We start from the raw sequence: 54,483 nt of genomic DNA on the forward strand, positions 1-54,483 counted from the left end.
AACTTTTCCTCCCAGTGCTATTACACAAGCGATGCGAGCACGTCAGCAAAATGAAACCTAGTAGAGAGACGTCCAGAGTAGTTCCTTTCAATTACCTGACATCTCTACATTTCAATTTTTTTTTGACGATCTCAATAGTTTCTAGGACCTCTGGCTTTTTACAGCACAGGCTTACACAGCTAGTTTATAATATTCAAAGATACACTAAAGAATTCTCAAATTCCACTATTTCTTCCCTAGCATTTTCCTAATTTGTAATGATTTCCAAAAAAATATGCATTCTACCTCTGTGAACAGAATCACTGTTGTGCCAAATATATTCAAGTAATGCTATACTGCATAAATTGCTGTTTGTCCATTTCCTCAATCAGATGATTGATAGTACAGCAAACAAGAACAGAAAGATCCATCCTATTACTGTGCCAGGAAGTTGGATTCACATTGCAAAACAGCTGATAAGAAAAGAGCATAAAAAACAGCTGGTGACACAAGTGAGGCCAGCAGACGCACATGAAACGAAACAGCCGTCACTACTGGCTAACCAGGCCCAGAAAACAAAATAATTATTGCAGCAAGCCATCAAGCAAATAAAAAAGCTTTCTTTCTATATCTGCACTTGTAAGGTCAAGCCTTCACAAAGTTGAAATACCATAATAATGACCATCTTTTGTCAAAGATCTAAATATAAAGCAGTTTAAAAACATAAATTAAAGGATTCTGACTCAACTACTTTATTCAAATTAAAGGATTCAGACTGAACTACTTTTTTCAATTTATTCTTGTGAGCATCTTTCTTTTAAAAACTGCAAGTAAAATACATGAATTTGCCATCTCACCGACTGAAGGTGTTGGCCGTCTCATTTACATTTTTTTGAAAAGGAGGTTTTCCTAGGTTGAATGATTTCCTTGTTTTCACAATCTAGTTGTAAATTTGAATTGTCCTCTGCTGTGAAACCTGAAAATGCACAGTGTTAAAGTTGTAATGCTTCACTTCACAAGAATGTATCCAGCCTTTGAGTAGCTGAAGAAAACCCATATAAACTCCATGCAGAGAGTAACCAGGCCTGCGAGTGAACTCTGAATCTCTGTGACGCAGCACACACAAATGCACAATTTAATTTGTATTGAATATGTAATACCACAATCCATGGTTCATTACTGAACTCAAAAATGTTTCATTTCCTTTATATTACATACGCTATCAATGAAATATTCAGCACCCCACACAGGGACTGTTCCTGCCTTATGCCCATTGCCAACTGGGATAGGCTCCAACTTCCCCATGACCCTGCTCTGAAAAAGTGGGTTTAGAAGATGAATGAATAGCAATCTTCATTTAAAATAAGTAAATCACATACTTTTACAGACATTTAGCGAGTAAACACATGTATGGAGGCTTCACTTGAGTCTTTGCTGCTCACAATTATTAAATCAAAGTATAAAATGTCCTTTATCAACAGTGTGTGGACAATAGTCGACACTTTCAAGCAATCCCCAAAGCCCCAAATATACAAAATATATATAAAACATACAGGCTTATTACATAATATAACAAGGAAGGGTTCCTCAACAAAAGGAAAACACAAAGTACCAAACCAAAGAGAAAAAAATTAACCTGCTTCCCCTCTGGTCCTCCTATACACTCAGTCTCCTGTCTTAACCAGAGGGCTGGCTGGTCCACCACCCAAGTCAGCACCCCAACAAATCTTCCTCTTTCACATTTCCAGCCTCTCTGATCCCTTTGGCCTTTACTCCTTTTGTCAGTTTAGCTCCTCACCTGGATGTGGGTTTAAATTACGCACAATTCACTTTTGGTCATGCTCCAGGCTTATGCTGTGTTCCATTTGAACTGGGAATTGAAAATTTCTGAGCTCCCAGTTGGAAGTTACAACTATGAGGGGAAGTCAAAAAGTAAAGGGATTTTTTTAATTTCTCTTTTCAGAGTTTGGTAACACTGCTCGTATCCAGCGCTGAATGAGTGTAGTCGCCAACACTTCTATACAACGTGTAACTCTTATTCCCGCGTTATTCGTTGGAGTGTAGCAGACCGTTAAACATGACAGCTCCATTGTCGATTTGCACCAAGGAGGAAATGAGGGCAGTGATTCGCTTTTTGTTTGCGGAAGGTGTTAAACCTGCGGCCCGTTATCGTGGCGAGGGAGATGGATTTTTACAGCAAATCGTTACTGTAGATGAAACTTGGGTTCATCATCATGAACCGGAAAGTAAGGCTGCGAGCATGGTTTGGAAACTAAAGGAAGCGCTAAGGAGAAGAAGATTTGCAAGTGATGAAGAAGTCATTGATGCGGTGCAAAATTGGTTGCAGATGCAACCGAAAAACTTTTTTTCCGACGGAATCAAAAAACTCCAGGGAGGTTATGTAGAAAAATAAGGTATGTTTCACATTTCTATCATTAGAATAAATGCCCCTTTTCTCAAATGTCCTTTTACTTTTTGACTCTTTTTGTCCTCTCGTAGAATGCCCACACAAGTCAGATTTCCTACTCGGAAAGTCAAGAGGGCCTCACCAACTCTGACCTCAAAATCCAAGATGACTGCACTTTCCCCCTGTAGTTTGAAGTTGTGGCCATGTTTTTGCAAAGAAATGAGATAATATAGTTTCTGATACAAAGAGAACCAATGGTGACCAACACTGGACAACTGCAAACAATATCAACACACTCATGTTACACATCAATTTCATCAGTTGTATGCTTACAGTTTGCAAAACACATGTATTTTTTGCTAAAATATTGTGAAATAAATAACTTCATAAATTGAAACTAGTCCAGATCCAGGAAGCCTTTTCTCACGGGGTCATGAATTTGAATTGAAGAGTTGCCTCTTTTCCTCATTCATTGGTCAAGATTCCTGTCTTCATTTTAGAAGCTCAACCCCGTATGAAAGGGTTTTCCTGTTTGTGGACTACTTTCATTTTTGTATAGCATCTACAAATAGGGAACATTACCCCGAGTTACTTTACAAAGAAGGTGGTACAGTGGTTGTTGCTGCTGCTTTATGGACTAAGTGTCCTGTATTTGAATGCTGCACATACTGTAGTTATGGCTCATGTGGAGTTTGCAAGCGCTCTGTTTGCATGGGTTTTCCTCTTTTTCTCTTTCTAAAATTCCCCCAGACCTGTTGGTGACGTCAAATTGGTCCAGTGTGAGTGGGCCCTTTGAAGCGTTGCCAGCCCATCCAGTACTGTTTTATGCCTTGTGCCTGATTTTGCCTGTGTAGACTCTGGTCCCCCACAACCCTGAAATGTATTAATATGATCTGAATATGTTATGTTACTTTACAAATGAAAAAATATATAAATCTCAGAAAACATGGATGTTACCTCTAGAGTGGTCTTAGCTATTTACATGTCTATGAATCCAGTGGTTGTAAAAGTCAGGTTTCTAAAGGTTAAAGAAATATAATGTTAACTTTTGGATGATTGACTCAAATTATTTAAGCAGAAATTTAGAGCGAAGTGAAATGATTCATGTTTTTTACCATTTGCTGTGAACAGACAGATGGCATGGATAGAGCCACTGCTGAAGATGAGGCTGTGTTTATGCAGGACCTTTGGGAACAGATGCAATCAAAATGTATTTTCTGAGCTTGCATATTCAACAGCAGGGAGACAGGAGGTTTGCATGCATTCACTTATAAATTAGAATTTACCCAAGAAGGAAGTGAGCATGGTAAAAGTTGGTGTTTTCAGAAAAGTGTCACTGTTCCTCAAACAGACACACCCTGCCCAGTTTGTCTGATGAACTACTCTTGACTTGTCACAACCTTAAAAATTACCAGGAGAAGAAAAAAAATAAACGTACTCGTATTTGAGTGTCTTGGAAGATCCAACCTGCGAATGTTGCAGTCGAGCCCCAGCTTCACTGGGCCACATATATTGGGCATGTGCCAAATTAACATCATTCTGGACGAATATTTTTAAATGCCTCTCAGACAGCCTTGGTGTCCGAATCTCTCCTACTCCACTAACAGCTGTGTTTAGTGTACTCCTGGATGGGCTTAAAGTGGGGAAGGACAAACAAAATGTAATTGTCTTTACTTCACTATTAGCACTTGGACTTATTTTGCTCAACTGGAAGAATCCTAACTCACCTCTTTTAAGTCAGTGGGTGACTGATGTTATAAACTATTTGAAATTGGAAAAAAATCTAATTCTCACTTAGAGGATCTGTGCAGAACTTTTTAAAAACCTGGCAGGATCTAATCAATAAAGTTCTAGAATAAGCATTTACTGTATACTGGGGGAAAAGACTCGTTTCTCTCTTTACTACACTTAACAGTTTTGCTCTGGTTGTTGGCCTTCCTCTCTTTCTCATGGGTGGGGGTTGATTTGATTTTAGTTTTGTTAAGCTTGACTTGATTGGATGGAAAGTTATATGTTTTTAATAAATTCAATAAATAAAAAAAGAGTATTAGAATAAAGGAATCAAACAAATCTCGGCACACAGGAACACAACATCTCGTACTGCTACAGCATTTGGCTACATATTGGACAAGATGAATGTTTGGAGGGCTGGTTCAGGCTGAGGAATCACTGAGGTAAACAGTAGGAATACATTTGGAGGCAAACTATTTACTATGTTTAAAGCAAAAGAAAACCACATAGACCATACACTGGAGTGCCTGGGATCCGGCTTTAAGAAAATGCAGTGTAGGCCACGTCCCAAGGTGAAGCAACGCTAACAGATGCGGGAGAGGGGCAGTAAGAAGGAACACCAGAGTGCACAAAGAAAAGGACCCACCGATACGTCAGCTGTCTCCACTTGGCCCAATACTCATTGACCCCAGAAGGGTGCTCACAGCTGACAGCTTTTCTGTAATGCAGTTAAAATATATATACATAGCGATATCCTTGAATGCCTACAGCAGGTGGCAGGTATTTTTATTACCTCTCTCCTCCATGTGCTGTAACTCAAATAGCAATCAGTGCCCTATGACTGTGGAATTGTGGGTCCACTGAAAACAGCCAATAATAGCACACTGTTAACCGTGATCAGCTTGTCATATGCCACAGTCCCCTTCAAATAACCATCTACGCACCACAACACATCATGATGAAGTTGGACTGTGGTGCCAGCTTGCTGTAATCAAATTCCTGCTTAACTGGACTGCTATATAACTCAAGATTTGGAGCTCCACAAGCAAATGGCTATGCAGCATTGACCATGATGATTGGGTAGATGCCAACATCTGTGCCTATCTGTATGTTGCGAGTATTCGTTTCACTCACCCCATTATTTTTCAGTCTGTAGAATTTGGTGGGCAGCGAGTGCCAGTATTAATCAGGTGCATTGCCAGGCTGGATGGCTCCGCTGTCACTTTCTCTGCCATTTTCAACGTAGTGTATACTTGGTATGTTTGTTTTCCCATTTGTGACAAGCAGCTTGTGCTGCAGTTTTTTTTACAAACAGTCGGCCATGAAGACCCATCACCTGTGCTACCATGGCATGTAGTCATCTTCTCATTTATGAGCTGTGTGCCGTCTGCTGCTGTAGGCACTTAAGACTGCACGATGTTAAAAATGACTGCCCTCCGAGACTCTGAATTGGATTAAGTGGCCTACAGAAGGTTAAATAATTGCAATACCTTATTGTTGTTTATTATTGGGGCAATAATCTTTAGCCCACGTCAGCTACTTTAATTCTTTCGCCATCTAATACACAAGTATCAATAGCAGCAGTAGAAACTGAACAACATACAAACCCATATAACCCATGACTGAATTAGAAAAGGCACATTTTATTTTCATAGGAGTTTGTAGTGACTTACTCTCGGTCTTCTATCTTTGAAAATCAACGAATAAATGTCATCAAACCCATTACATGAGCCCCTTTCAGCTCAATCTGATGTCAGCATTATTAAATACATTTTCAGCTCATGGTGTGTTGCTTGTGTGTGACTTGTCACTGGTAAATTTAACAGAAAACATCGTCTTCTAGTCATATGGTCTTTAACACACTTTACTTCCCTTTTCTACACACCCGATCCAAGAAGTTAGTTGTGTGTTATCAAACGTATCACTCAAGTCATGTGCTAACAGCATGAACATGACAACTGATTTTTGTTGAATTACTTCATTTCATAAAACGAGATTAACAATGGTTAGGCGCAGGAATTGCTGGGTCATTTTCTCAGGTACGTCCATACTGTGTATATATATATATATATATATATATATATATATATATATATATATATATATAAACTTACTAATTCATTGTAAGGTACTAAATGAAATGAATTAAACACAAATACACAAAAGGTGTACCATTACCAGAACATCACACTTCCTGAAAAGTAAGCAGTCTTCAAATATTAAAATGTCACCGTGGCTTTCACATCCCCACGAAGCGAAGTCCCTGTTCTGCAATTCAGTAGCCTCTGCAAAGCGTTCATGAATGATGCAGGCCGCGGTGAAGTTCAGTCAATATTCAGTACATCACTGTGTCTGTGTATTTCAAGTCAAATGTTCTGTTTTTTATTATGTCACCTTTATCTAAAGGCACAGTTTAAATAAAGATTAAATCTAGATTTTATATTAAAACAGAATAGCATTATGGGTGGTACTTACCTTCATCACATGAGCCTATACAGTATATGCTGCATGTCATTTCTACTTACTAGTATTATTACACTCTATGCTTTTACTTTTTTTGGTACATTCTTGCTTTTTACTTTGATTATTATACTTTTCAGTCAAAATGAAATTCTAAGAAAGTACTTTGTTCCTAGAGATTTCCAGAAAAAGGGGGTGAAGCCTTTAGTTTAACTCTGATTCATTTTAATAAAGCAACACTATCTTAAATTTATAAAAAGTGTTACCACACCCTGGCATTTCAAAACGTAATGGCTGCAGGATCTCAGATACAGTGTAACTGCTGACCTGCTGCCCTCTCTAACTCTCCACTCTCTAAACATCTTGTGGCTTTGACAAAAACTGGAGAAGACAATGGCTGGAGTTCCTCTGTTAACTGCAGTGGAAAAATCGCTGAGGTTTTTCATTGGGATTTCTCTGACACACTCAGACATCGATTGATTCTTTAATAAACGCAAAGTATAAAATTACTATTGATGTCGTAATTGGGTTTTGTCACTGTTGTGGTTGTTATGTCGCCACTGGGGCTTTGAGGTAATGCTATAAGAGAACAACATTTCCACAGTGCCTTTCCCAGCACTGAGCCTGGTCCATTTATGGAGATGACAGCCCCTCCTGCCAGCACAATTAAAAATGGTGTTTTATTTTTAATTATTTTGAGGGGCAACAAGGTCACCAACAGATTTACTGATACACTTTCAAAATGAGGGGTGGGTGAAGTCCGGCCAAGTCTAAAACCCTACTATTTTTGGTAAAGACTTACTGTAGCTTCCAATACACCAGTCATTAATCAAAACCACCACACCCTAAAATATTGAAACACAAATATTTTAGAAAACACCAAAATCTCTATGACTGTTTTAGAAGAAGTATGAACAAATAAGCTGTACGCACACCGTACCCCAGACAACCTTCACATATACAATCCAAAAAGACTTCACTGCAAAAGATGTACGTCAGCTAAATAAAAAGACAAAGATGCCATTTATTGCCCACCTTTTGCAAATTAGTTCTCAGAAAAAAAATATTGTTTAGCTCAACAAGCATTACTTATGAGAATCGAAAATCTTCTACTCAATAAAATATCTTTTTCAGATGTACTTATGATGTAGTAGTAAACACTGAACTCGCAGGAATACACACCATGAAAGAATCATTTGTGGAATGCCAATGGTCAGTAAACCCAACACAATTTTTTTTGAAGTTGTGATGTACGGGGTAATCCAGTGACATGACTTCCGCACACGCTCACGCCAAAGCATTTTCACTACTTCGACAAGCAGAACTTCTTTGGAGATGAGACTGTACAATACAATACAATTTATTTTTGTATAGCCCAAAATCACACAAGAAGTGCCGCAATGGGCTTTAACAGGCCCTGCCTCTTGACAGCCCCCCAGCCTTGACTCTAAGAAAACAAGGAACAACTCCCTTGTAGGGAAAAAAATGGAAGAAAGCTCAGGAAAGGCAGTTCAAAGAGAGACCCCTTTCCAGGTAGGTTGGGCGTGCAGTGGGTGTCAAAAAGAAGGGGGTCAATACAATACAATACAATACACAGAACAGAACAAATCCTCAACACAGTATAAAAATAAAAAATTTACAAGCACGGAGCAGAATTTAACAGTAGATGATATCACATAATATGATTTGGATTTGTTTTTGAGTCCTGGAGACCTCAGCCATCAAGCTGCCTCCCCCATTTGGCCATTGCACCGCCGAGTCAGCGCTGGGCCAGCCAGGACTGTACCCTGCATGTATAGAGGACTGGCACTTTTGACATAGTCTTAAGGTTTATGCTAAATACAAAGCCACTGGGCGGCAAGGTGGCACAGTGGGTAGCGCTGGTGCCTTGCAGTTAGGACACCCAGGTTCGTTTCCCGGGTCCTCCCCGCGTGGAGATTGCATGTTCTCCCTGTGTCTGTTTGGGTTTCCTCCCACAGTCCAAAGACATGCAGGTTAGGTGGATTGGCGATGCTAAATTGTGTGCCCTGCGGTGGGCTGGCGCCCTGCCTGCCGTTTGTTCCTGCCTTGTGCCCTGTGTTGTCTGGGATTGGCTCCAGCAGACCCCTGTAACCATGTGTTAGGAGATAGTGGGTTGGAAGATGACTGAAAAATGTACCGTCTATGTTTTGGAATCAATTTATTCTTTTTTACGTGTCTTCAAAAAAATGTGTTGACACTGGAACAAAGTCTGCAATGCTCTTTTTTGACATGAACATATGAAATTTTTATATTCCTTATTGTTATAATGACGTTGGTCACCACACTCACGCCAAAAAAAAAAGAACTAATGGGGATGTTTATTTTATATATTTAAAATAAATGAAAATAAGCAAGTGTCATGTACATGATTATCTTTTATTTGCATGTAGTATGATATTTTGCATAAAGAAGTGCCCCTTTGTTACCACATATTGTAGCACGTTCAAAAGGACATCCACATCTTTGTATAGTTGGAAAGACTTTTAGGGAAATTGTTTTTCCCCCAAATGCTAGGAATTATTGTGGTTGTGGAAGCTGATATGTATTTTATTGATGAACGCTACATCAGAAAAGCACCTTTTTTCTTCTTTTCCAATACAAATACAACATGCAGCTAATTCAAAGATTAAGTATAAAGTGCAGTCAATGAAAATATAAGGTTATCTTACACAACAGCACTCGAGTCAATACACTTTTATGTAAGTAATTCTGTAACTCACACAAAAAAGATAAATATGTTAGAGATATCTATGAGAGTATGGTGTCCTAGATAATGGACTACTGTATGTGTCAGGGAGACCGCAGTTTGTGAGACTCAAGGACTGTGTTTCTGATTCAGATATGAGCAGCGCTGGAGCACCACAAGGAACAGCCCCGTCTCCTTTTCTCTTCACACTCTACACCTCAGACTATGAATCCAACACCAGCTCATGTCACTTGCAGTAATTCTCAGATGATTCTGCATTTATGGGGTGTACTGATAAAGGGGATGAGACAGAGTATAGGAGTCAGGTGGAGAATTTTGTTCCTTGGTGCAAAGAGAATTCAATCAATCAATCAACATTTATTTATATAGCAAATATTCATACAAAAAAATGTAGCTCAAAGTGCTTTACAAAATGAATAGAAAAATAGAAGACACAATAAGAAATAAACATAAGTCAACATTAATTAACATAGAATAAGTAAGGTCCGATGGCCAGGGTGGACAGAAAAAACAAAAAAAAACTCCAAATGCTGGAGAAAAAAAATAAAATCTGTGGGGATTCCAGACCACGAGACCGCCCAGTCCCCTCCGCAGCTTAAAATCAGCAAATCTAAAACTGGTCATTGACTTTCACTGCACCAACCGGCCTCAGAATAGTCCTGTCAGTATTCAAGGAGTGGATGTAGAGGTGGTCCACTCCTACCAGTACTTGGGGGTCAACATTAATGATAAGTTGGACGCCCAATGAATCAACAAACTAACGTCAAAGGCAGGCTCAGTTATGGGACACACTCTGGACCCTCTGTAAGTAGAAGTGAAAAAGAGAATTAGAACCAAACTGAGTGCCATTATGAACAAGGCTGTGCATCCTCGCCCTGAGACTTTCAGCAAACAAATTATTTAGCAGTAGAGTGTCAAGAAACATCACTTAACACCAACAGCAATACGGTATGTCTGCATGATGCCTCAATATGACTGTGACAGCCATGTCAGACGTTTTCCTTTCTTTTTAATTGATTTCCTTTTTAGCCATTCTTCTGTGTTCAGACAAGTGTGTGTGTGTGTACATACTGTATATATCTGTTTATTTATTTAATGAGCTTTTTATAAAAAAAAAAAAAAGTTACATTTCCCACTGGAGACAAACCAAGTTCTATCTATCCATCTTTTCAAATGTAAGCATTATTTTTCATACTCGATATTAAGTAAACATATCTTGAAATTTTAAGTTGGTATTACTTAATCTAACCGAGTCTAATAAACATACTAAATGTATTAATTACACTCTCAAAGTTTAACTAGTAAGGCTTACCGTTTGTAATGTTTAAGAAAGTATTCAAGTTATCATTTTGATTTAGTTGTAAATTGTAAGCATTGCAAAAACATTTATTCTAAGATATTTTAAATACAAACTCCAATGTTGAACTTTACTTAAAACGTTTTTTTTTTTTTTTGTTTTAGTTAATCCATCGTTATTTGCGTAGTGCCGATAAAAGGGTTTAACAAACTACAGTAGTCCTACCAACAGGGTTCCGAAGTCGTCTTAGCGCCTCCTGAGCCGCGCTTCCTGTGAGTCAGTTATGGCACCAGTGCCCACCGCCGTCCCCTTTAACAGATGGCAGAATAAATCCCTCGGCTGTACTGTAGGTCAATCACACTTTGGTAAGAAGTCTCTCTCGCTGCTAATGCTAGTGATGTTGATTCAAAAAGTCGCGGGGTGGCCTCGACTTCCGGTTTGATCTGCGCTACCAGACCAAAACTACAATACCCATAAGCCTCTCCGCGAATACGCAAGCCCAGCTTAAATGGAATAGACTCTGCATTGCCTTCTCAGGCATCTGTACAAGTCTTGGACATAAAACAGGACACACTAAACAACAACAACCCCCATATGTGGCATGACCACAGCCTCTCTGTATATAAGATGACTTAAATTTCTTTTGAATTAATTAATTTTGAATTCAATGCAACTGTAAAACCTTTACATGATCATTACTTGTGAAGTCTAGTTAATAATCTAGAAGATGATCCTAGCACACTTCCTAAATGGCATGGTTGATAGATAAATAGATAGATAAATAGATAGATACTTTGTTCCAATGGAAAAATGCAGCTTTTTAGAAAAGCTCAATAAATAAATAAATATTGTAATAAGCAACAACAACTCCCCTCAAATACACAACATAGAATTGCAAAAAGAAGGAAAACCTTGGACTTGGTTAAACTTAAAAAGAGCAATCACAGTCACAGTGAAAAATTATTAATACCTATTGCCTATAAATCTCTTATATACAGTACATTTCTCTTCTGGTTCGTCCTGCTTCCACTTCAAAAGCGGTCCTGCTCACACACAGCCGACACGGCATTTCTCGATTCCTACTTGTTCTCTTCCAAACCCTTCCCCACGCTGCCTGCCATACACCTTGCTATACACCGGATACGCCTCTTCATTGGGAAGAAACACTGCTTTTCCCTGCTGGCAACACGAAATAGATGATCTACAAGTCTCCAACTTAAAGTTTAAAGCCAAACAATATCAATATAATTCTGTCATCTCACCTATGTCCATATAGTCGATCTCTTTTCGCTGTTCCTTTATTTCACTGAGTAATAATTTCCATTTAGTTAGTGCTAATGCGACCTTTTCTATCAGTTTTTTGAGACTTTCAAATTTTAGTACTCTCTGCATGTGTATCTTGCCAGCGTTTTTGCACCTCTTTACGACGTTCTACTTTGTCTTCTACTCTTTGTCTTTTATTTCTGACTCAGCTTGGAGCTGAGAGCGCAGGAACTGTGTCTGACAATAGCTTTCACACGAATGAGAAGTGATTATTATCTCTGAGGAAGTCTCGTCCCAGGATTTCCTTTTATAATAGAGAGACATAGTTTCTCCTATAAAATATTACATCTTCCTAAAAATTGGCCTTCTGAAAGCCCAAAGGGTATCTGATTTAAAGATAGAGAATTGAGCGTAAATGGAGAAGAACTAAACTAATGGTCCACTATGAAATATTGAAGGCACAAATAACTGAATATAACAACACAGTCTGCCTTGAGAGGCAATCCTGTTTCTCTAAAATTATAAATGATAATGCTGGTAATCTAAGAGTTTTATTCTCAGCTGTTGATTATCTTCTAAATCCAGATCACTCAATGAAATGCCTCCTAAAAATGACAGTGAAACTTGCGAGACCTTTCAATATTTTTAAACACAAAATTAATGAAATTAGAAATAATGTAATACACCCCTCCAAAGTTAATCCTGCCGAACCCCAGCATCCCCATTTAAGTGAGTTAAATTCTTTCACTGGAATAGATCTACCCGAACTACGTATAATAATTTCTCACCTGAAACCCGCCACCTGCGCCCTTGACCCAATACTAACAGTTTTTTAAAGAAGTCTCCGATGTGCTAACTGATTGTCTGCTTGACATAGTGAACTCATCTTTAGATACGGGGGTCTTCCTTAACTGTCTAAAAAATGTACTTATTAAATCCCTGCTCAATAAAAATAATCTCAACTCCTCTGACTTTGACAACTTTAGATCAATTTCTAACCTGCGCCTTTAAGTAAATTTTAAGAAGCTAAATGATTACTTGAATAAACATTCTATTCTTTGCAAGTTTCAGTCAGGTTATAGAACAAATCACAGTACAGAAACTGCGCTGGTTAAAGTCGTAAATGATGAGTTAATGCGGACAAAGGCAGCTTATCTGTTCTTGTTCTCTTAGACTTGAGTGCAGCTTTTGACACCATTGACCACAACATTCTTATAAATCGTCTTAGACGATAGGTGGGTCACTCTGGCAGTGTCTTAAATTAGTTTCAGTTTTATTTAACCGGTAGTGAGAAGCCAATAAAAGGTGTAATTTTGTTTGACTTCTCACTACATTCATAATGGCTAACACGGTACAACACCCTAGTAATATTTAACTGGTAGAAAGTTCTTTGTTAGTTCTGATGATTGCATTTTGGAGGTCCACAATATTGTATATGGTGTACCACAAGGATCTATTCCGGGCCCACTGTCATTTTCAATCTACATGCTTCCATTAGTCCAAATTATATCAAAGCACAAGGTGAGCTACCACAGGCTGTGCAGATGACACACAGCTTTACTTACCTTTAGCACCCCATGATCCTGACACTCTTGGCTCTCCAATTAAATGTCTTACTAATATTTCTGAAGGGATGAGTACTAACTTTCTCAAAGTAAATAAGGAATACACAGGAATCTTAACTGAAATAGTAAGGATATTTGAAATAAACTTCATCTCCTAGCCTTAAAAGTCAAGGTAGAAGTAAAGAATGTAGGTGTGATCATGGACTCTGACCTAACCTTTAAATTGCACATTTACCAGATTACAAGGACTGCATTCTTTCACTTAAGAAATATAGCAAAAGTCAGATGTCTTATAACATTACGAGGTGCTAAAAAATTAATTCATACTTCTGTTTCATTCAGCTAGATTACATTTATTTATTTGGCTGATGCCTTTATTCAAAGTGACTTAAAACAGTTGAGATACAATTGATAACATTTCTTTTGTTTTTCCTATTACAGCACCGGCTGGTGAAGTGACTTGCTCAGGGTCACATAGTGGCAGGATTTGAACCCACAAACTCAGGGTTTAAAGTCCAAAGCCTTAACCACTGCACCACACTGCTTACCCAATGCACGTCCAGAAGGTCTACCTAAAAAAGACATCTTTTTCTGGTTGCTTCCGTTAGGGGTTGCCACAGCGGATCATTGTCTTCCATATCTTGTTCTGTTACACCCATCACCTGCATGTCCTCTCTCACCACATCCATAAACCTCCTCTTAGGCCTTCCTGTTTTTCTCTTACCTGGTAGCTCTATCCTTAACATCCTTCTCCCAATATACTCAGCATCTTTCCGAAATGAGTGCAGAATGCAGCAGCCAAAATCTTAACTAGAAAAAGAAAATCTGAGCACACCTCCCCAATTTTGAGTATCTCGCCCTTCCTATATCTTGGAGTGCCTGTCCCCCTACACTCGCAGTGGTAACCAGAGAATTTCAAATGGTGGTCTGCTAATAATTCCAAGAGCCAAGCTTTAAAGAAGTGGTGAGGCAACCTTTTGTTGTTGTGCACTAAAAATCTGGAGAACTTTACCGGTAAAGATATGCCAGGGTAATACTGTGGAACATTTAAGAAAAAGCTAAAAAAACACTTCTTTTGTAGCTACAATGTAGTTGTATTCTTAATAGACAATATAGACATAAAATTATCATATTATCATATACAGGGTGAGTCAAAATTATGTTAACACTAATGGTACTGCTATGTATATACTTATATACAATTTTTGTGGACAACTCGTGTGCCACATATGGTGCATGAATTGAATATGATGGCAAACAGGTTAAGACATTCCTGTAAATCATCTTGCACATATGAAGTATGTTTTGTGAGTATATTGTTTCCACCATTTAAATGTTAACATAATTTTGACTCACCCTGTATGTTAGGGACTTGCAATCTTTGCTTCTCTGAGTGCAGTCGTCTGTGTTGATGGAATGAAGGCAGTGCTCCAGTTGTCCACGAGACCAACTCTACCAAATCCACTCCAACGAAGCCTGCAAACAATGAGGAATGCTTGAAGCACATTTATTTTAGGTAGAATGGGGTTGGGTGGTCTTGTGGCCTTGTTACCTCTGCAGATTTGTTTTTTATCTCCAGCCTAACTGTTGTTCCCAGCCATCTGATGTTTTCACTGGACTCAACTTTAGAGATTTACGATACGATATTGTATATAAATGCTGCTCTTCTACTAAGTATATATCTATGTTTAATAAGATCATATGAATTTATTTTTTCTTTGTTACTTAATCATTAATATTTTTACCTAATGTTATTTTTCCCTTTTGTAACTTTCTTTGACATCTTGCAAAGTACTTGGAGCTACATTCTTTGACAATGTGCTACAGAAGTACACGCTGTGGTAAAGTCACTGACTTACATGAACGTGAACCAAAAATATAACATTCCTACGTCTTTTAAATGTTATTTTAAAATGTAAAATTTGGCATCATCTCATAAATTTAAGATGTTGGATTGGGATTGCAGTTTCCAACATCAGCTCATTAGTGTGTCATTTTGCTATCACTTAAACCAAGCCAATTGAGTCAGTGGATTTGACTTTTTCACGCTTATCAGATGCCAAGCGTGTTGCTTTCACCATTTTCACCCCATTTTACATAACATGAAAGTATTGATTTCATGTAAACATTAGCTTCATGTTTTCAATTTGAATAACACATTTTGAGCATATCTGTAACAGAAGTGTCCATGTGTCTGTGGTACAAATCTTATGGTACCATAACTTAAGAGCACGTGGACTGATTCGTAGGAAGTTTTATGGACTCCATTAAGAAGTGATTAGGTGCTGAAAGAATTCTACTTTCACAGTTAAACCTTTTTAAAGTCAATTCCTGGGTCTATAAACCACAATTCATTAATCTGGCATCCCCATTTAGGACTTAAGGAAAGACTTGTGAATTTTCAGCTCAACCTAAAGATGAAGTTTTGAGCTGTAACAGCTCGAAGTTTCCACATGTATAGGGTGGTCCAGATCTAATTATGCAATTTTAATTATGCTATAACAAGTTTATTACATAGAAAAATCACCAAAAAAAACCCAGACCATCGAGAAGTGTGTGAACTGACGACATGAAGAATAGTCTTTGTGCTGAATTGGAATCGTCCCCGTATAAATCAAAGTCATCTAGACGATCTGGATCTGCATAATTAGATCTGGACCACCCTGAAGTAGTCACAGCAGCTAAATTCTTATTACAATGATGGACGAATTATACTTTATACCTTTACTAAACTTACTAGGGTGTCTGTCTGTGGCAAACTTTTTTTTGCATAGAAAACACTTGCCATTTTAGTTTTGAAAAGCCAGTTCTGATGCCATCCCAGCTACGTGCCAGAAGGTGTGGGTTTCAAATCCTTCTCTGCTAATGTTGAATCTCTTACATTAAGCATACTGTAGCTAAAGGAATGAATACAAAACCTTCACATGGTTACAGGTTAACAGATTCATCAGTTTTTCAAAATTTTTAGTTAAATGCTTAATAGGTTTGCCTTTTAAGTTGAATGAAAATGTGGAAAAATACAAAAAAAAAAAAAACCACACACCACCACACCATACACGTTTCAGCGGTATTAAGTCTTGCACATATTTCTGTAAATTCACACTGCAAAAAAGTATGCACGTTGCAAATAAAGCAAGTCATGCATGGGCCAAATCATATTTTGTGGGAGTTATTATTCATTCACAGATCTCATTCCCAAACATCCGGTCTGGAGCACCCTGGATTTCCCTGCACCAGGTCTTCAGTCAGTCCTGGGAGGGCTGGACTGGATGCAGAGTTTCATTTTATCCAAACCCCTAAATTAAATGCTTATTCATCCTTATAATAAAACTCAATTTTTAAAATTCTATAGCTTGTTCGAGCTTTCATTCTGCCAAGTCCGATATCTCCATTGCATTGTAGATCTTCACATGCATTGTATGACCAGATTTGCACTTCTTGGTGCTTACTTCTCTCTTATTTCCAAACAGTAACAAATACTTCACAATGCATATGCACAGGAATAAACAGATTCCAAATAGAGAGCTGGTGGTGGTTTTACCATTTTCGCCTCATTTATTTAAAACACACATACTACATCCAGACAATAACTAGGAAAAAATGTTACCATTTAAAAAACACAAAAACACCCCACACACAGATTTTGAAGGTAGAAATATTTAAACAAATGCAGTTATCTGGGCAAAGAGCCAGTTTACAAAAGGAACAAAAATCCCATGCAAGAACCAGAAGACGAACCCTGCGGTCATCACATGGCCAAGGAAGGAAAGAGAGAGAAAAAGAAACCAACCCCAACCAACATTTCTGATTAAATAAAACATGAAAAAGCTGAACTTATTCAATACAAGTCACCTTGCATTATTTGAAATTATATCTTTCAGACATTTCTGAACCACCAATGTGAGGTCTACGATACAAGACTAATCACTCTGCAGTCAGACTGGATGTGCTTCAGGGAAGGAGTGAACTGCTGGCAAAAAGACTTATTCACAACAGAGCAAGGAACTCTGGCTATGGCAGCAGTTTCAAGGACATCATACCAGGCAATAGAATGATGAACTGGCAAAGTTTGCCAATACAGCTTTACAATTTACCATTCAGACTACATCCCCTTTATTTTTTGTCACATGTGCTGGGTAAGAAACTGAGTAGAGCTGCTTCTTGGAGATACTATATAGTAATACCTCCCTCTGTGTCCAGGACATTACATCTCAACCCGTTGTCCAGAAGATGATTTCGCAATGAGCTGGAAAATGTCAAAAAGGTCTACCCAATCCCACATGAAACCACCACAACTCTTTAGAATAAAGTGGAGTGAAAATGAAGATGGGGGTAGAGAAAAAAAAAAAAACCCACACCACACAAGATTATTCAGACTGCACCATTAAGCAGCTCTCCATAGGATTTTTTTTTTTTTTTTTAAATTTCACACACAGAGAAGGCAACATATTCAGGTTTATGTTTTATTGGACCCTTATCTTACAAAACATTAAAAGTTGGGTAGTGCATTGCACAGCAATCACAAATAAAAACAAATAAAACTTGAGCAGACAACTTCAAAAACAAGAACACTGTGCATTTAAGATTAATATCTTGACAACTTAAAAGGTTAAAAAAAAAATCCTAATAGGTTACTGTAACAATGCCAAATGGCACATTAAAACCATGGTCTTGTAACAAACCATCTCAAACCAGGACCAAAGTTTCATACCAGAGGTATTTAAAAACCTGGTCAGTCAGTGTTCATTAAAATGCTGCAAAGACCAAAAAGGTGCAACAGCAGTTCACACAAGAGGGTAACTTGCAGAGGTAGCAATTCCACAGTGGTTTTTCTTGTCTTTAGCCATGTAGATGTATCCTTTATCACCCCACTTCTCACTCCAGCTGTAAAATGAGGGGAGAAAAAAAAAAGTTAAAACTTAACTCTTAAAATGAAGCCATGGGCATTCAGATAAAAAAAAAAACCCACACCACCACCACACCCAACCCTCCAAGGGGAAAGGCATCAACTAACATAAGGTTTTTAAATGAATGCAATAAGTTTTACTGCCGATCAGAACTGCACAATGCCAGCCATCAAGATTGTGCCAATTAAAAATGTCAACTAGGCTTTACATAAATGCACCTTCTCTAGATTACCCATCCATCCACACAAAATGAAGGTGCTAGCTAACAGACTATCCCTTTTGAACACACATACCTGTTCTTTACAATCCAGTATTTATTGCCATCAGTAGAGTTCCCTTGGAAACCATAACCAACCACCAACACACCATGGTCCAACTGGTCACTGCTACACTGAGGTTCATAATAGATACCTGTGTATAAAATTATATTCAAAAATAAAATAAGGGCATGCACATACCCCAAAGCCAACAAGACTTAGATACTCCCATTAGTTTCCTACCAGACTGATAGAACTGAAATGACTCATGACCAGCATCGATAGCAACAGAAACTGGACCAACTGCTGCAACAGCCTTCATTAGTGCGTGTTCTTTTCCACTAGGAATGTCCACAAATCCAGTGTCATTGGCAGAGTTGAAGTTCGGATCATACTTGCATTGCTGGTCATCCTGAAGGGGTAAGGGTGGGAGAAATAAAATTACTAACCCTTTATATATTAAACAAACACACACACACACACACACACACACACCTCCACAAATTATATACATACACACACCACAAAAAAAAAAAAAAAGTCCACTTACTGTTCCAATATATGGGTAAGCTTCCTCTGAATCCAGTCCTCCATTGTCTTTAATATACTGGAATGCCTGATCCATCAAGCCACCATTACACCCTTGGTTTCCTTCTGGCCGGGAACAATCTACAAGATTCTGCTCGCTTAGCGAGACCAGCTTACCACTCTTCCTGAACTGCTGTCCTTCTAGAGCACCTGTGGTGCTGAAAGCCCAGCATGAACCACACTGACCCTACGGGATGGGGAGGGAAAAAAAAAAGTCTAAACACAGGAAATTGATTCTTGGCAAGCAAACACTCCAGACAGATCATATCAGGTCGCTGTGGGGGACAAACTAACCAGTGAAATAGTGCGGCTGCTGACGAATGCCCAAAATGTGTAAATCTGTTGAAAACCTCAAGTCAGTTTTGAGCTTGTCAATACTTTACCTAAACATCTACTGTATATCAAGGCAGACTTTGAAATTCCAGACTAATTCAGTACAAAAATGAATTATTTTTGCAGGTTTGAAAAAGTTAGAGTTGAGAAAGGTGATTTAGGGCATAATCAAGCAAGATCACAGAAGCCGAACAAAAAGGTTTGCGACCATAGATGTGGTGTTCACATGCTTATTTAGACAAAACACTCCTTGCTGCTTGATCTGTACAGGAAGCAAATAATGATTTTGCATTTCTCTGAAAAGAGACTACAAATTGTGAACAAAAAAAGAGGAAGAGCATGATGTCATGCATGTTAACTTTTGAAACTCACAGCATGCAAAAAGGAGGAAAAAAATTCAAGTTTCCAGGATTTAATCTCAACATTTCTCACTGTACCATATTCACCGAGTATCCTTCTCATGGGCCCATATACTGTTCCCACAAGTTGCTTAATTTCCTCCTCAGCTGTGCATCACACTTAGACTTCTCCCCATACTGCCAACTTCACAAAATTAAAATTCTGCACGAATTGGTAATGCTCAAATGAGTCATGCTTATGTCATTGCCTAGTCTCATCATTTGTTCACTTCACTAAGCCATTGTGACATTTGCCAACACAGTATCACCCCGGAGCACCTCAATACATACCTGATCTTTGACTGGAGTAACATAACCTTTTTCTCTCCAGTCCACTGCTTTTGGTAGTTCTAAAAAGTTTGGTTCAAGAAACAAGGATCCAGAGTGCTTTCTTTCCGTTTTGCTCTTGTATCCATTCATGAACTGTCTGAACTCCTCATTTGGCTGTAAGTCACCGAGGGTTTTTTTTTGGGGGTTGGGGGAGGGGAGAGAAAAAAAAAAAATTTGCAAATTGATTTTTTTTTTTTTTTTTATTTTACTGGCTCAATTTCTCTTGCATTTTACAGTAGTCTCAGTTGAATTTTTCAATAATTTAATGCTTACTCTACAGGCTAAGATGGTAGATTACTTACTCCCTTTTGTAGGCATCTCCTAGGGTTTATGTACTTTTTTTACATTATACTGTACTTCATTGACACTACATTCTAAGAATTCATGCGAGAGGTAAAGGAATGACAAACATTCACAAGAACCACAGACAAAATTAACCAAACCTTATACACAACTGCAAAACAAGCTTGAATTAATACAGAGAAAGCACTTGCATTAAAAATGGCAAGGAGATACTAACCATGTCACCAAAGTGATTCATTGCCATGCGATAACTGTGCTTTCCCATAGTTTGCTCCAGGTTGTGCAGCTCAATTTTGCGGAGGTTCTTCTCCCACACCATTCTTCTCCAGCCTTCTTCATTCTAAAAAGGAAAGCAGAATCACTTACAATTCTCCAGCTGAAGTTCTGTATAGGAGGTCTCAAAATGTCAAACCTTGTTATTGCTTACCTCACGGTATTTTTTGCTATGCCAGCCCTTCCACAACTCCCAGTGTTCATCCAGCAGTGGATCTAAGCTTGGGGCAGCTGAAGCAGCAGTCACAAAAATGGAGATGAAGAGTACCTGAAGCCTCATGTTTGTACACCTGCCAGAGAGGAGCATGTTAATCTTTATTACAGTTACAAAGTTCAGCAAACATGTGCCACTCTTCTATACTCCCAACTAACACACAAGCAAATCACATCATCTACTGCAGGTCACCCAGAAGGAGAGCAAATTACATGGGGATTTATAATGCCCGCACTTACAGACCAAGGATATGGAATAAAACTATTATGAAAAATGCGGCATTGACAGTAAAAGTCTGCAGATCATTTACATAACAGAAATCGAGTTATGAAATGCAGACTTAATAAAACAGAACACGCACAGTGGGCAGGGTGGGGGCTGGTTTGTGTACCCTGACCCTGCCTTTGTAATCGGACACCGCAGCTTCCAGACTGCAGTGAAGCAGCTAGGAAAACATCACGTGCTCCTCCGGACACCACGACCGCATTCCCAAGACAGGACAGGCCAAACAATAACGATTCCGACTGAACAGGATCTTCGTAACCCTTCTTAATGGGTGCACATACCTCGGGTCTACATGTAATATCTAGTATGAGGAGACGGGAAAAAAAAAAATAAAAAAATGATGCAATGCTGGCGGTGGGATCACGAGACCCGGGCGTATCCATTACGAGGAGGATCATTCCCAGAAAAACCAAAAGGCAAGGCACAAATCCAGCACTAAGACATGAACTCTCCTAATACAAATTTAGTACTGTTATGGTGGTATGCTAGTCTCAACTCCCAGACCCCGTCTCTCAGCTTCCTCCTCAAAGAAGCACGCAGTTAAGCTTCGGACCTAAACAATGAGAAGCAAAATGGTACTGCCGCACTACGGGGAACAACAAACATCTCAGAACACTTCCATTAAAATAACCACGAAATACCCACATCCACAACTCGTCGCCATTACATTAAAATACGATGTCAGAAAAGCCACGGCACTTCTTACCAAGTGATGTTCCCAAATGTGTGTCGAAAACTGACTCAGCTGGGCTCCGATGATAACTTTAAATAGAGGCCAGCCATAGGTAACGCGCTCTCCTATTGGCCGCCGCCGTGGGCATGTGACTCATTCTGGCGTCTCCCCACTCGACCCGGCGTGTGACTGTAGAACACGTGAGCGTTGCGCTTGTTGACTTGGGAAGTCTTTGGGAAACGTGCGCAGGAAAAGGTGGATGAGCCGCAAGTACCATGGGCTCAAAGGACCATGCGGTAAAGTTTGAGCGAGTTTTTTTCTGCTGTTGTAAAGAATAGCAAATAAATTCATGGATGTGCGACACAAATTATAGTAGAATTATTATATAGCACGTTTCAGTCCAAAAGACACAAGATAATGGGTAAAATCAATTTCACTTTTGTACATTGACTTACGTTTATTTTTTATTATGTCTTCTATTTTTCTATTCATTTTGTAAAGCACTTTGAGCTACATTTTTTTGTATGAAAATGTGCTATATAAATAAATGTTGATTGATTGATTTCATTGAAATTCTGTTATACCAGCAATTTCTTACTCAGTAATTCCTTAAAGCCTTTCCAAAACGTTGTTCAATGGTGACATTGATTACACGTGTTTGTTTCACCAAAGTGACTTGCTTTAGGGCCACATAGTATGGAAGAGGCAGAGCTTCAGGTAGCCACTGAAATAATAATGTCAGTAACAGAACAAGCTTTCATTTTAGAAGTTACACCTAAAAATCATATTTCCAAAACACATCTAGTTGTTTAGTGGGCGGCACGGTGGCGCTGCTGCCTCGCAGTAAGGAGACCTGGGTTCGCTTCCCGGGTCCTCCCTGCGTGGAGTTTGCATGTTCTCCCGTGTCTGCGTGGGTTTCCTCCGGCGCTCGGTTTCCTCCCACAATCCAAAGACATGCAGGTTAGGTGGATTGGCAATTCTAAATTGGCCCTAGTGTGTGCTTGGTGTGTGGGTGTGTTTGTGTGTGTCCTGCGGTGGGTTGGCACCCTGCCCAGGATTGTTTCCTGCCTTGTGCCCTGTGTTGGCTGGGATTGGCTCCAGCAGACCCCCGTGACCCTATTCGGATTCAGCGGGTTAGATAATGGATGGATGGATCTAGTTGTTTTATGTTTGAAGCGCAAATATGTCTTGTGAAAAAGGAAGTATACCCCCATGGAAGTTGTTGACCTTTTCAACATATTTGAAAAGGCAAACACTAGATCTTCATGTAAAACAGTGCCTACGGATAAAGGTGATATACAGTACTTGAATGAATGACACATAATATTAACATGGTCATAATCTAAATTAAAAAAATGCAGATTTGCCACATGGAAAAAGTAAGTACAATCCTACATTTATCACCACCTTAAATCCATAAAATTAGAATTAGTTGTTCCAGATTATGTGCCAGTGATTAGAATCTTCTTTGGGAGTATGCAGCCGGAAAAGGTTTTATTTAAACCATAGCTATCGAGGGTCTGGTGTTCTGTTTGGTACTGGCGTGTGTGGTGTCATTATGCCAAGATCAAAGCAGCACTCTATGGCCCTAAGAAAGAAGGTTGTGGATTCTTACGAGTTTGGCAAGGGATTTAAAAAGATCACCACATTTTTGGAAATCAGTCTGTAGGGAGAACCATCTTTAAGTGGTATAGATATTAAATGAATCCTAACGTGTCCATGACTGGCCAGCCCAGTAAATGTAGTCTTAAGAGCTGACTGTTTGGGGTTCTTGAAGACTTCCTTTAGTATCAAAGTCCATTGTGGGATCTGCAGGTATATCTTGCAAAAGTTGGTGTCCAAGTGCATGCATCTACAATCAGAAAGAGAGTGCAAAAAATGTGATCTGCATGTAATGTGTGCCAGGAAAAAGCCTTTGCTTTCCGTAAAGAATATTATAACAAGATTACTGTTTGCCTTTGAACATAAAAACAAAGACCAGGCCTTCTGGAAAAATTTGCTCTGGACAAAGAAACTGAAGGTAGAGGTGTTTGGCCACAGTAGGCATATTTGGCACAAATGGAAGACAACATTTCGGGAGAAGAACCACATACCAGCTGTGAAGCATGGTGTTGGAAATATAGTTCTTCTGCTTCATGGCCTTGGCATTTTTCAGTCATTGAGTCAACTATGAATTTTACTTCATATCAAAGAGTGCTTGAGGAGTGGTTAGACCATGTGCCTGAAGACTGAACCTCAAGAATGTGCCAGTGACCCTAAGAATACACTAAATCCAAAATAGAAATGGATGGTTATGGACAGGCCTAGTTAAAGCCCTGATTGGAATCCCACTTAAATATTGTGCAGGTTTTGTAACAGGAAGCACATGCAAGAAGACCCACACAACATCTTGCAGCTAAAGGAATTCTGCATGGAGCAGTGGTCAAAAATGTAACCATATCGATGTCAGAGATTGGTGGGCAGTTAAGGAAAACGCTTAGAAGAAGTCATTTCTGCTAAAGGGGGCAATACCAGCTGCTGAGACCAACGGTGGACTGACCTTTTCCTGACTTTTTCACACAACTGTATGTTTATACAGTATAAAAAAACTTTGATAGAATATTGATAAAATCTTGAATATTGAGTGATTCTAATGAGAGAGACCCATGATTGTGGTATTGAAATGTATGGGCTGGCTCTTATTAAGTTTAGCTTTTTTGCTGCATAAATTGTTATGTATCTAATTAGTTCCACTGCCTTTCTGAATTAGCACAAATATGACCTTTTAGTAAACCATCCATTTTAAACTGAAAACATGATTTACTGATTTGTTTCTTAAAATCAGCCCCTTACTATATTACAGAACTCTGTTCACAGTATTCGCTAAGCTTCTTACTGTTGAACGATGACAGAGATCACTGTAAAACTATAAAAAGTAATCAATTGAAACACTTCAGAATGAGTTTATTCAAAGCAGTAGTGTTAATCTTTATCATTCACACATGTTAAATGCATTTATTTGATACAAGGAAAACATATCAAGCTTATTAAAGCAAACTACTATTTGATGGTGACTGAATCAGCTGCAGGATACCCTAACATTCAGTTTGGTTCAATTTAGGGTGATCAGTTAACCTCACACACACATCGCTGAAATGTGAGGAGACTGGAGTTCACAGAGAAAACTTCTTTGGACCTGTGACAATACTATTATATGAACTCATGCAATGTCATGTGAATGAGAAATAATGTCTGATGGAGCATCAAAAAGTTTCAACCCAGAAAGTGGTATTTCACACTGCTTACCTTATAAGTGGTTGAAGATTTTCTCCTTAAGTGTTTCAGTTATAAATTCATGTTGCTTCTGGTTCCTTGTCTACCTCGATACTGAAAACCACAAAGTCACGTATGGTACTAACACTAATTTGTAACTTTACAGGAAAGTCTTTCTGACCTAGTTAAGGTATCTGGACTGGTCCATTTAAATGCTACAGCGTTGAGGTGACCGGCCCTCGTCATGGACAACAGAAGATAATGTTGTGACCATAAGGTCAACTGTAATGGAGAGTCAAAGAGTGATGATGAATGGGATAGAAGAAACAATTGGGATTCGTAATGTGTCAGCTGAACCCATTCTTCATTTACACATGAGCAAGGTCCGTGTATGTTGAGTGCCCAGAATATTGACACCTGAAATGAAGCTTCACCACATCCAGTGTTCCAAGGATTTCAAGCTATTGAATTAAAACTTGGAAAAACTAAACAAGTCTTCCATAGCTGCCAGTAAACCGCGCACACATCACTTTGGCCCAGTGTCAAAACAACAACTGAAACAATGGAAGCATAATGACTCTCCAGCACCAACGAAATTAAAGGTCTAAGTCAGTATTACGCTGATTTGCATTTAGGGAAAAATGGAAGGAGAGCTGTCAACCATCTCACTTGTGCTTCTCAGTATTGACCCTGCTTGTGATGAATGGGTGACAAAGGTTGCTGTGTGAAAATGCAGACTCTATTATTTACCTTGCTGATGTGGTGTTTTTATAAGACTTTTGGGAACTTGGTGCTTGACCATTACAAGCCCAAATCCTCTCTTAAATATTGTGTTGACATTGCATATATCAGTTAGTCGGCTGGTAATAAATAGAGCGGCATTTTTCTTTATCTGTTCTGTGGAATCTCATAATGCCAGATGCCCAATTACTGACCAATGTCAGCCAGTCAGTCAGTCATTAACCAACCCGCTATATCCTAACACAGGGTCACGGGGGTCTGCTGGAGCCAATCCCAGCCATTTCTGTTCTATTTGTAATTCACTGGCTTATCACAGATATTAATTCATCTAGACGTAAAGCATTGTTTTTTTGTTTTTTTTTAGGAGATGTATTCCATCGTGCCTCTGCTGCTTCACTCTGTGGATTAGGTGAGTTTAATGATCAATAGATGAAAGTTTGCCATTTGCAAAATTTGTAAGTGTTATCATTTCTCTTTACACTTTCAGAAAGATTTGGATTTTAAAGAAAAAAAGTGTCATCTTATTTTTCCAGGATTGTCCAAGATCTGCTTAAAGGCAGAAATGGGCTTGCTTGTTTTTTTTTTTTTTTTATCACGGGTGTGTTTCTGAGAATTCCACTCAGCTGGTTTACCTGGGTCTTGTGACTTGTGTTATTCACTGTCTGTTGAAATCAGAACATTCTGAAGTAGTCAGCCGTTTTGAGGAAACAAATGATTGGCTGGGTGGAGTAAAGCAAGTGCTTACATGTCACATAAACTACACTTTACTAAAAGTAGGAAGACTAAGCAGAGATAAGATATACACATAAGCTCACAACAGATTTTCCTAGCTACCATTATACTTTTTTCTGATATTTCTTTCAGTCATATGAAGTGTAAATAATGTTCAGCATCCAGGTTGCAAATAGCTTAATTACTGGATGCAGAGAAAATGGGCAGCAGAGATTCAAAAGTAGAGTTTTATGCAAACTCTCTGTCCTCAACACAGTATTACATTAGTTGTAGTTGGCCTTTCTCTTATATTGTGCATTTTCAAAGCATGGGTGTCATGGTGGCACAGTAATTAGCATTACTGCCACATGTTGAATTGAGTTTGCTTTCTTTTCCCAGCTCCACACACACTTGAGACGTTTGCATATTTTATGCACGTGTGGATTTTCTTCAGGTGCCGTTTTTTCTTCCACATCTCAAAAACTGTGCATATTAGGCTCATAGTTGTTTTGAAGTTGACCTACCTGTATGTCTGCCATCCAATTGCATTTGATACCACTAAAATATGTTCTAGGTTCTTGTAGGAGTAAACTAGTTAATAAATCAAATAAATGGCGCTCCTTTCAAGCATTGTCAAAACACCATTAAGAATACTATAATGCAGACTTACTCAGCTCTATTTCTTGAGGGCTACTTGTGCTGTAACAAACTTACACTTCACCTGCATCAAGTTGTGCTCTGTCTCTAGGACTCACACCACAACCTTGTGATTCCCACTATGGTGACTTAGCTTGCTGGGCTATAGGAACATCCTGTTATCCCACACGATGGCAGTAGCTCTTCGGCTAGTGTGTGTAGATGGTGACATCACTGTCATGTAACAGTTAACTCGGCCAAAGGCATGAAAGAACATAACACAACTCATTTGCAGAGTGAGTGCTTTCACTGAATAAAAAACACTGCTTTTAAAACAGGTAGGTAGGAAATTTAGTTAAAGGATCAATTTGGTATTTTTCAAGTCAAAGTTATTTCTTCAAATTCAATGTATACATTAATTCCACACACTAAGTTGTATTCTAGAGTGAAGCATTTTTTCTACATTTAAAAAAAAAATACTGTACATAACCTGCTCTTGGCTTTTATAATGGAGGGAAAGGGTACTGCGGTCCCAAAGCAAAAACAAAAGCATTAAAACTTACTGAATACATACTCTTTTTCAAACCAAATGTGTTAAGAAGTATTGATCTATGCCTCAAGATTGCTCACATATTGCAAAACAACATTTCCATATTGTTTTAGGAAGGAAAAAGCCAAAACCAAACCACCACTGTGAAATTCCACCATTTTAAAAGGAATCCGGCTGTGCATTTCACTTCACTGTTTATCTTCCGCTGAGACAAATATTCATCCCAAGGGGTGCAGTCTTCTCCAGTATATCCTTTTCACCTCAAAAGCTCATCTCCAAGCCCTGTTATTGACTTTATTCAAAGCTGATGCCCAGCATTGTTTCTGTTCTGTAGACAACTAGACAATAATCACTAAAAAAACTCATACTTATGATCACTCAGAGTCTTTCACTATATGGGAGCTTATTTTGTTTTATCACAAATATATTGCATGAATTGAACTGACAGCTTTGGGGTGAAAGAGTCAGTGACATGGCTGCTGCACCACACTGTCAGCCTTTTCTATACAATGCATCTAATAATAAATAATAATTCCATTTTATTCATATAGCATTGAAAACATATACAACCATATTTTGTTGGTACTGCATATGCAAAAATGTCAAAAAACAAATTCAGGAAAAGTTGGATATGAATTGTTATTTCCATGTTTTCTACATTCTAGTAACTGTAGTATAATACCAATAGCAGACAATGAAAACTAAAGCATATATTAAATAGAACATAACATAATACCTACAAGAAGCTCACATTAGGCCCACTAAAACAGTTGAAAGTATGAGTGTTGGTGTTTTGACCTGTGGATAAAACTATCCCTGAATTTAGTTTATAGGACTATTATTGTTATTTGTAAAGAGTGCAATAAAATAATTACTTGCATGAGCTAAACAACATGCAGCATGTTGCTACTTTCTGGAACCACGATTAGGGAGTATAATTAATTACTTTACCTCAGAACTTACTGGTATGAGCGCCAGCGATTGTCCACCGCTTCCAGAATGGGGTTATGAAAAACGTAACTGCATGAATGGCTGATGTCTTTATACCTTTTGCTTTTCTTACACAATAGTATATATGACTTGGACAGAAGGGAGCTGTGCGCCAGTAACCGTCTGTGCTACCTTCCTTCTGCTGCCTGCAGTGCTTTATGGTTCGGTGTCAGGCAGGTACCACGCCAGGATAAAATACCGCCAGTGAGGATGGTGTCCATTATGCATCTGTGCGAGTAAATGAGCATAAATAATTTATATAAAAACAAAAGGAAAATTAAAATATTTTTCTAATTTCTATTAATATTAAAAATGTTTTGTGTTTTCCATCTGTATCACAGAACTCAAACATTATAGATTTTAACTGATGTATTAATTTAACATAGAACCTGCTTTCAAATTTTTACTGCTGCAATTGATTAAATAAACTTAGAAATCACTCATTTGCAATTGCATATAAAGTCAAATCACCTGAAAGAAGCAGGTGAGAATCACAATTAAAGGTCACTAGAAGTGATGCAGTTTAATGTGTGCATATTCCATGTGTACAGATGTGCAAAATTATTTTTCTTAAACAGGCAGGTAGCCTTTACACAAAGGGAGTAGCTGGGCCTAAAAGAGTTAATGTCATGTTATGCCAGTAATTGGGTGATAATAGCAGACTGTTCTACTCACATATTCTTTCATTCGTCTTTTTGCCTCATGTTTAAGTGCTTCTCTTTTCACTTTTGCTGGAAAGCAATAAACTTAAACCAACCTCCTTGCTGTATACAGCAGGTAACGCATACTGTGTTGTGTACCTGTTCAGTGTTTATAGTCCAACAACTGATGTATTGTTGTGATGACTCTGTGCAGCCCTGTTTCTTGACAGAGCAGTCACTGTCTACCTGTTAACTCTAGTACATCTGGAAGTGGTTTTTGCCACGAATATAACTTGCAATTAACATTGTAGTCAAAAAAATAGTAAGTGTCTAGGTAATTTATGTGATATCATATTGTGGAGTACCAGTGACTCAACCATTCTGTGCCGCATGCTTAATTAATTGAAAATGTAATTGTACTTTTGATTCTCTTTACTTTTTTTACAAACATTAAGTCTTTTTAAAAAGAAGAAAAATATCTTTTTAACAAAATCAGAGGACAGACTATGCATATGGTCTGAATCAAGAGGAAAAATGTGGCTTTGAGTGTACACTTTGAAATCAAAACAAAATTCTAGAAGCTTTGATTTGTTTACCACATATCTATTGCAGTTCAAAGTTTACAAATGCATTTCTCTGAGGGACAGAAAAAAAACAAACCATATATTTTGCAAATGTAAGTCTGACAAAAGCTGCTGTGGTTTCAAATTCTTGGTATATTGAAGAAGTCCTGTATGGCAAGGTGTTTTATCTCTTTGACCCTTTGACAATGAGTGGAAGTCTAATCTACAGACTCATAATTGGCAACCAGATCTGCCAGTTCTTCTGGACCACATTGGTTTTACTTAATCGAGATGAGGCATCGGTCAAGGAGGGGGAAAAGCAGAGACTGCAATAATGCAAAACTTGAAAGAAAATGGAAATTCCTCATTTTTTTTAATAGATGAAAAACTTTAAGTTCACAATATTTTTACAAAACACATTTGCACTATACAGTAATATTATAAACAAGATGCGGTAAAAAAGCAGTACTGAATGGAGAAACAGAATTACAGAATGTACAACAAAGTGGTGTATATGCAGATGAGTAATTGACTTGCAGGCAGGGTGGAGTGGTTTTCTTTGAGACAGAATAAAAGAACTCACACTGGCAAGATTGTGCCACATCATGCCAGTTTGGAAGGGGTATACTGCCAGGGGATGGTAGTGATTTGGAAGTAATTACTTTTTGGGTATGGCATAAAAGGAATGACAGAGGGGGTGGACAACAGACTGAAAGAAGTCCACCTGATGGCAGTGTGGTGGTCCAGTAAAATGCTTGAGGATCTCTGTTTCTTACTATGGAAAACAGGATATGTGGAAGTCACCATGAATAACCCGGTCCTTTAAATGAGGAGACACAAGGATGTTTGGTGCCATTGGGGTGTTTGTGGGGGTGCGGGGGTTTCTTAGGTCAGGTTTAAAGTTGGTCTTTGGCCAGAGAAACATTTAAATGTGGGGTTAGAAAACAAGTAGGCACAGGGTTTTGGGAGAACATTTAGCAGCATGAGGTCAAAAGAGAGCACTTTATTGTACTTGTTTGGCCTTTTCAATGTCATCAGAAGTATGCAAAGACTGTAATGCCTATAGATTATAGAAAAGAAGTGGATGTGGAAAGCAAATTTCTAGTCTCACATTCTAAGTGTAAGACGTCAACTAGCCATCATTGGTTGTAACACATTCAGTCCATGGTAATCAACATAACAGTGACATCAAGTGCCATCACAATACACCAAGAAGAGAAAGAATCAAAAAGATTTAGTAACAAACAGATACATGATTTCAACAATTATTAAAAAGCAATATGGACAGCCTCAGCTGCTGCTGTAAAAAGAATATGTTATGGTAAAGTTGTGACTATAGCTTTTCATCTACAGTCATGGAATTTGCCTTGTCACTTTTCTCTGTACTTTTTCTAGCACTGCTATGTCTTTTTTGTAGCCCGGAGACTGAAACTGCACACAGTACTTTAGATGAAGCCTCACCAGTGCATTAAACCTTCTTTTGAACTTTACTCTACCAATCACACTATATGTAACAAGTCCACTACTACTCCTGGGTCCTTCAAGTTTTTAGAGCTGTCGTTATGTATTCAAATCTAACATTTCTTCTTACTATGTATTATACCTTACATTTATTTACATACCATTTCATTAGCCACAAATGTGCTCCAGCCCGTAATCTTCCCATGATGCAACTGATTTTAGGTTGTCTGCCATTCCACCTAATTTAGTATCATCTTCCAACTTAATCTAGTTTTTGGAGGGAGCTAGCTGTTTCAATTTCCTTGCCCAAATTAAATATATTTTGTCCTTAAAGTCACATGGTCTTAATTCCCAAGTTAACACTGTATTCAAACTGGGAAGGGCAACTTCTGGGCATCATTATGACACACTGAAAGGTACATATAATCGCTGATATTTTACAATTATAAGCATTCTTGAGTTAAAATATTGTACTATAATTCAGTCTCGGCCGTTTGACATATTGTGGCCTCGCTGACATGCATGCAGGATTCCTTGGTAAATTAGATGAAAGTAACTAAGTTTTGTCCTGAAGTATACAAACACTCCTCCATACATCCTTAGAGTCAACATTTTGTTCCATTCAGACTCAGGATAAGAAAATCCATCACTCCATAACATCATCTTTACAGCTTTGGATAAAGTACACATTTGATTTCCTGTTAAATGCATAATGTTGTTTTTTGGCTTCTAAAACAATGACCTCACTTAGGATTAATGGAGTAGTGAGACAGTCAATGTGGGTACAAGGTACAGAGAGGTCATACATATGTCTTACTCAGCAATATTGTATAGCCAGTCAGCATTTCAGATAGTTGACCTTAGATGGACTGAGTCGGGCATCTTTTATGGAGTGGAGTGGCACAAATTGAAGATATGCAGTTTAGGTGGATTGGTAATAGCAAATTGGCCCCGATGTGTGTGTTTTCACCCTGGTCCATGGATTGTTCCTGCTTTGTGCCCAATGCTAGCTGGGATAGGCTCCATCTTCCCTGTGACCCTACATGGATAAGCGATTTAGAAAATGGATAGATGAATGGTTCTTATTTTCACAACATGGTAAAGCAATGCAGTACACACACAGTCTGGATGGTATAGTCTAGAGGATGAACTGAGCAAAATGTCAGATTTGCCATCAATTGGCAAATTACAGGAACAGGAAAAGAGGATTATTAGAATATATAAAAATATGTAAATCAGACTAGATAATGTGTAGAAAGAGAGAAGCAATGTGTATGTAAATATGTAAAAAAATAAAATGAAGCAATGTAAAATGTCAGCATTATAATACTATCTCCTAAACATAAGGCATACTACAGCAAAATACTGAAGTGTTATCTTAATATGGAAAACGATGAAAAGAAATTCAGTATTAGTATAAATATGTCTTTTAGGACAGAGAAGAAAGTTGAGATTGGACAGTGGTACTGCCTGCAGATTCACAACCCAGATAATTTGTAATTTATTCATTTAACTAAACAAGATACTTCTTACCAGTCTGTGTTTTTTTCTTATTTCTTTGTATTAGTACAGAAATTACAAACTGGTTATGCTAAATTCTTACTGAACAGAACAAGTATTTAGATGCATAATACAAATATTTAATTTATAATAAATGAAAATGAAAATAAAAGAAGAAAGGAAAAGGACAGACAAATAGACAATGAGATCAATTACAGGTAAAATTGACTTGGCAACTGTGAAACTGGTTGGAAAAAAACTTGCAGCCACAGGCAACCCCAGGACTCAGTTTCAGAACCACTGGAAGTGGAAGTGGCTGCCTGCACCATCACACAGGCACAAGAGATCAGTGTTTGGAGTTGGGGGGAAAAGAAAGAAATGAACATGGGTTACAGTAGTTCAGTGAATATGAGTAAATCCAGTTCAAAATACAGGAGTATGAAATTATCATTAGGAGAGCAGGAAAAGGAAATTAATTAATGCCCAAGGTAAACAATTGTTTTGACACTCAGTTCATTTTAAGTCGATTCCAAGGCAGTGCTTCTCTAGGTCACAATACAGAGAAGTCCTCAGGACAACAAAATTACAATGTTATTAAGTTTGAAATGGTACTTGAAAATATACAAATCCATATACAGTGCTATCTAGGTTTGATATGATAACAGGAAACTCTCAAAGCAGTCCACTGACCCACTCAAGGCTGAAGTAGAATCCACAAGTCACCTGACGTGCACACCTTTAAGAGGAAAAGCAGCACAGACATGAGGAGACCATGAAGACTTCACACAGACTAACCAGGCACGGTATTCAATCCCTGTATGCTAGATCCATGAGGCAAGATCGGTTGTTAGAATTAAAACGTAACATAAAAATGTGCTGGAAACCTAAACCGCAAATCATTATCCAATAACACAGATAAAAAAATTAAATCAAGCAGCTATTCTAAAAAAATGATTAGGCAATAGGAAATCCATCCATCCATTATCCAACCCGCTATATCCTAACTACAGGGTCACGAGGATCTTCTGGAGCCAATCCCAGCCAACACAGGGCGCGAGGCAGGAAACAAACCCCAGGCAGGGTGCCAGCCCACCGCAGGGGGCAATAGGAAATGAGCTAAATAAATACTTAACTCACATTTTCACAGAAGAAGAAACAAAAGTACATTCTCGGGCAGAGGGGCTATAAAAGTGTTTCATTTTTCAAACAGAACAGTTGAATTTGCTTCATGGTCTTACAGTGTTAGAGACAAACATAAAACCCAGTTCTGATGACATTTTACTAATAGTACTGAGAGAAAATGAAAACATTACTTAAAAATTGTTAGTAAACCTATGATACCTTTAAAAAGCCTGGAAAGTTTTAAATGAAACCAATTTGCGAAAAGGGAGACAAAATGATTCCCAGTAATTATATGCCAATAAGCCTCCCCTTTATTTTTTTAATGGAAATGATAGAAACTATATAGTCAGAAATAAAACAGAAACACACTTATGAATATTCCTTCTCCTGAAGCCAAAAAGAAGCAAATATTCAAAAATCTGTTTATTGACGTTGTCTAATGAAGACTGATCCTGAAACTAAAAACTTTTGGTATCAGTGATTAAAAACAAATTTACTGGTCACTAGTTCATGGACGGGAATATGGATCAAAGGAGAATGCCCCCTGTGGGGTGAGATTATGTTTGGACCTTCACTTTTTCTCTAAATAACATGGACAAACTTACAAAATTCTTCTATGACACCAATGTTTGTGGGATGGCAAATAATGATGCAGCAAAAACATTCGTAAAAATGTAGACAACTTCCAAAGTGGGCAAACAAGTGAAAAGCTCATTTCAGCATATGTGAGTACAAAATGCTACATGCAATGAAGACAATGTAAAGATGGATAATGTTGACCTATGTAATGTGATATAAGGGTTTACCTTGATGCAATATTCTCTTTCTTCGGGGAAAGTGCAGAAACAATTAAAACACTGAATCAAAGGCAATGTATGATGTCACTATTACAGATGTTGTCTGTGTGTTCAAGATGAGAGCCAGGAAGGTTTGTGGGTAATATTAATGAACTACCAAGTCATGGAGATGAAGTGAACACCCAACAAACAGCTTGCAAAAAAAAAAACCCAGTTGAGACTTTGGAACAAGTTAGCTATTATTTATGACCAAGCAAACATGCAGAGCTTGAAAAGAGCAAAGCTAGAAGAGGGACTGAGGGGCAACTGTAAAGGTCTGAAGCAGATCATTGCCTTTGTCAAAATGCAGCTGGAGGGCTGTGAACATGTACACATAAGCAGCTCCATCTTCACATGCGAGTCCTGTACAATTCTATAGCTGATTCAGCTATTCTTCAGGACAATCAACTAACAACAGAGTACTGGATGCATTTCTAATCTTAGTAATCAGTAATCTAAATTGTACTCAGCATTAACATGTGCAGAGCACCATCTACCCCTCCTTGAACCGCCACCTTATCGTGGTGGAGGGGTTTGCGTGTCCCAATGATCCTAGGAGATCTGTTGTCCGGGGCTTTATGCCCCTGGCAGGGCCACCCAAGGTAAACTGGTCCTAGGTGAGGGATGAGACAAAGAGCGGTTCAGTAGACCTTCTATGATGAATAAAAAATTTGGACGCCGTTTTCCCTTGCCCGGACACGGGTCACCGGGGCCCCCCTCTGGAGCCAGGCCTGGAGGTGGAGCTCAATGGCGAGCGCCTGGTGGCTTGGCCTGCACCACAGGGCTCAGCCGGGCACAGCCCGAAGAGGCAACATGGGTCCCCCTTCCCATGGGCTCACCACTTATGGGAGGGGCCAAGGAGGTCGGGTGCAGTGTGAGTTGGGTGGTGGCCGAAGGCGGGGACCTTGGCGGTCCGATCCTTGGCTACAGAAGCTGGCTCTTGGGATGTGGAATGTCACCTCTCTGAAGGGGAAGGAGTGCGCGAGGTCGAGAGGTTCCGGCTAGATATAGTCAGGCTCACCTCGACGCACAGCTTGGACTCTGGAACCAATCTCCTTGAGAGAGGCTGGACTCTCTACCACTCTGGAGTTGGCACCAGTGAGAGGTGCCGAGCGGGTGTGGGCATACTTATTGCCCCCTGACTTGGAGCCTGTACATTGGGGTTTACCCCGGTGGATGGGAGGGTAGCCTCCCTCCGCCTTCGGGTGGGGGAACAGGTCTTAACTGTTGTTTGTGCGTATGCGCCGAAGAGCAGTTTGGAGTACCCACCCTTTTTGGAGTCCCTAGAGGGGGTGCTAGAGGGCATACCTTCTGGGGACTCCCTCATACTGCTGGGAGACTTCAATGCTCACGAGGGCAATGACAGTGAGACCTGGAAGGGCGTGACTGGGAGGAATGCGCCACCGATCTGAACCCGAGGGGTGTTTTGTTATTGGACTTCTGTGCTCGTCGCGGATTGTCCATAACGAACACCATATTCAAGCATAGAGGTGTTCATATGTGCACTTGGCACCGGGACACCCTAGGCCTCAGTTCGATGATCGACTCTGTGGTCGTGTCGTCGGACTTGTGGCCACATGTCTTGGACACTCGGGTGAAGAGTGGGGCGGAGCTGTCAACTGATCACCACCTGGTGGCGAGTTGGCTTCGATGGTGGGGGAGGATGCCGGTCAGGCCCGGTAGGCCCAAACGTGTTGTGAGGGTCTGCTGGGAACATCTAGCAGAGTTCCCTGTCAGAAGCAGCTTCAACTCCCACCTCTGGCAGAACTTTGACCACGTCCCGAGGGAGGTGGGGGACATTGAGTCAGAATGGGCCATGTTCCGTGCCTCTATTGTTGAGGAGGCTGACCGGAGCTGTGGCCCGTAAGGTGGTCGGTGCCTGTCGTGGCGGCAATCCCTGAACCCGTTGGTGGACACCGGCAGTGAGGGATGCTGTCAAGCTGAAGGAGGAGTCCTACTGGACCCTTTTGTCCTGTGGGACTCTGGAGGCAGCTAATAGGTTAGATAATATTAGAATAATTAGATCTGAGTGCTGCATTTGACACCATTGATCACAACATTCTTAGAAATCGCCTTAGTCAATGGGTGGGCCTCTCTGGCAGTGTCTTAAATTGGTTTGAATCCTACCTGACAGGGAGAAAATATTTTGTTAGTTGTGGGAATTACAACTCGAAGACACATGATATCCAATATGGTGTTCCACAAGGCTCTATCCTGGGTCCGCTGTTATTCTCAATCTACATGCTTCCGTTAGGTCAGATTATCTCAGGGCACAACGTGAGCTACCACAGCTATGCTGATGACACACAGCTGTACTTATCAATAGCACCTGATGACCCCGATTCTATTGATTCACTAACAGAATGTCTGACTTGTATCTCAGAATGGATGAATAGTAATTTTCTCAAGTTAAATAAAGAGAAAACTGAAATTTTAGTGATCAGCAATAATGGATACAATGAGGCTATTAGAAATAAACTGGATACATTAGGATTAAAAGTCAAGACGGAGGTAAAAAGCTTAGGGGTGATTGTTGACTGTAATCTGAATTTTAAATCACATATTAATCAGATCATTAGGACAGCATTTTTCACTTAAGAAACATAAGTAAAGTTAGACCTCTTTTATCACTGAAAGATGCTGAGAAATTAGTTCACGCGTTTGTTTTCAGTCGACTAGATTACTGTAACGCACTCCTCTCAGGACTACCCAAAAAAGATATAAATCGTTTGCAACTAGTGCAGAATGCAGCTGCTAGAATCCTAACTAGGAAAAGAAAATCAGAACACATTACTCCAGTTTTAATGTCACTACACTGGTTACCTGTGTCATTCAGGATTGACTTTAAAATTCTGCTTATGGTTTATAAAGCCTTAAATAATCTCGCCCATCTTATATATCGGAATGTCTGACACCTTATATTCCAAATCGTAACCTCAGATCCTCAAATGAGTGTCTCCTTAGAATTCCAAGAACAAAACTTAAAAGAAGTGGTGAGGCGGCCTTCTGCTGTTATGCACCTAAAATCTGGAATAGCCTGCCAATAGGAATTCGCCAGGCTGATACAGTAGAGCACTTTAAAACACTGCTGAAAACACATTACTTTAACATGGCCTTTTTATAACTTCATTTTAATCGTAATTTAACTTAATCCTGATACTCTGTATGTTCAATTCATCATAACAACTATTCATGGTGGCTCTAAAATCGGTACTGACCCCTACTCTCTTTTCTGTTTCTTTTTCCGGTTTCTTTGTGGTGGTGGCCTGCGCCACCTCCACCTACTCAAAGCTTCATGATGCTCCAACAATGATGGGCGGATTAAAAGGAAGAAGTCTACGTGACCATCATCATCATTCAAGCCCTTCCGTGAGAACCCTAAATCCAAAGAGGACTGTTTCATTTATGTTAGGTAGAATGCCCAGAAGGGACTGGGCGGTATCATGGTCTGGAATCCCTACAGATTTTATTTTTTCTCCAGCCGTCTGGAGTTTTTGTTTTTTCTGTCCCCCCTGGCCATTGAACCTTACTCTTATTCGATGTTAATGTTGATTTATTTTTTATAATTATGTCTTTCATTTTTCTATTCTTTAATATGTAAAGCACTTTGAGCTACTGTTTGTATGAAAATGTGCTATAGAAATAAATGTTGTTGTTGTTGTTGTAAGCCAAGCGGAATGATGCTTCGGTGGTTGCTGGGGCAAAAACTCGGGCATGGGAGGAGTTTGGGGATGCCATGGAGAACGACTTTCGGACGGCTTCGAGGATATTCTGGTCCACCGTCCGGCGTCTCAGGAGGGGAAAGCAGTGTAGTGTCAACACCGTATATGGTGGGGATGGTGTGCTGCTGACCTTGACTCGGGACGTTGTGGGTCGGTGGGAGGAGTACTTCGAAGACCTCCTCAATCCCACTAACATGCCAAGGTCACCGAGGTGGTCAAAAAACTCCTTGGTGGCAGGGCCCCGGGGGTGGATGAGATACGCCCAGAGTTTCTCAAGGCTCTGGATGTTGTAGGACTGTCTTGGTTGACATGTCTCTGCAACATCGCATGGACATCGGGGACAGTGCCTCTGGATTGGCAGACCGGGGTGGTGGTCCCCCTCTTTAAGAAGGGGGGCTGGAGGGTGTGTTCCAACTACAGAGGGATCACACTCCTCAGCCTCCTTGGAAAAGCCTATTCAGGGGTTCTGAAGAGGAGGGTCTGTCGGATAGTCGAATCTCGGATTCAGGAGAAACAGTGTGGTTTTCGTCCTGGTCGCGGAACAGTGGAACAGCTCTACATCCTTAGCAGGGTCCTGGAGGGTGCCTGGGAGTTTGCCCAACCAGTCTACATGTGTTTTGTGGACTTGGAAAAGGTGTGCGACTGTGTCCCTTGGGGAATCCTGTGGGGGGGTGCTCCGGGAGTATAGGGTACCGGAGCCCCGGATAAGGGCTGTTCGGACCCTGTACAACCGGTGTCAGAGCTTGGTCCGCATTGCCGGCAGTAAGTCAAAACCCGTTTCCAGTGAGAGTTGGATTCCGCCAGGGCTACCCTTTGTCACCAATTCTGTTCATAACTTTTATGGACAGAATTTCTAGGTGCAGCCAGGGTGTTGAGGGTGTCCGATTTAGTGGACTCAGGATTGGGTCACTGCTTTTTGCAGATGATGTTGTCCTGTTTGCTTCATCAGGCCGTGATCTTCAGCTCTCTCTGAATCGGTTCGCTGATTGTGAAGCGGCTGGGATAGGAATCAGCACCTCCAAATCCAAGACCATGGTCCTCGGCCAGAAAAGGGTGGAGTGCCCTCTCAGGGTTGGGAGCGAGATCCTGCCCCAGGTGGAGGAGTTCAAGTATCTCGGGGTCTTGTTCACGAGTGAGGGAAGAATGGAGCGTGAGATCGACAGGCAGATTGTGCGGCGTCCGCAGTGATGCGGGCTCTGCATCGGTCTGTCGTGGTGAAAAAGGAGCTGAGCCGTAAGGCAAAGCTCTCAATTTACCAGCCAATCTATGTTCCTACCCTCACCTATGGTCATGAGCTGTGAGTAGTGACCGAAAGAACGAGATCGCGAATACAAGCAGCTGAAATGAGTTTCCTCTGCAGGGTGTCTGGGCTTTCCCTTATAGACAGGGTGAGAAGCTCAGTCATCCGGGAGGGGCTCAGAGTAGAGCTGCTGCTCCTCCGCATCGAGAGGTGTCTGATGAGGTGGCTCGGGCATCTGATCAGAATGCTTCCTGGACGCCTCCCTGGTGAGGTGTTCCAGGCACATCCAACCAGGAGGAGGTCCCGGGGAAGACCCAGGACACGCTGGAGGGACTGTGTCTCCCGGCTGGCCTGGGAACGCCTTGGGATTCTCCTGGAAGAGCTAGAAGAAGTGGCCAGGGAGAGGGAAGTCTGGGCCTCTCTGCTGAAGCTGCTGCCCTAGTTTCTCAAATCACATCGTAACTAAAGTACAGTAGCATGTTAAATGCTTTGTTTTGTATTTGATCTTTAATGTGCTCTGTGTGTGTGAATCACTACGTGCTTCTGTTCTTTCTCCGACAGGACACAGAATTCATTATATTCGTGATATTACAGCTCTCTGAATAATTAAAATACTGAGATGTATACGCGATATCTTTTTCATGATGATAGGAGTTAAAGCATGTTATTAAACAGGGGAACACGGTGCGTGATTGTGTGTGACCTTCGATGAAATTATAGTAGCAGTATTGTCTCTTTCAAACGTACTATCCTCCAATTCCTGTCCTTACTTTTCTTTCTCCAAATACCCAATCGCCATACAATCAGCTTTGTAATAGACATTAAGCCATCTGTAAGCTTACAACGACGATTCATCAGAACTTTTAAGGAACATTGAAATATCTTCGTAGTACATGTTTAATTATTCTATCAATCTATCCTTCCAGTGTCGCGCCATCCTCAGCAAATATACAGCGCATGGCAGGGACAATATGTGAACTTGCTAGTGCTGCGGCACCGTGTCCTCACATGTTTAATTATTAACAATACAGATTATTTAAATGAAGTTAAAGTTGTATCTGTATAATATAATCAACATATTTTGCTGCATTTCATCTTAAAAATGATATCGTCATCATATGTAAATACGTGCTTTATAAAGTGGCGCAGGTTGTGCAATATTATAACTGTAGTGTAAGTTTACAGTGGGGTAATTGTACTTATAAGTACAAACAGTTCTACAAGGAGCACTTGATGGACTGATTGACTGTTTAAAGTTCTTGGGATGAAACTGTTTCTTTGAAACGTTTTGCCGTGGCTGAGGTAGGGTGGGCTTGATGCTGTATACTGATATTTCTCTTTGCGATCAGCTGCTGCTGTGATTCCCTACTCAGATACAGTGATATAAATACTCTGAGTGGCGCAGTGAGAGTAATATGGAAAAAGATGATCCGCTGTGGCAACCCTTAATGGAAAGCAAAAAAAAAAAAAAAGTGCAGTGAGAGTAACAACGCTAAAGCAGTTATGGTATTTGGAATACTATGGCTATTCCCTGGATCATTATATTGTTACAGGTTAATTACAATCAGATGCATTATACTAATAAACAATATGCGACTAATTTCAGTGTATTTATAAAGCTGGGTCAGGAAAAAAAAGGATAACCACACAGGAACAGTAGCACTGCTTTGACGCTGGGTGCTGCCAGTCTGCAAAACCGAGCAGAGAACTTGCGTACGACAGGGTATGACGTACTATGGAGAAGTGCATGGCTTTACGCCAAGTGTAGATTTTATACATTGTGATTTGAACGTGGAAACATTCTTACACATCATTTCTGTGCGTACGCACTGTTTATACATGAGGCCCCAGGTTTTCATTTTCATGGACAAGTTATGAAGACGTTGCTGATGTTTGAAGTGTGTCCACTTTAGAGACCTAATGGTTCCAACTCTGCTATTTGTTGATATTGTTCTTTATGGTTTCATCAGAATTGAGTGAGTGGTAAAAATGAGAATCAACATGACAAACTTGATCCCAAAACACAGAAACTTGGAAATAACAGGCTATTTAATATGGGTAGGAGTTGAATTAAACATAGAAGTTGTTTGAAACAAAAACCTGCAGCCACGGGGGTCACAGGGCCACAGCTACTCAGTAGTTAGCAAAACATTAGGTTTTGTCTTTGCTATTATGGATGATCAGCTGCTCCACCTGGATGCATACATATGTGGGGGTCTTGTTCACAAGTGAGAGTATAAGTGGTCATGTGATCATAACAATGATCACTGAACACATACTTTAGATTTGGCAAATGATGTAGGGAGTCACACTTCTGATTTCTTATATACTGCACAGGTGTACTACGCTATACAGTGTAGAAGAAAATGTAGGACCAAGCGTAGATCCTGGACACACTGGAGGACTGGCCTCTCTCAACTGAACTTGGAATTCCTTAGATTTTCTTGGGGACTCTTGTTAGGTTAGGGTAGCCTTAACTTTCCATGTCAGCAAATTTGTACTGCAGACATCATCAGGAATTATGGTTGAAAAATAAATATGTTCAGGTTTCTTACTCTAAAACTGATGGTACTAGGATATCCTGTCACCTACAAATTTGGAATAAGAAAATGGATGGTTGGATATTTAATGATCTTTTCTCTATGTTCCTGCAAAAAGATTTCCTTAAGTGAAGCAATTGGTGGGAGTAAAAACTGGCCTAAGGCTGTGTCATAATATACAACATTTCCAGTGAGTCCAGCAGGAAGGAATTGGCTGCATTAATGCTAAGAAACGCAGTAAGGTAAAGTACTTCCCCTCATTTTACCATCTCAAAACAACAATGGCAACAAAATAATCACACCACAAATGATACTTTTATATGCAGCTTACATTAAAGACTCATTCAGTATATACTCAATATCCACAGGTGACTTCAAATAAATTCAGCAAGACGAATGTAGTAGTTGACTGAGGGATATCGTCTTATTGAAATGATGTTGGAGTGTCTTAAGTTTTGGAAATGGAAGGTTATGGAGGACTAGAATGTGCTTTAGCTTGTCTGGGGTCCAGTGGTTGTGGTAATGCTTAATGCTTTTTATAACTTTAGGATAATATTATTTTGGTATAGTAGACCACTGGTTCTCGAACTTAGTTTCAGACTTAGACTCTGAGGCTGAGGTTTTCTGTTCCTACCAACTTCTGTTTTTAATTGGACTCCTAGACTAGGGTCAGTGTGGAAATTACAAAACTAAGTTGTATACATTTTAATTAAAATGTACTAAGCTGTTATGAGAATTATGTTTTTATTATAATGATTATTTTTTAACTTTTTAGCAATATTTTCTTCCCGATTTTTATTCTGCTGTTTAGTGGGTCTGATGCTGAAGTAGTTGCAGCCTTTCATCAGTTGGTATTGTTTGCCCGGGTGCCTGCTCTACTTGTTTTTAATTGTCATTATTAGGATGCAGTGAAGGGAGCAAACTACACAGAAAAAGGGCAAAATAATAGGAAAATAACAAAAGATAGTTATGAATTTAAAGCTACAGTAAAATTAGAAATATTTCTAAATGTTGTATCAATGTAAACATCATACTGCTGTGGCTTTCTGAATGCAGAGTTAAGTAAAGAGAAAAAAGACCAATGAGATAAAGTATTGTCACTTATTATTACTGATTGTGAATCTGGCTGGAACAAAAACCTGCAGCCACAGGGGTCCCCTGGACTAAGTTTGAGAACTTCTGCAATAAAACCATAAGTGTTTAGGAGGTTTGCTCCTTTTGGTTGAAATCTTTTGAAACAATGGGCTTTCACATTTCTTCTGGCAGCAATAAATAAATACTTTCTCACAGTATAATACAGCATAATAGAGAAAACAAAAAGCATAAATGCTATACCATAATAAGTGGCAATTAGATAAATATTGTATATGATGAATAGTATTTCACCAGTATTCTATAACTGCAAAGCAGATGAAATTAACAGCACATAGTGAAACATTAAACACTGATTGAACTCAACTGCTGTCTATAGCTTTGAAATAAAAATAACACAATATGATAGAATTTTGCTCTTTAGTAAAACTACCAGAATTGGTCAAAAGTCTGAATACGTTTGCAAGGCACTGCACCTGACTAGGGCATAGACACAGAAAATACTGAACACATACAAACTGCAAATAGTATGAAGGTTGCCATCTCTAATTCTTTAGATATGGTATTCATGAAACAGCACCCTCTGTTGGCTAAAAAAGGTACTGAACTGAAAATGTAATCAACACTACTGTAGTAACTGAGCTTACTTAGCTGGAGTGAGAAGCTGTATTTGCTACAGGAAACTCTTCCATTATATAGACAAAGACCTATACTGACTAATAACTGCCAGGGTAATTTAAATTTCCAAACATACTTTATACTCATAACTCTTTTGAGACCCTCCCCAATGGGGCGACACGCCAAAGCGTGATTGACGTGTCTGTTCAGGACTGCTTGTTTGTCCCCGAGGCAACCACAGGTTCACGGCGCCACAGAGGTAATGGCACACTCACCGCCTCCTCACGCAACGCGTCTGTTACCTGATGGGTGATTGGGGCGGGGGATACACTATAACTTGGCCACTAACCTGGCTCCGGCCCTGCCCACTTGCTGTGTCTGTGTGTAGTAGAGTGGTAGTTCCCACTGCATTAAATAACTTTGCTGTTCCTGTTTCAAGTTGAACAAAGCTGATTTTTCTGAAATCCTTACAGTCAGTCTCATCCTTTGAGTGCAAGGCATCGACTCATATGTCACATGGTACCAGAAGTGGGGTCTTACACCAATGGAACCACAGGAAGCACATAACATCTCAATACCGGCAGACACTCCTGTCTTTGCACACCCCAGGGATGTGCTGGTGAAGACGATTCCATCAGATGACCCGGAGTGTTATTCTGCTTCAAAGGGCACGGCAGCATTGATGCGCTGGGATAGGGGAGGCTGGACAGGTATTTTGGCCCTGTTTTTAACTGGAGAGGCCCTACAGGTCATGCAAAACCTCCAACCTGAAAGGCTTGATGATTATGATTTCCTGAAACAACAGATCTTCCTCCACACGGCTAGGAGTCCGGTAGGCAAAGGGTGCTAGTTTCATCTGTGGCACATTGACCCAGGCCGGCCTATATAAGGGCAGCTTCAGGACAGTGGACCTGATTCAAAGCTGGATCCGCAGGGGCACCTTTGAGCGTATTGTGGAGAAGCTCACTATTGATGCAGTCCTGTCAGGGACAGACTAGGACCTTTGTGATGAGATGCTCCAGAACGATGTCCACTCAACTTTGCTCTGGCTAGATTTCTCTGGCAATGATTCTCTAGGTCTTACTCTGGAATCCATTGGTTTTCAAACTTGCTTGTTAAGTACCAAGATGTCATTACCCATCCATCCATCCATCCATCCATTCTCTTCCGCTTATCCGAGGTCGGGTCGCGGGGGTAGCAGCTTAAGCAGAGAGGCCCAGACTTCCCTCTCCCGGCCACTTCTTCCAGCTCTTCGGGAGAATCCCAAAGGCGTTCCCAGGCCAGCCGGGAGACATAGTCCCTCCAGCGAGTCCTGGGTCTTCCCCGGGGCCTCCTCCCGGTTGGACGTGCCCGGAACACCTCACCAGGGAGGCGTCCAGGAGGCATCCTGATCAGATGCCCGAGCCACCTCATCTGACTCCTCTCGATGCGGAGGAGCAGCGGCTCTACTCTGAGCCCCTCCCGGATGACTGAGCTTCTCACCCTATCTTTAAGGGAAAGCCCAGACACCCTGCGGAGGAAACTCATTTCAGCCGCTTGTATTCGCGATCTTGTTCTTTCGGTCACTACCCATAGCTCATGACCATAGGTGAGGGTAGGAGCGTAGATCGACTGGTAAATTGAGAGCTTTGCCTTACGGCTCAGCTCCTTTTTCACCACGACAGACCGATGCAGAGCACGCATCACTGCGGATGCCGCACCGATCCGCCTGTCGATCTCACGCTCCATTCTTCCCTCACTCGTGAACAAGACCCCGAGATACTTGAACTCCTCCACTTGGGGCAGGATCTCTCCCCACCCCTGAGAGGGCACTCCACCCTTTTCCGGCTGAGGACCATGCTCTCGGATTTGGAGGTGCTGATTCTCATCCCAGCCGCTTCACACTCAGCTGCGAACCGATCCAGAGAGCTGAAGATCACGGCCTGATGAAGCAAACAGGACAACATCATCTGCAAAAGCAGTGACCCAATCCTGAGTCCACCAAACGGACCCCTTCAACACCCTGGCTGCGCCTAGAAATTCTGTCCATAAAAGTTATGAACAGAATGGTGACAAAGGGCAGCCCTGGCGGAGTCCAACTCTCACTGGAAGCGGGCTCGACTTACTGCGGCAATGCGGACCAAGCTCTGACACGGTTGTACAGGACCGAACAGCTCTTATCAGGGGTCCGGTACCCCATACTCCCGGAGCACCCCCACAGGATTCCCGAGGGACACGGTCGAATGCCTTTTCCAAGTCCACAAAACACATGTAGACCGGTCGGGCAAACTCCCATGCACCCTCAGGACTCTGCTAAGGGTGAAGAGCTGGTCCACTGTTCGCGACCAGGGCGAAAACCACACTGTTCCTCCTGAATCCGAGGTTGACTATCCGGCGGACCCTCCTCTCCAGAACCCCGAATAGACTTTTCCAGGGAGGCTGAGGAGTGTGATCCCTCTATAGTTGGAACACACCCTCCGGTCCCCTTTTAAAGAGGGGACCACCACCCCGGTCTGCCAATCCAGAGGCACTGTCCCGATGTCCATGCGATGTTGCAGAGGCGTGTCAACCAAGACAGTCCTACAACATCCAGAGCCTTAAGGAACTCGGTATCTCATCCACCCGGGGCCCTGCCACCAAGGAGTTTTTGACCACCTCGGTGACTTCAGTCCCAGAGATGGGAGAGCCCACCTCAGAGTCCCCAGGCTCTGCTTCCTCGTGGAAGGCATGTTAGTGGGATTGAGGAGGTCTTGAAGTACTCCTCCCACCGACCCTAGCGTCAGTCGAGGTCAGCAGGCACCATCCCCACCATATACGGTGTTGACACTGCACTGCTTCCCCTCCTGAGGCGCGGACGGTGGACCAGAATCTCCTCGAAGCCGTCCGAAGTCGTTCTCCATGGCCTCTCCAAACTCCTCCCATGCCCGAGTTTTGCCTCAGCAACAACGAAGCCGCGTTCGCTTGGCCTGCGGTACCTATCAGCTGCCTCCAGAGACCCACAGGACAAAAAGTCCTATAGGACTCCTTCTTCAGCTTGACGGCATCCCTCACGCGGTGTCCACCAGCGGGTTGGGGATTGCCGCCACGACAGGCACCGACCACCTTGCGGCCACAGCTCCGGTCAGCCGCCTCAACAATAGAGGCGGAACATGGCCCATTGGACTCAATGTCCCCACCTCCCTCGGGGCGTGGTTGAAGTTCTGCGGAGGTGGGAGTTGAAGCTACTTCTGACAGGGGACTCTGCCAGCCGTTCCCAGCAGACCCTCACAACACGTTTGGGCCTACCAGGTCTGACCGGCATCTTCCCCCACCATCGAAGCCAACTCACCACCAGGTGGTGATCAGTTGACAGCTCCGCCCCTCTCTTCACCCGAGTGTCCAAGACATATGGCGCAAGTCCGGCGACACGACCACAAAGTCGATCATCGACCTGAGGCCTAGGGTGTCCTGGTGCCAAGTGCACATATGAACACCCTTATGCTTGAACATGGTGTTCGTTATGGACAATCCATGGCGAGCACAGAAGTCCAATAACAAAACACGCTCGGGTTCAGATCGGGGCCATTCCTCCCAATCACGCCCTTCCAGGTCTCACTGTCATTGCCCACGTGAGCATTGAAGTCTCCCAGCAAAACGAGGGAATCCCAGAAGGTATGCCCTCTAGCAACCCCTCAGAGACTCCAAAAGGGTGGATACTCCAAACTGCTGTTCGGCGCATACGCACAAACAACAGTCAGGACCCTTCCCCCCCACCCGACGGCGGAGGGAGGCCACCCTCTCGTCCACGGGGTAAACCCCAATGCACAGGCTCCGAGTAGGGGGCAATAAGTATGCCCACACCTGCTCGGCCTCTCACCGGGGGCAACTCCAGAGTGGTAGAGAGTCCAGCCCCTCTCGAGAAGATTGGTTCCAGAGTCCAAGCTGTGCGTTGAGGTGAGTCCGACTATATCTAGCCGGAACCTCTCGACCTCGCGCACTAGCTCAGGCTCCTTCCCCTTCAGAGAGGTGACATTCCACGTCCCAAGAGCCAGTTTCTGTAGCCGAGGATCAGACCGCCAAGGTCCCCGCCTTCGGCCACCACCCAACTCACACTGCACCCAACCTCCTTGGCCCCTCCCATAGGTGGTGAGCCCATGGGGAGGAGGACCCACGTTACCTGTTCGGGCTGTGCCCGGCAGCCCATGGGTGCAGGCCCGGCCACCAGGCGCTCGCCATCGAGCCCCACCTCCAGGCCTGGCTCCAGAGGGGGACCCCGGTGACCCGCTCCTCCTTGAACCGTCACCTTATCGTGGTGGAGTGGTTTGCGTGTCCCAATGATCCTAGGAGCTATGTTGTCCGGGGCTTTATGCCCCTGGTAGGGCCACCCAAGGCAAACTGGTCCTAGGTGAGGGATGAGACAAAGAGCGGTTCAACAAACCTCCAATGATGAGTGAAACCTTTGGACGAAGATGTCATTACCCTTGAGATAAACATAAAGAAGGCAAAAGTTGACGCACCTCTAAATATCTGAGTACCAAAATTAGCAGTACATTTAAAACAATGGCCTGTGCTTGTAAATATAAATAAAACTTCATTAACTTGTTTTATTAAGGAAATTAAACTCTTTCATAGCAGACAGTAACATACTCAAGATGATATGAAAAATCAGTACTCCGTGTGCAGAGCAAATACAGTGCATCTGGAAAGTATTCACAGCGCATCACTTTTTCCACATTTTGTTATGTTACAGCCTTATTCCAAAATGGATTAAATTAATTTTTTTCCTCAGAATTCTACACACAACATCCCATAATGACAATGTGAAAAAAAGTTTACTTGAGGTTTTTGCAAATTTAGTAAATAAAAAAACTGAGAAAGCACATGTACATAAGTATTCATAGCCTTTGTCATGAAGCTCAAAATTTAACTCAGGTGCATCCTGTTTCCCCTGATCATCCTTGAGATGTTTCTGCAGCTTAATTGGAGTCCACCTGTGGAAAATTCAGTTGATTGGACATGATTTGGAAAGGCACACACCTGTCTATAGAAGGTCCCACAGTTGACAGTTCATGTCAGAGCACAAACCAAGCATGAAGTCAAAGGAATTGTCTGTAGACCTCCAAGACAGGATTGTTTTGAAGCACAAATTTGGGGAAGGCTGCAGAAAAATTTCTGCTGCTTTGAAGGTCCCAATGAGCACAGTGGCCTCCATCATCCATAAGTGGAAGAGGTTCAAAACCACAAGGACTCTTCGTAGAGCTGGCCGGCCATCTAAACTGAACAATCGGGGGAGAAGGGCCTTAGTCATGGAGGTAACCAAGAACCCGATGGTAACTCTGTCAGAGCGCCAGAGGTCCTCTGTGGAGAGAGGAGAACCTTCCAGAAGGACAACCATCTCTGGAGCAATCCACCAATCAGGTCTGTATGGTAGAGTGGTCAGACAGAAGCCACTCCTTAGTAAAAGGCACATGGCAGCCCGCCTGGAGTTTGCCAAAAGGCACCTGAAGGACACAATTCTCTGGTCCGATGAGACAAAGATTGAACTCTTTGGTGTGAATGCCAGGCGTCACGTTTGGAGGAAACCAGGCACCGCTCATCACAATGCCAACACCATCCCTACAGTGAAGCATGGTGGTGGCAGCATCATGCTGTGGGGATGTTTTTCAGCGGCAGGAACTGGGAGACTAGTCAGGATAAAGGGAAAGATGACTGCAGCAATGTACAGAGACTTCCTGGATGAAAACCTGCTCCAGAGCGCTCTTGACCTCAGACTGGGGTTACGGTTCATCTTTCAGCAGGACAACGACCCTAAGCACACAGCCAAGATATCAAAGGAGTGGCTTCAGGACAACTCTGTGAATGTCCTTGAGTGGCCCAGCCAGAGCCCAGACTTGAATCTGATTGAACATCTCTGGAGAGATCTTAAAATGGCTGTGCACCGACGCTTCACATGGAGCTTGAGAGGTGCTGCAAAGAGGAATGGGCGAAACTGGCCAAGGATAGGTGTGCCAAGCTTGTGGCATCATATTCAAAAAGACTTGAGGCTGTAATTGCTGCCAAAGGTGCATCAACAAAGTATTGAGCAAAGGCTGTGAATACTTATGTACATGTGATTTCACAGTTTTTTTATTTTTAATAAATTTGCAAAAACCTCAAGTAAACTTTTTCACGTTGTCATTATGGGGTGTTGTGTGTAGAATTCTGAGGAAAAAAATTAATTTAATCCATTTTGGAATAAGGCTGCAACATAACAAAATGTGGAAAAGTGATGTACTGTGAATACTTTCTGAATGCACTGTATTCAGTAGGGAGCAGAAGTGCCGGTTAAAGGTGGGCAACACTGCCACGGTTAGTTCTCACTCACTCTGTCTGAAATGAGGTTTTAGTCATTGGTGCATACATCAAATTCTTAAGGTTCAAATCAAAGGTAACTAGTTTAGAGTCTCAACTGTACATCAAACGCTGCGGTGGGCTGGCACCCTGCCCGGGGTTTGTTTCCTGCCTTGCACCCTGTGTTGGCTGGGATTGGCTCCAGCAGACCCCCGTGACCCTGTAGTTAGGATATAGCGGGTTGGATAATGGATGGATGGATGGATGGATGGAAGTGATCAGGGAGTTTGAGATAAAATCAGTTTTCTACATTTCTTATAGATTTTGCCTACAGCTATGTCTTCATTTCATTGACATAAATACCAAGTAAATATTACGTGAGGGACAATAGCCTTGTACTGATTGATTTATAACTGTGACGTGATAGCAGATGTCAGTTGTATTCTGTACTTCAGTGTTTGCAGCACCCTAATAAGATTTTGTGCTTCTGGGAAAATATGATCTTCACAACAGCAGGTGAACTATAGGCTGGGTTGCTCCTACAAGCAAATTACTTTTATTAAATGTGTTCCAATATCTACATTGACTTAAGATAGAAGATTAAAATATCCATGTTGGCTTGCCATTGAGATGCCAAGATTTAAGATGAACCATTAGTTTTCAAACTAAATGTTTCTACCAAGCATGCCTGCTGCTATCAATGCCATTTCTACCCCATGGTGCTACGTCTCTCTTGAAGCTCTCGTAACAGCAGGAAAGCCTCACCCATATCTTCTCATGTCCTACATCTTAAGAGATTGTGACATATGCTGTTCATGAAGGAATAAGAAATGCTGAGGAGGAAGCTAGCTTTCAAGGTAACTGGACAAATTGGGCCAACTGGCCAAAGAACCTGTCCTGGTGAGATATTTGATGGTACAAACTTTTCAGACTGAAATTCCTGCTGAACTCAATTCATTAAGCTGACTGTAGACTTGGCAGGTTATAAAGTCAGCCCTTGTGGAAGACAAAAAGTGCTTGCTATGGGGGAGACGGGAACTCGACAGCGTATTATTTTAATAGCTATGGGTGTAGGAATGATGAAGTCCCTAGAGTCCTTGCTGAGTAATTTGAGAAGTGGAGAATAGAGGTAAGTAAAGAGAGCGGAAACAAAAACCAAACAAAGTGGACTAGATAGGTTTACAGCATGCTATGGACTGGAGATGAAGAGCTCATCGGGACAGGAAGCTTGTGTTCTTGGATATTATTGTCAAAAACCTCAGGTCAAATATAGTCCTGTGGTCTACCATGAGGAAAAAGTCATTAGTTGGTGCCTTGGGAAACAAGATGTAAAGAAGATGAGAGGAAAATATCCAGCTACTTGGGGCTTCAGGTAGAATGTAGGAGAAAGTTTTGGATGACAGTAACATTTATATAGCACATTTTCAAACACATCATGTAGCTCAAAGTGCTATAAGATGTCAAAGAGAAAATTAAAAGAAAAGAAAAACAAATAGACAATAATATTAAAGAATAACAAAGAAAAAAAAACAAATCTATACGATCTTAACAAACAGATAAATATCAAATAGAACTGTAGCATCCTTATATACAAAATGATGATGCAGGTCTCTAAAGATGAGTCTGGTGAGAAGGTCAGATGGCCAGGAGGACAGAAAAAACAAAAACTGCAAAAATTAAATATGCAGGGGCTCCAAGCCCAAAAGACCACTCATCCCCACTAGCTAACAAATGTTTTTAATTTATTCCTCTTTGTTTCCAGGCTTCATATGAGAAGACAATGTGGCTCTTCTCAGTAGAATTTGGACGTGGGGCGTTTCCTTCAAACTCCAAGTGAAAGATGCTCTACAGCCTTGGTGCTATTGGTGAAGCAAAAAGGAAAGTGTTATGGCAGCAACTGAAAAAAACATCAAACTGACCGTGGATCAACAAGAAGCAGCAGCCTGGAAGCCAAGCACCAGAATGTAGTGGCTAATCATCATGAAATCCCCACTCTGGGAAACACATCTAGTGATGGATGGAGCCCAGCTGAAGTTGCTGGTGGCTTGTAAGAGCCACAGCTGCAGTTATCACTTAGAGACACCTAATCTATGACGAGATGTTTGTTTGTGTACACAAAAAACTGAATTTAGCCGATTGGAATGTTGTTTTAACCCTGGGTGGGATGTGCAAAATTGTATTGAGGGGGAATCGTCTCATCTCATTTTATGCACATGGGCTTGCCAGAAATCCACTGCACAGAAACATTGTCTCACTGAAGCAAATGAAATTAAACATTTTCAGAGCCATCACTAGTTTCGTTTTGCCATAAGTTTGGCAAAATCACTGAGATGTTCACATACATCACCAAATTCCACAAAGTGCACTGAAGTCAATAAGGAGCTGAACTAATTCAGAGTGGATTGTAGTCTGCTGTTTAAAGGGTCCCTGACAGCTAGGAAAGCATCTGCCAACTACGCTGGACCGATTATTATGGCCAAAAATGTGATCTGAGGTGTGAGGAAACAGTGCTAACCACTGCATCACCGTGCCTCAAATAAACAAAAGGTGCAGACAGGACGGTAACAACAAATTACAAGAAACAAACACATACTTGTAATAAGTAAAAAAAATTAATTCATGGACAAATTTGCCAGTACTCCCTCCACGAAAAAGAAAGAACCCATAATAATCTCTGGAATAATTTGAAACTGATAAAAGTAAATCGGCACCCGTCATTGTTTCTGTATTTAATAAAAATCAGACGTTTTGATTCAACATAATATTTAAAATAGTAACACAAATGGCATAGATAAAAATGACAGGACTCTTAACCTCATACAGGTTAAAAAATTCAAGGGACCATAAAAATATTTTGTTATGATGGATATGAGGAAAATATGTATAGAACTGTGATTGGGGTCGCCCACGATTTGTCATCTCTAACTGCAGAAGCACAAGGACAACTCGGTAGCTGCCTCTTACGGTGTAATGTGCTCGTCGCACAATGTTTAGAACATTTAACACCCAACCTGGACTCACCTTTCTGTCTCTCACGCAGCTAACTCTGTGACCCAAGCTTGACAATACCTATAGAACGAAACAGCTTTTAGCTTCTGTTATATTAATTATTTTTTTCTCTGCCATCACTGCAAACTACATGGGGTAAATAACATACAAACAAATAACACTTTTGGGTTGAGTACTCTAAGATGGCCATCTAAGATGTTCTGTTCAGGTGATGCCGTACGCTTGTTGAAGATGAACTAGTTTAACAGATTAGTGTATGATGACCTCAATGAACAGAATCAGGGCTAGCTGGAAAATGGAGGAGACCAAGGAAATAATTTCATAACGTGAATGGGGGCAAGTTCAAGTTTATCATCATGTACAAAGTACAGGGTGGCACAGGGAAATGGGAAATTTTCAATTGATGTTCAATGCACAAAAGAACACATTATAAAATACATTTAATGATGAAATGTATTGAACAGGATATGCATTCAATGATGGTAATCAATATTCATTTTACGTTTTGAAGAAAATATCATGAAGGTGTTGTCCATTTCTCCGTACACATTCTGACAGCCTGTTGTGGAAATTCTGCATTGCTCTACGTAACACGTCAAGTGAATTGCCAGCGATTTCCTCTTCACTCCTCCTGTTTAGTTCAGCAATGGTTGCAGGACATGTGTGGTACACTTGGCTTTTAAGAAGTCCCCACAGAAAAAAACAATCACAGTGAGATCTGGGGATCTCAGAGGCCATGGCATGTTACCGTTGCATGAAATGACGCGCCTTCCAAACAATCGTCGAATAGCCGCCATCGATTGTCAGGCAGTATGCAAAGTGGCTCCACCTGGGGACCTCCTTTTTAAGTCTGAACCCGTTTCTTTGAAATTATGCACCCATGTTGTAATCGTATGAGCGGACGGGACACGATCGTGACGTCCCAACTGGTAATGATGCTGAAATTCTCTTTGTGCAGCAGTCACACTGTCACCATTCTT

The 54,483-nt window shown here is 40.9% G+C and overlaps 1 protein-coding gene and 1 long non-coding RNA gene across 2 annotated transcripts; one reads left to right on the forward strand and one right to left on the reverse strand.

Moving 5' to 3' along the window:
- Window positions 1-17,879: 17,879 nt before the first annotated feature.
- ctsla (cathepsin La) lies at window positions 17,880-22,113 on the reverse strand. Its single transcript, XM_039758598.1, has 8 exons — window positions 22,025-22,113; window positions 20,974-21,109; window positions 20,764-20,886; window positions 20,205-20,357; window positions 19,145-19,369; window positions 18,838-19,006; window positions 18,631-18,748; window positions 17,880-18,314 (listed from the first exon to the last, which is right to left on the reverse strand). Exons 2-8 carry the CDS (start codon window positions 21,097-21,099, stop codon window positions 18,215-18,217), a joined length of 1,014 nt encoding a protein of 337 aa, XP_039614532.1. The 5' UTR covers window positions 21,100-21,109; window positions 22,025-22,113; the 3' UTR covers window positions 17,880-18,214.
- An 87-nt stretch (window positions 22,114-22,200) lies between these two features.
- On the forward strand, window positions 22,201-53,905 carry LOC120532529. Its single transcript, XR_005634315.1, has 3 exons — window positions 22,201-22,287; window positions 26,349-26,393; window positions 52,257-53,905. It is a non-coding gene; the product is annotated as an uncharacterized LOC120532529 (long non-coding RNA).
- The last annotated feature ends 578 nt before the right edge of the window (window positions 53,906-54,483 follow it).

Source organism: Polypterus senegalus, chromosome 7 (genome assembly GCF_016835505.1).
Source record: "Polypterus senegalus isolate Bchr_013 chromosome 7, ASM1683550v1, whole genome shotgun sequence".
Lineage (NCBI taxonomy): Eukaryota > Metazoa > Chordata > Cladistia > Polypteriformes > Polypteridae > Polypterus > Polypterus senegalus.

What these genes read in the sequence shown, in the direction of transcription:
- ctsla (XM_039758598.1), bottom strand. Translation starts at nt 21,099, where the DNA reads ATGAGGCTTCAGGTACTCTTCATCTCCATTTTTGTGACTGCTGCTTCA. An exon ending in TGAATCACTTTGGTGACATG is followed by an intron (nt 20,358 to 20,763) that starts GTTAGTATCTCC and finishes GGTGACTTACAG; the next exon opens with CCAAATGAGGAGTTCAGACA. An exon ending in TACTGGATTGTAAAGAACAG is followed by an intron (nt 18,315 to 18,630) that starts GTATGTGTGTTC and finishes CTCATTTTACAG; the next exon opens with CTGGAGTGAGAAGTGGGGTG.